Source organism: Ambystoma mexicanum, chromosome 10, assembly GCF_040938575.1.
Source record: "Ambystoma mexicanum isolate Mex_15411 chromosome 10, UKY_AmexF1_1, whole genome shotgun sequence".
Lineage (NCBI taxonomy): Eukaryota > Metazoa > Chordata > Amphibia > Caudata > Ambystomatidae > Ambystoma > Ambystoma mexicanum.
This window is the reverse complement of record NC_090932.1, coordinates 1643019401-1643091489: the sequence shown is the minus strand read 5'-3', so window position 1 is coordinate 1643091489 and position 72089 is coordinate 1643019401. Positions and strand designations below refer to the sequence as shown.

Below are 72089 nucleotides of genomic sequence, written 5' to 3'. Positions count from 1 at the left end.
GAAAGGAAGGACCCAAGTTGGACCTCAGAGGGTCAGTTGGATATGAAAGAGGTCAGCCAGGGCCTGATCAGTGATACCCAGATTATCAAAGAGGCGGTTGAGCAGGATGGCATGGTTGACCGTATCAAAGGCAGAAGAGATATCGAGTCCGATGAGGACAGAGGGGAGATTAGAATCAAGGTTGGAGAGCAGGTCTTCACGGATGTTCAGGAGAGCTGTTTCCATGCTTCTGGCTGCTCTGAAGCCAGACTGATGGTCAAGGATACAACCAACAGAGTCAGTATGAAGATTAAGCTGGGAGATGGGCAGCTTTTCCAGGAGTTTGCCCAGGAAAGGAGTGATAGAGATCGTGCGATAGTTAGCCAGGAAGGAAGGCCGGCAGTAGGTTGCTTTAGAAGAGGATGCACAAGAGAGTGCTTCAGATGGGAGAGGAAGGCTCCCATGGTGAAGGAGAGGTTGCAGAAATCATCCAGGGCAGGAGCGAGGGTGTTGATATGGTCCTTGATGGTTTCGGATGAACAGGGAAGAACCTGTTTTGACAAGACTTTCATAAATCAGACTTATCTGGAAATCTCATCGGGACGAACAGAGGAACGGAAGAGAAAGAGGGAGCAGAGGTGGCTTTACGGGGGCTGGTGGTAGCGGAGAGAGAGGAGGGAAGAGGAGGAGAGGAGGGGAGCTATCCTGAGCTATGCCCCTGAGCTATCCTCCCGAGGCTCCTGTGGTGAGGCTTCATGGATGGAGGCAGACTCTCTGGCCTGGCTGGCTTCACGCCCCCAACTCCTCAGACATCTGCGCATTCGGCAGCTCCACGTCTTGTCTCGCTTCTTTTGAGCTCTGCTCCGATTCCATGGGACGTCTGTACTTTTCTACCAGTTTGCTTCCTCTCCTGTCCCGAGGTGTTAGAGCCGCTGCTTTGCTCGGAGAAGCAGCGCTCCGCTCACTGACTTCGGTCTCCGCACATCATGCCGACTCTGTGTCTCCTCCTCTGCGTGTCTACGCAGGGTGGCGTTTCTCCCTCACGGGGTGTTTCACTCTCTTTCTCACTGAAGTTGTGTAGTTATTAGGTGCCTCTCTGGAATGGAAGGAGCAATTTCATTGATCCTGTTTTCCATGAGGAGGCGGCAACGAATACAGGTCAGAAACCCAGCCATCCACATTAAAGCGTCCCTGTGTCTGATTGCCTTGTTTAACTCCAATATAACCAACAAACACGTCAGACTTAGAAGTAAAGAGAGTGTGATGAGTTAAGAATGTTATAACTTGTACTGTCAAAACCCCATCTCTGTGGTCTGAGAAGAAATCTGTTAAAACAGAAAATGCAGACTGAAGCCTTCCGCCTCAGGAAGCAGCTTGCATGACAATGTCACATCCTTCTGTTGTCTAGCAGGTGACTATAGAATTCTTAAAGCTTGGAGAGTGGTGTCTTAACATTTTTAACTCAGTTCATGTAGCAGTCAAGAATTTAGCCTTTTTGCGCTTGGCCCTGCCGGAAACCAGCTTCCTTTGATAAGGTCTTGCTGTTTGTTTTCCAGATCACCTACTTTATGATGTTCATTGTGATTACAGAGGTTTGCTAATTCAACGTGGCCATGTTCATTTTAATGTGCTCTTCTGATGGCAAATTTTCATACACCATATAACATGCCCCTTATGCACATTTTGCAGTCTGTTACAACTGTTTTGAATCCATTGATTGACTTCTCTCCTTGCCTCTACCTCTCAACTTCTCCTCCTCTGAGACTTCCATATCCACTTGGATGCTTCAAGTCTCTCTTCCACAACCTCTGCAACACTCTCTCTCCATTCTTCCCACTGGTCCAACACATTCTGCCGGACACACCTTTGTTGTTCTCATCTCCTCAGGCTGAGAGTAAGTGGAGGGCTTTGGGCGCATCCTCTGACAAACGGGCTGCTGCCTGCTCCAAAGTCAATACAGACTCTCTGTCTGGTCCAAGAAGAGAGTTCACATCACAGCCAAACTCTTTTAAATCTGCAAGGAGCTGGCCGTTCCTTCTGCAGTCTCCACCTCTCCTGTTCCTTCCGAGGCACTCTCTACGGCCCTGGCTTCTCACTTCACCACCAAAACTCGGGACATCCTGTCATCACTCTCCTCTTCCTCTCCCTCTACCTTTCTCTGCCCCCCTCTGGCCACCTCTCCTTCTCCTCCTTTCTCCTCTTTCTCTCTGACAACAACTGACGGGGTTTCTAGAGTTGTCTGGTCTATGAAAGTGTTTTCCAAACTGGTGCTTCCCTGCTCCTCCAGAACTATCAAAGAGCACATTGACACCCTCGCTCCAGCCTTGGCCGATTTCTGCAATCACTCTTTCCCACTGGATCTTTCCCTTCTCCCCTCAAGCCCTCCCTTGTGCTCCCACTCCTTGAAAAGCCATCTGCCAATCCTTCCTGTCTGGCAAACTATCACCCGATCTCTATTACTCCTTTCCTGGGCAAACTCCTGGAAAAGTTGGCCATCTCCCAGCTTACTCTCCACACTACATCTGTTGATTGTCTCCATGACCATCAATCTGGCTTCAGAGCAGCCAGAGGCACAGAAACTGCTCTCCTGAACACCCGTGAAGATCTGCTCTCTAATCTTGCCTCTAGCCTTCCTTCTGTCATAATCCTTGCACTGGTCATCTGGCTACCCTCTGAACTTGGGCGCAGGCTTCTGCATGTCCAGCTGCCTTCGGACTGTATCTGCAATCCTGAAGTCCCTTTTCTGTGCACTTATGAGCCACCCCCTGGCTGCACTTACTGAGTTACCTGCACTTCTCCCCTCGCCCCCTCGGCACTTCTCCCCTTCCACTTCCCTGCACTTGCGCGATCTGAGTGACACAAGGCCTAGTAAGATTGTTGTTTTTGTCCTCCCTCAATTTCCCCCTCCCTGTCTTGTCGCGCCTAGAAACACTTGTGTACAGGTGCGTTATAAATGCCATATCATATCATATCATATCCTCCTTGACCTTTCCTCTGCTTTTGGCAAGGTCAATCGCAATTGACTCTGTGAGTACCTGGGAATCACGGCTCAGGGCCTGAAGTGGTTGACCTCCTTCCTCCTTGACCGACCCTCCCAGGTCCAACTTGGGCCCTTTCTCTCCACTCCTCTCTCTCCACATGTGATGTTCCTCAGGGCTCTATCCTCTCACCCTGGTTTTTCAATGTCTACTTGCCCTCTTTAGCCCACCTGATCTCAACCTTCTCCTCTAACTTTCAGTGTTATGCGGATGACACTCAGCTTTCTTTCGGGCTCCCCTCTCTCGCTCATTCCTGACTGTCTATCCGCGATTCAGGATTGGTGCGCCTCCAACATTCACTGCCTAAATGCTAGTTAGATGCAGACCCTTCTCCTTGGGACCCATGCTCCCGATTTCCTACTCTCACTCTGACTGCCCTCCTTGGCCCCTCTTCTTTCGCCTTCCTGTGAGGCAAAAAAACCTTGGTGTCATCTTCGACTCCACACTTTCCTTCTCACCTCACATCTCTGACGTCTCTAAGAGTCCCACTAACAGCTGCACCTCTTCAGAGGTATTCATCCCTTTCTCACTTTCCTCCATAAGCTCACTGTCTCTATAGCCCTGGTTCTTTCTAGGCTGGACTACTGCACAGCCTCTTTCTCAATCTGCCTTCCTCCACTCTCCGCCATCTGCAACTAATCCAGAACAGGGCTGCAAGACTTACCCTTGGCCTCAAGCCAAAGGACTGTATCTCTCTAGCCCTGAAATCTCTTCACTGGCTCCCAGCAGCTTCAAGGATCAAGTTCAAGACCCTCTGCATCGTCCACAAAGCTTTCTGGGCCCGGGGTCTGCACTACATCCAACTCTCTCTTCCAAAATACCTTCCTTTTCTAGCCCTTCGCTCAGCCAACTCCAACTCTCTAAGGGCCAGACCCTTCTCCAGGCAGAGAGTGGAGGGTAGATCTCTCTTCTCTTCATGTGCCTCCCTCTGGAATGGTCTCCCTGCCCCTCTCAAACTTGAGCCGGACAACCTGAAGTTCCGTAAGCAGCTCAAGACCTTCCTTTTTTTCCCTTTGCTTTCTCTCTCTCCCTCCTCTACTGTCTTACCTGTCTGCTGCGCTGACTGGTTGCGTGGTACCCTCAGAGTCGCAACTGGGTACCATGCTCCTCCATGTTCAGTCTCCCCTGCACTGCCTCCGGGCCTACTGCACACTTAGGGGCTGTACCTGTTACCCCTACACCCACCTGCCTCCTTGCACTTACCCATGGCTGCGCTGCACTGGCTGCACTTACTCAGAGAAAGGAAGCCCTGATTGCACTTCCCCCTCCCTCTTCCTTCCACTCCCCCTCCCCCTTCCCCCTGCACTTGTAGTGTCACACTTGCATGATCTAAACGACACAAGACCTAGTCAGACCGCTTGTATTGTCCTCCCTCCCTTGTCTTGTCGCGCCTAGAAACACTTGTGTACAGGGGTGTTATACATGACCTATCATATCATATCATATCATATCATAGTGACGTCATTATGGATGAGATCATAATCATAAGGGCAAGCATCATGGCACCCTCTCACCACCTCTCACTACGCCCCTCTCCTCACCTCTCACTACACCCTTTTTCACACCTCTCACTCTACCTACTCCTATCTCCCACTCTTACCTCACCTTCACAAACCCTGTGCCATTCACAGCTTCACTCTCACAACTTGGTACTACTCCCTCACAATCACCTCACCTTCACTCTGCTCTAATTCTGCCAACTACTCCTCACCCCTCGGTCCGTCTTCCGCCTGGTCTCTCGGTATACCTCCTGACCTCACCACAGCAACCCACACCCTGTCTTTCCTTTCTTACACTTTATACTGTGGCTCACCTGCTTCTAACCTGCACCAACCCCTCCCCCTCCATTGGTTTAATGTACTCTCCTGACTCTAATAGCCATTCTGTGCCTGTCTTGTTCCCAAAGGCTGTTTTTAACAGCTTAAAATCTTTAAAAAAAAACCTCTATGCCACCCGCCTTTTCCAGCACATTTCTTTTGGCATGTTCTGATGGTTTCCCTGCTATTTCAATTGTGTGCTGTGGGTCTTGAAGTTCATTTTTGCCATTGGTGTGGTTAGTTCTGTGCTTTTCTGAGGTGCTAGATGCTGTTGTGTTATGGTGAAGGCTCATAGTTTGTATAAGCTACAGTGTTTCTGTTTTCCCCTAACCTGGAGGTCTTCTAGGACAATGACAGGAGACATGCCCACTTTTCCCACAGGCCTAGCACCTGGTTGCTTTGCTCACGCATGGAGAAGGTGTCCCCCCCCACTCCCCACCCTGTGCTGGCCAGAAATGGAAGAATAAGGGGGCGGGCGGCACACATTATATTTCATTTCACAAGTCAGATATGCACATTTCAAGTTTATTCTGCTCTGCATTTGTTTTTCCTACTGAAACATTCTTCAGAATTTGCTGTGTGTTTTTGCATTACATAACTGCCAATAGTAGCGTTGGTTTTGCAAATAGCCTATATATGTTGCCCTATTAGACTTGGCTATTGACTGTTTTATTTAAGAACCTGTTCCCCTGCAGGCAAATGTTAGGTACGTTAGAAGTGATATTAAACAGGAGACTGGGCCACATGACAGGAGACTTTCAACATTATTGGAAGAGAAATGCTTTTGTGTATAACAGACGAAGCTGCACCTATAATCAGTGATGTATAGTGAAGTGCAAATAGTGCCAACACATTAGGTACATTATAAGTGTTAGTAACAGAATTACAACCAGTACATTATATTCATATCTCTCAGCCATACTGTTAAGGTTTGGGTTTGGAGACCTAAAATAATATTCTGTTTCTTATAGATTACTTTAAAAGTACACAAGTATCACAAGCCACCCAATAAACCAACCTGACAATGTACAAATCATTATAGAAACATATGGAGCAAAAAGAGTATAGCTTTTCCCGATCCTGATTTGGAGCCTACAAGTTCCAGCCTACAAAGTAATGTTAACCCTCCAAAAATATCCGACAGACACTGTTAGGCAGAATTGCATGCTGTACCCTCTGAACCACTACACATAATTAGGACTACAGGTGTTAGCCAAACCAACCTTTGGTATAAGTCTGTACCACACAGTTTTTGGTAGCGAGCTGAGCAGCCAGGCTTATCTCAAGAGGGAATGTGAGCAGTACTTTCAAAGACTGCATTTCAAGTAGACACTTATACTCAAGGTTTCTTGGTAAAACACTTGCTTTTGCGACAGTTTGAGCTCCCCTGAAATAGGAGCAAAATGGCAGTTCAGTTACTTAGCAGTGAGCAAAAAGGACAAAAGTAAGTAGAATAGATCACATATACTTTCTAGGCAGTGCAAATAGATTCAGTTCACCAGAAGAGTTCAATTCAAGTCAATAGGCCAGGCCAAAGTCAATGGGCTAGTGTTCTGGATAGGAAAGAGCAGTTCTGGTATCAAACTGTAAAGTCTTTCCGAGATTCCTTGAAGTAGTTTAGGTGAAAAAGAATCATACGTCGGGTCATAACCTGATTAGGCATGTAAGTTGGGAAAGTTTCACTAACTTTCACCGCAAGAGTGGCGTTCTCTCAATCGGGTTGGCACAGTACCCTTTGTATGAAGAAACAAATGCTGCTGAAGTCGTGGTTCCTGGCAGGTCCTGCAGATCTCGCTGTTCCTGAGACTCAGTCGTGGCGACAAGAGGGAGGACGCCGGGGGACTCCTGCACTGTACGGGAACGTTGAAGAAAGCAAACAAGATGGAGTCACTTCAGTTCCAGTAGCTGTAGATTAAAGAACACAAACTAGTGTCCCTCTCGCTGGTTAATCCTAACCAGCCTGGAGAATGGTATCCAGGTGTCTTATGAGTTGATTGGTCCCACCAACTCAAAGGAAGAAGCCGTCCTTCAAGGAGCTTCTCTGTCGAATGGAGTTTGGAAATTCAGACCTGCAGGAGGGCTTCACTGGGCAAACCAACGGTCCAGGAGTTGCAGCAGCTGTCCTCTTCCAGCTCGTCTTCGGTTCTTTCGTACCAAGTGGTCCACTCTGCCTTTCAGTCCTAGAGACTTGCCTTTTAAACAGTTTTCTCCCTTTCATTCCAGCCTAGCTGTCACTCACCCAGCAGGGTGGCTGTCCTTGCCAGACAGTCAGCCAGCCAATCACGCCAGAGTGCATTTGGGTCTCGTAGGAGACTAAGCACAGGGAGTTTCGGGCACCTCCCTCACTTCCTGCCCACCCCAGCCACTCAGACACCAGAGGTAGTCTTCAGTCCTGAAGCCCGCCAAAGTCACACGAACAAAGGGACCACACCTGGTTGGGCACGCAGAGACAAACACTAGAAGGACCGTTCCAAAAAGAAACTGCGAAAAAAGAAGACCGGGACCTGTTTAAACAAAGGGGCTTAAGGCGCCATCTTGAAAAACATGGCTCCTGTGATTTTTAGCTACTGGTGTTCGCGGTCGGGAAAAATCATGGTAGTTTGTTGTAAAACCACTGCCACCAGCCTTTTCAATAGGAAAGGGTAGCATTTGACTGCTACATGAGTCTTTAGACACGGGATACTATGTAACCCCTCCAGCACTCCATTGTAAGATGGTGTGTGCAGGGTCTAGGAATTTGGAAAGACTAGTAAAGTCAATTTCACTTTACATTCTCTGGGAAACAGTAGTTTATCCCCAAGAAGGTATTTAAACCTGTGGGAAGTCTAAAAAGTCAACCCTGTGTCACTGCACTGAGGGTGCTGTGTAACACACATGAAAAGTTGATGCATATGGAGTTATCTAAATCTCCATAATCAAAGAACACAAATGTAAAACACACATCAAAATACACGAAAGAGTGGGGAAAAAAAGGCTCAGACTCTTTCCAGGAAAAAAATCAAGTCCTCAAAATCCAGCAAAGTTGCTGAGGGTCTCTAAGGTGAAGGGAATTAGCACATTTATGAGAATTCTCCCAAAAAGACACAAACTGAAATAATATGGCTTTCAAGATTTGTGTTTCACACAGCCTGCAGATTGATATGCACCCATGTCACTTTTAATCACCTCAAATGTTAATATGGAAGCATTGGGAATTCTCTACAAAGGCAAATCTACAACAGCTACAATTGGCAAAGCCAATAGTTCTGGCTTTGCATATTTATTTATTTATGCATTAATATAGCACACCTAACACACAGGTATCTGGGCACATGAAGAAAGTAAGACTTTTTGTCCAGCGGGATCTTTACAAAGAAATCTTATGCTCTTTATTTACAAAATGACCCCATTAGCTTTGCTAATACTTGTTTTTCAATGTATAGAGTGTGCACAGGTGCCTTTCAGGATGATAGTAAGTATAAAAATAGCTATGCCATGTTCCTCACATTGTTTGTTATGGTTCCCTTTGTGTGAACGTTGTTATCACTGCTTCTGATGGTCAGGTGCCAGTTATAAACCTAATACTGAAGCGCGTATTTTGCCTCAGGGAAACAAAAATGTGTGCCCTCCCTTCCCACCCCCAATGTAACCCTATCCATTCAGAAGCTAGTAGTCCAGTCATGGTTTTAACGTTTCATTCTGGAGCTTGTAGTCCTGGCTTTACAAAGTGGGAATTCCGCTATCATATGTTTTTCAGGTTTAAGAAAAAAGTTGCCTTTTTCAAAGTTTAATCAGGCCAAAAAGAGGAGGGTGTTGTGGAGTAAATAAGGACACAGGCCCTTTAAAGGAAAAGCAAAGGGAAAGCGGGAGGAGGGCAGGGCGGGAGGAGGAGGGGAGCGGGAAAAGTTACGAGCGGCAGTTATTTATTATGTGAATTAATAAAGTTGAGGTTCAGACGCACACCGCAGTCCGCGTCTTATTTAGGGGCCGACACCCAGTAACAACTGGCGACGAAGGGAAGAAACCCACAACAAGTGAGGAAGGTACCCGCGACGCAACCGGAGTCAAGGAGGGACCCGGCAATGTCCGCAGCAGGCTGAAGGAGAGGTCAGCGAGGAGGGTCCGACGGCGCATGCCACAAGCGGCAGAAAGGAGACGGAGGGGAGCCCAGCTGCGAAACACAGTGGGACTCCGTATTGCTGTACCAACGCCGGAGGGGAGATCCGACGGAGCAGAGGAGGAGAATGACCAAGCGCCACCCGCGACAGGCCCGGGCCGGCGGAGACACGCAGCGAGTCGCTGGAGGTGAGGAGGGGCCCCAGCGTGAAGCCGGATTACACCGTTAACAGGGAGAACGGAGGGAGGACAGAAGCACGCCAGCACAGAAGGTACGGCGCAGAAAGGAAAGGGAAACGCTACGGCCCACACGTCACACGCCCAGGGAAGGGAGACCAAAGTATGCGCCGGCGACCAGCATAAGCCACTTGAAAGCGAGGAATGATAGGCACTCCACAGTACTATACCACTTGAACACAAGGAATCGTAAGCGCACAACAGCAACAAGCCACTTCAAAGCGAGGAACAATAGGCACAGAACAGTGCCTAACCACTTGAAAGCGAGGAATCACACGTGCACAACAGCGCCACACCACTTGAAAGCGAGGAAGCATAGGCACACAACAGTGCCAGACCACTTGAAAGCGAGGAATCACACATGCACAACAGCGCCACACCACTTGAAAGCAAGGAAGCGTAGGCACACAACAGTGCCAGACAACTTGAAAGCGAGGACTCATCGGCGCACCCCGGTGCTGCATCACTTGAAAACGAGGTACCACACACACCGCATATGTGTGTCAAACCACTTGAAAACACGTCATGTCGCAGTCTTGGGACGCAGCAGTAGACACCACAGTACCCGCCACACCCGGCGTGACACCTACCAACCCGGTCTCCTTCTTGCTCCGCCCAAACCCATTCTCGCTAGAACCTCAGGAAAACCAAGGACAGATATGGCAAGAGTGGATGGACGAGTTTGAAGAATTCATGAGGGCAGTAGGAAACCAAGATGCCCCCAACAAACTGGGCATATTCACAAATCTGGTGGGGAAAGACATCAAGAGCGTCATCAAAACCATCCCGACAGCAGAAAGAAATACATACCCGAAACTCAATAAAGCCATCAACAGTTGCCTAGTAATCGTCTCGAACAGAGACTATGAGCGATACACCTTCGATCAGTGCACCCAATTACCCCAGGAAACAGTTGGCCAGTTCATATTACGCCTGCAAAGAAAAATCACGTATTGCGATTTCGATAACTTTAATGACAATGAAGCCATCCGCCTGAGAGTCATAGAAGGATGTCTGTCGTCAATATTTTGCAAACACTTACTGAAGAAGCCGTTACCTTTGAAAGAAATTGCTGAACTGGCCAGAGTGTATGAAAGTGTGGACGTCCAAGCCGCCCACATAGAAAATCCAAAGAAGATAGACTCTGTTGCGGCCATCACCACCAGTCAAACAAGCCGCCAATACAACACACACAGACAAGACAATGGAACAACACAAGACGCCCTCCACCAGAAAGACAATGCTACCGGTGCAGGTTTGAATTCCCACACAAGGGCCAATGCCCTGCGAAAGGACAGATGTGCATGAGGTGTGGCCAAGAGAACCACTTTCAGAGCATGTGCTGGGAGAAGACACCCCTACTACCAGCATACCGACCTCCCAACCAACAAGCAACTGCAAGGAGATTCGAGGCACCAAGACCTTTCAACCCAAGACCGTACCCGGAAAGAGAGTACTCCAGACCTGCCACCAACCCCAGACCTGCGAACAATGCCGAATTCATCAGAGCAGCAGAGAACCTACAGGTGGACAGAGCAGAAGAGACATACACCAACCAAGAGCAACTGTATCATATACAAGCATATCCCGAAGAAGAGACCCAAAGGGAGGGCGCTCCCAGAGACCCATATGAAAACCCACCAAATGAAGAACATCCCACGGAACAACCACAATACACAGAATACGACTGATACAGCAGGGAATATGTTTGACTCATCTCGGAAGCCTCAGACGACAGCACAGCACCCAAAGTGACGGTACAACTAGGAGGAACACTCACACCGTGCCTGGTAGACACGGGCGCTACAGTCAATGTCATGAGCCACCTGGTATATGCACACCTAGCAGACGAGTTTCCCCTGCAACTGTCACATGCCCAAATATTTCAATGGGGCGCAACACAGCCGCTGACGTCAAAAGGACAATTCGCATGTGACCTCATCCACAGGAGCAAAAGAATGCAGACGATGATACACGTCATCCACAGTCCAGCAATGGGAAGATGAATGGGAAGATGCCTTCTTAGCCACAAGACCGCTCTCGCCCTAGGTCTTATCGACATCCACTATGATGAGGAAGAAGTGATTCAAAGAATACCGCCTGACTCCCAACTCGTACAGGCCATCCACCACAAAGTCCCAACCATCGACAACCTAAAATCCACCTATCCAACCCTGTTCGAGGGAGTTGGCATGCTAAGGAACACCGTTATCAAGCTGCACATCGACCCGAAGATACAGCCAGTACCACAACACCCCAGGAGAGTAGGGTTCCACCTGCAAGCGAAAGTAACCCAAGAACTGCAGACACTACCGGACAACGATATTATAGAAAGAGCGACAGGGCCCACACCATGGGTGTCCCCACTCGTGGTCGTCCCCAAAGCAGACGGACGCCTCCGCCTCTGCGTGAACATGAGGATCCCTAATACAGCCATCCAACGAGAAAGGCACCCAGACCCCAACATCGAGGACATGCTGATAAGACTCAACCAAGCCACTACATTTTTGAAATCAACACGCACACCCTATGTTTCTTTGGCCACATTTTTTCGGACCAAGGCATCAAGTCCTACCCAGACAAGATCCGCGCCATAACGAGCTTGCCGTGCCCAAAATGTCTCTGAACTCTGCTCATTCCTGGGCATGGCGGGATACTGCGCTCACTACCTCCCACGGTACGCCTCACTCACGTGCCCCCATGCCAACAAGCGTTCTCCACTATAAAACGTGAATTGGCTGCCAATCGTCAACTAGCATATTTCAATCCACAATGGCAGGCCGAGATCACCGTTGATGCCAGTCCAGTGGGGCTAGGTGCAATTCTGGCCAAAACGAATCCACAAGACAGTGCCAAAACTCACATTGTGGCATACGCCAGCCGTGCGCTCACCAACATCGAACAAGCATACTCCCAGGCAGAGCGCGAGAGCCTGACCGCGGTATGGGCATGTGAGAAATTCCACCATTTTGTCATTAGACAGACCTTCACCCTCCTAACGGACCACCAGGCCCTCTTTGGCAATCCGAGAATCAAAATGCCACCGCGCATTGAACAATGGGGCATCCGCCTCCAGGAATATGACTATACCATCATCCACAAACCTGGGGGCGATGCGAACCCTGCCAACTACCTCTCCCGTCACCCGGATGGTGCATCCGACGCCACGATGCAGGGAGAAGCCGACGGATACATTGCATATCTGTCACAGAACGCCCTTCCCCCAGCCATCACGGCTCAACTGTTTTGCGGAAAAGAGCACCCCACCATCAGTGCAGCAGTCCACCTCACCAACACGAACAAGTGGCGACAGGCAGCCAACGAACACTTTGAGCCGAGGGCGGGGGGGGGGAGTTGACAGAAGAGACCTAGCTAGAATGGAAAGAATACACAACGAACTGGCCACGACAAACCAAGGCATGCTACTTAGAGGGAACCGCCTGTTAGCACCCAAAAGCCTAAGGAAGCCACTAGTCATGATCGCACACGAAGGCCATCGTGGCGTGGGCAACACAAAAAAGATATTGCGGAACCAAGTGTGGTTTCCCCATATGGACACCATTGTGGACGACATCCTGAGACACTGCAATCCGTGCCAAGTAAACGCAGCCAGCTCACCACCCTGCCCCCTGCACATCGTCCCGCTTCCTGATGACCTTGGCAGCGCATAGCACTTGACTTCTACGGCGCACTGGAAGAAGGAGGCTACTTGCTAGTTGCCATAGACAAGTACGCCCGATTCCCATTAGTGAAGCATGTACACAGCCTTCCACCACGTGGTAGGCACAATAGACGAGCTATTCAGCGAGTGGGGCATTCCCAACGTAGTGAAAACGGACAACGGATCCCCATTTCAAGGACAAGAATTCAGAAAATTTGCGGCACACCTTGGATTTCACCACCAAAAGATCACCCCACTATGGCCCCAGGCCAACGGGATGGTAGAACGATTCATGGCGTATATCAAGCGTACGCACCAGAAAGCGGCGACAGACCAAACCTCAATGCCACAAGCCATCTCACAGATGCTAAGAAGTTATCGGCACACCCCACATGAGGCAACTGGCCACTCCCCAGTCGACCTCATGATCAAGTACAAACCATGGTCCCGACTCCTCCAGCTCAAGGACTACACGCCAGAAGAGGACAACGAGATACGGCAGCGAGAAGCAGAGAGAAGACAAAAGGCCAAAGAATGGGCAGACAGGAAGAGGAAAGCCAAGGAACCCCTAATCCCAGTAGGAGAAACCGTGCTGGTCAGGCAGACCCAACGCCGGAAAACAGACTCGAGGCATCGGGCCGAGCCTATGGTGGTGACGGAAGTAAAAGGCCCCATGGTCACCGTGATAGGAGACCAAGGCGAAATAACCCGAAACGCATCATACTTCAGGAGAATGTTCCAAGAAGCCGAGAATGAGGACATGCCTCTAGAAGAAGACGATCCCACAGACCCAGAGACTCCCTCAGACCCACCTGAGGCGCCTCTGCTGGCAGACCAGGACGACGACAGGTACGAGCAAGCCGAGCGTCCCCACAGGGTGGCCGGGAGGCCCGGCCGACTCATCGAAGAGATGTGATCGTGGACTCAGTCGATAAGTAAGGGGGGGATGTTGTGGAGTAAATAAGGACACGGGCCCTTTAAATGAAAAGATGAAAAGGAAAGGGAAAGCGGGAGGAGGAGGGGAGCAGGAAAAGTTACGAGCGGTAGTTGTGAATTAATAAAGTTGAGGTTCAGATGCACACCGCAGTCCGTGTCTTATTTAGGGGCCGACACCCCATGACAGAGGGAAGGACTTCAGGAGATAACAGTCACATGTTGAAGAATATATATCAATATAGAAAAGTCTTGAGCCTATTTTCTGAAGTTTAGACTTCGTAAAGCCTACTTTAGGGCTTTTATGATTCCCTAATCTTGTTTTTTTAGGTTAAAGGGCTTACCTTCACAAAGGGTTTAAGGAAAGCAGAGCATCTTTGATTTAAAATAAGATTAATTCTTCAGAAATATTCTTGCAATTAATTAAATAATGTCATGCGCTCTGGGAATACATTGGAAGAATACTGCATTCATTACAGATGGTAACTATTGCACCAACCGTGTCAGAAAACTTAAAAGTATTAACAGCACTGTTCATTATTACAATTGAAAATGAGCGATGCATTCTTGGTTGAATATATTATATAAATGAATTATAAGTCCTGCCCGGACTAGACTAAGTGACGTTCTGTGAGGCGTGAGCACAGGCTGGAAAAATACAGTTATGCGGTCCTCTATATGATGTTAATGCCCGCCACTTATTGCCCCGCCCCTTCCAATCGTTCCTTTCATGACACGTGGTGAAGCGGAACTCTTTCGCGGGCCGCGGTTTCCGGGCGGAGCGCTCAGAATGTGACACCGGGAGCGCTGCTGGGGACGAGGTTATTACAGGAGCTGAACAGAGCTTGACTCCAGGACTCCACCATGCTGTGGACTGCAGGCCGGACCTTGCTGCCCGGATCCAGGGCCTGGTGAGTCCTTGGGGGGCCCAGCGCAAGGGGGCAGGAGGGGGAAGAATCGGGATGTCCAGGCTGGGCACAGGGTTATGCGGGGGTGAGGACAAATACTGAGGTTAAAAGAGCCGGTGGAGCTACGATGGAGGCTGCAGGGCTGCACAGGTCCAGGGTCTGGTGCCTACTGGAGGGGCTAGGCCAAAGGGGGGGGAGTAGTTGGCAGGGTAGAAGAGGGCTGCGCAGCTGCACCACGCTCTGAACTGCAGGCAGGACCCCTTATGCACGGGTGCAGGGGCTGCTGACAGCTGGGGACCCCTTATGCACGGGTGCAGGGGCTGCTGACAGCTGGGGCGCTGGACAGGGTACCGATTTTACGCAGAGGGCCAGTGGATTCTTCAGCATAGGGGGAACACTGATTTGCAGTGCCCACCTTCCTTTTATGTTCCCTTTTAGTAAACAAATAAAAAAAAAAGGATCCATTTTATGCAGTTATATACTGTTTAGAGTATACATCTGGTATAATGCTTGTCATTGGAAAGTTCATGTTGGGCCTACGTTTGGACGTCGGGCCCACGCCCAAACTTAACCTGGTTGAGAACTACGAAGATAAGTGATAGTGGTGGGTTTTCATTTGACTAAGGCAAAGCCTGGCAGGAAGGGGGTTCAGTAGTTAAAGGGCGGGCATTAAAGGGGGAGGGGGGCTAGATAGGGGTTGGTCTGCTGGTAGGTTGGAGTGATGCTGGCCAAGGGCCGTTAGCGGAGAAAGCAGGAGCCGGGTGAAAACAGTGGCATTCAGACGGTGAAGGTAGGTGGTGCAAAGCTGCAGGGAAGCGTTGGATCAAGTAAATGATTTTTAGGAGCAGTTTGAGGCATGGCTACTGATAAAGGGGGTGGGTGGAGGGAAGTGGCGATGTAGTTGTGCTAAAAGAATGACACAGAGACAGTGTAGTGGCATAAGCAAGGGCAACATTGAGCCAGGTCTAGGGCTTTATGGTAAGGATTCTAAGGTTTATTCTAAGGAGAACAGAGGGCGTTGTGGTTATGCACCCCCCCTGACTATGATTTTCACAGATGACTAGATGGTTCGACTGGGGGTCGCTGGAGTTAGGTTTTCCTGCTGTTGGTTCCAGTGAGAGGTGCCCAAGAGCTGTGGGTGCAAGGATTCTTCTGGTCCATTCCAGGAGCAGATTGCAACCCTTGGCTATAAAGAAAAGCCGAAGGCACTGATGCAGACCTCTGCAGGACACTTAACCAGATGAGGTGAGTAGAGTTCCAACGCCGGCTACTGTACACATGCTACAGCGGCATCCTTCCAGTTGTGGTTGAAGAAGAGCTTCCAGAGCAGGCTCCTTTGAAGCTGGGAGGCTGAAATTCACCAGGGAGCGATTTGCACCACAAGCTGGCCACTACCGAGGCGGAAAATTTGGAACGATTCTAGTGAGGTAGCCACTGGAGAGCTTCTCGGTCCACATGGTGGTCCAGTGACACTTAGCTGGTTTGTCCCACCAGTCCAAGGGTTGAAGCACTGCACAGTGTCTTCACAGATCATGTAGTGCAGCAGGGCTTCACTGTGCCAAATGCAGGAAGGAATGCTGGGCATCTTCGAGAGTTGTCCACGGATCTTCAGTCGGCTGATCTTCTACACAGGATACTTGGCTCCAACGCTGATTTGTAGAAATGGCTTCAGGAGTCCTCTTCTTATACGAAATCCTGGCTGTAAGCATTGAAGCAAGTCCAAGCCCACCAATGGTAATGATCTGCACCATTCGAACAGTCAGCAGTGGCTGGAACTGGCAAGACGGGAAGAAAGAAGGCTGCACAACAATATGGCCAAAGAACAAGTGAAAATCTTAGTCCCAGAATTCAAAAGGAAAAAGGTTTCCCAGTACTGATAGACTGAAGAACAGATCAGTTCTCCATAACCAATGAGCAAAAGGCAAGGGAAGTCTTGCTGGAGGCTCTACTTCCTGCCAAAAAGTCAGGGTAGGATCAAAAAGGATCAAAAAAGAATGGGGTTCCATAGGAAACTCGAAATCCCTCAATTGCAGCATCAGGGTATCCTTTGTTAGAGAAGCTTCTGTGACCGCGAGTGGAAGGATACCTGTGGTTGCCTGTGTTTGGAGACCTTCGCCAGAACTCGCCTTCTCCGTCCTGTGAGATGTCCTTAAGAGGCCTTCATCAATTAATCTTGCATTTCTTCCTTGCCGAAGCATTCTACATCTAACCCCGACTGGAAGAATCCATCCTTGCCCCTGCAGCTCCTGGGCACCTCTCACTGGAAATCTATCCTCCAGGCAAGCAGACTCCTAAAGCGGTCAGAGGGAAATCTGAGTTAGAGAGATAAGTAAACGCAAAGCATTTCTCCCCCCCCCCCTGACCTCCATTGGATAACATTGAGAATAAATCCCTTTTTGTTTCCTAAACCTTCCATTCCGTTGCCTTTTGGTCATCTTACCTGGGTAGTAACTGCTTGAAATGCGAGAGAACACTTACCTAACCTGGTAAAATTGTTGGACAGTATTTTGAACCCTTACCAACAAAAGTAAACTATAACTTACCTGCAAGACTCATTCTGGTGAGCAGCATTGTTGCTCCTTTGACTTTTGGGCACAAGGCCCCGTTCGTCTTAGGGATTGGAGTGCTAAATTTGGGGTAATTCACTTGGGACTTGGTTCCATCATTATTGCATTATTGTACTTACCTCTTGTGTTGAATAAGTCATTTCAATGTATTTATGAACCTGTGGTGAATGTATGTTTTTATTATTGAGGATTGTGCGATATCACGGTATGCAGTGATAATAACAAATGTGGAAATAACCGAACAGCAATTTGATCTAAACATTTATAATGACATTATTTAGAATGTATTTAAATATACGTGGGGTAAGGGGTTAATATGGGTGGGGATCGGTTTGTGGTGGGGTTATTAATGAAGTGAAACAGGTGGATTGGGGGGCCCAAATAAAAATCAAAAAATTTATTTTTTCATTATAAATGTTTAGACAAAAGTGTTGTTTGTTATTTATTTGTTAGTTATCACATCTAACCCAATATCACCTGCTGGTTTCATTTTTGAGTGTGTGTTTTGAAGGCTTAGAATAAATAACTCTATTTTTTACCTATCTTTCTAAATTGAATAATCGTGTACCATCTTGTGTGGACTCATTGAGGGCCCCTGTCCCGACTCGCACTCTCCCGAGAATAGCCTTGACTGCTCTCCATTGCTACCTTGATTGAGTTCCCTGTTCACAATGGCTAGAGTGGTGGATCTGGCGGCGGGGGAGCATCATGAGGAGGGGAGCGGTTGATGTGAGGTTGCCTTTGAGTGTGGATGAGGTGAAGGCTGTGATGGTAAGACAGGTCATGGATGAGTGGCAGGAGGGGTGGGTGAGTGGGGTGAAGGGCAGGTGGAGGTTTGGTGTTCGTGGAAAAGTGTCGGTGAAGGTGGATGCGGGGAGTCTGGAATGGAGGAGGGGGGAGGAGGTGATGCTGAATCGGTTGAGGATAGGGCATGTGGGGCTGAATGACTGTTTCGAGTGGGGAAGCATGAGTCGAGGGACTGTGTGGGGTGCCTGAGACACTGGGACATTTTTTGCTTAGGTGTGAGAGACATGTTGAAGAGAGAGAATTGATGAGGGTTCGGTTGACTGCGGTAGGTGTGGCTGAGCTGAGTGGGAGGACTTTGCTGGGAGGTGACGGGGTGAGAGGCAGGAGGAGGAGCAGTGTGATGTTGGATTTTGTGAGGCAGACGGGGCGGTGGGAGGAGTTGTGAGTTTATGTAAGCTAAGTAATGATTGGTGGGTCTGGTGGACATCATCCTTTAGGATGGGGAAGCGCCTGCGTGGGTCCGCCCACGCCTCCGATAATTGAAAGAAAGAAAGAGTGACTTTCTAAAATCTGTCCACCAGGCCTGATTCTAGAACTTCATCTTAATACCAACCACACTCCCAGTTTGCACTATGGCCCCCTGGAACTCTGCGGGCTTCATGGATCCTCTGATTTGATTGGTCTGTTTGACGTGCCTCCAACAGGTTGTTCTTTCAGCTTTTGTGGTTTTCCATAAGAATTGAGTAACATGTGGGTCAGAACCCATGCTAGCCATTAGTTCCTATAAACCTCATAAAGGTGTTTGTGTTGGGGGGAGGGATGCTGTCTTAAGTCACAGTGGGGGTTCCTGTCCCCTTAGGGGAGTCTCTTCCAGAGGGATCCTGCTTAGCCTGTCTCCTAGGGGGTGTTGAGCAAAGTGGGCACTCCTCCCTAGTGCCAAAGGGGGTGCCCTCCCATGGGGCGAGGTGACAAACTCCTTGGACTTTTCTCAATTGTTCTGGTGAGTAGCAGCTTAATGTAGTCTTATCCTTTGGTAGCGTGTTCCTTTCGACCAGGTGTGTGTCCAACTCCAGGTCTCGGGGTCCACAATCCTGATGGGCTTTCAGGAGATCCCTCATTAATATTCATGATAAAAAATGTGCATTTATTTAGAATCATGGTATGCAAATTTATTGCATGAATATAATTTATTTTTTATTGAATTAGCTGATATAAATCAACTTTACAATCTATAAAACTAATCATTTTCTTTTTTTAAAACAAGCAATTTAAACACAATACAAAATTACAAACAAAGGTAAAATGAAAATCTCAACAAATAAACAAAGCTAACACTGTAACAGAATTCATCGGACACTGGTTGACTTAACTTAAAAGTACATCAGTCAATTTTAGTTCATGTAGAAACCTAATACCTCCAAGTCTGATTTGCGTATGAAAACCAGAGTGAATCATCTGCCATTAAAAACTCAGGTGAGACCATTCGATATGCATCTTTTGCTGTTTTGAGATTTTTTTTTTTTTTACAATGGTCAATCAACATGATGCATTCAACAAATAGATGCCTTAATGTTTCCTTCTGGTTAGGTTGCTGACAAAAACGGCAAAGGTTCTCAGTTTGGTTGATTTTTTTTCGTCCGGCTAAAACATCCTTGACAGGCCATGAATATTAATGAGGGACATCCTGAAAATCTGACATGCTTCTTGCCCTCGAGGCCTGGAGTTGGACAACCCTGCTTTAGATAGAATAGTAGAAAGCTTTGAACTTTAGTGTTTTAATCAGTAAGCCTCTAATGTCTTACCAGTGAAGATGTTGGACTTGGATTAGAAAGTCTTCATTCTTTTCTTGACATAGCATGGGCCAGATTCTCAGAGTAGCACCTCAAGACACCATATTCACAAAGGAGACCTGAGTATTTCAGGGCAGGCTTGACAGTGGCACAAAGTTGCCCTGTCCAGCCCCCTTGCATAAATGCTAGTGTGACAGGCGCACTTAAAACCGGGACTGACACGCTTACAAAAAAGAATTCCTAACTAGGCCCGGCTGACCTGCCATGTGCCTCCCCTTGCGTCTGTTTAAAAATGTGCAGGAGGGTGTCCCTTATTTCTGGACATTTTAAAGCACACCCTGATTGTATATGCTTTAAAATGCCTAGAAACTGCCCCTTATTTGCACGAAAGGATGGGGTGGGGGGCAGAAGGGCATCTGATTGAGCGCATCTAAAATGTGCTCCTTCAGATGCCCTTTGTGAATTGGGCTGCCACTGTTTTTGGCACATCTCAATTGCTCCAAAAAGGGTTTGAGAATCTGGACCTATAGCCATCAGATAGACCGCTGGCAGCATCATTTTCTTTGCTGTCACGGTTGTCCAGACAGTCCTATATATCTATGTATTCTGTGGGCAAGTGTGTTTTTATATATTTTGGTTCTTGTTTTTATTTATTTTTTTATTTTATTTTAATTATCCAGGTCAGCCTTGCCACACCAGTGTCTCTATAGTTTACTTGTTTAAAAGTCAGTGCTATATCCACTCTGTCAGTATGTCTCTTCCCTTTTGAAATCTTCCTTGCACCCGTCTATGTACCAAGTTCTGGACCCCAGCATAGAATTCACATTTGCTTATCTTCTCAACGACATCAACATCTTGTGTTTGTGAACTATGTATGCCAGTTCTCCAGTGTGACCAAATTACTTCTGGTCTGCAGGAGTTAAATGACTAGTAGCTAAACCGCCTACTCAGCTCTCACACTTCTACAAACAAAAATAGATCCTAATCATAAAGGTAAAACTGGTACAGCTAAGAGATGTACCTTTTCCCCCTTCCCTGTTAACGTGTGCCGAGGGAAGGCTCTACTCTGAGAAGGGGTGTGAATGTGAGCCAGTAGCAACCCAAACAGCAAAGTACACCAGTTCCAAAATAAAAGCATGCCCAATCAAGGTCTCATACAAATTACTTTTGATTACACACACCAAATGTACTCTCAGCTATCAAAAACACTATTAAAACACACCCCTGTAAAAGGGGAAAAAGAGGCTAATGCAGAATATAATGATGCAGCACTCTGGGTACTTGGCAGAGAGGAAAACTAAGTCAAGACATGCAACACGAAATTGAAAAAGGATCTGTCCTTAGTGGAAAAAAGGTGAAACAAGGATTTGGCCAGTATATAGGTCCCGAAAGGTTGATCAGAGGTACAGTGTCAGTTCAGGGTACCTTATTCCAATCTTAGGCAGTTTGACAGCATTGAGCTGGGCTTTGAACAGTTGTGCTGTAGGTTGTAACTGGTCCTACGGTGCCGAGTCACATTGATGCAGACTGCAAGTCTGCGTCTAGTCAGTTTCGAGCAGGCTATCCATGTGGTTTTGAGGTACAGTCGAGCAGTGCAGGTTGAATGAATCACCAGGAGCAGTTTCACGATGGAGCGTGTTTTGAGAGGATGATTACCACTGGTTCCAGTCAATGAATGATGCAATGATCCAGAGATTAGTCGAGCTGCAATGCAAAATCCTGGTTGTTCGATGCAGTGAGTCTAGCGCACAGTAAGCTGGTTCTTGAGCTGGATAGGCGACTAGGCTCTGCTGGAGCGATGCAGCGTCAGGCTAGTTTGATGTGAGCAGTGTGGTTCGAAGTTCAGTGACTGCCAGAGGCAGTACTGACGGTTCCCGTTGGCTTGACTGTGTTAAACATGGTTCAAAGGTAGCTTGACGTGGATTGACAGCGGAAACATGAATTCTGGCTGTTTTAGCTCTCGGGGTGTGGTCAGTCCCACTGCTGGGGTAGTCCTTTTTAGGTTCTGCTCTCCCAGCATAGGGAGTTTTTCAAGCTGAGTGGCAGGTCCTAGTCCTCAGCCAGCATCGCCCCCAATGTGTCCTGGGTTTGGGTGGGGAGCAGATCTTTCCTCTGCCCCTTCCTCAATGGATGAGGGCTTTGGAATGTACACTCTCCCAAAAGAGGTCCAAATGCTCCTTCTTGGAGTCATGGATGGTCCAAACGTGTATCATGGAAGGGTTGGGAGACCCCCTCATTTATATGCAAAAGTCCACAGCTGATTGGACAAAAGCAAGCCTGCTTTAAGGTATCCAATCCTTCTCTTGTGACAAACAAGTGTCCCATCCCTTCTTGCATCATACCCAAAGTGCTTTATGGTGGACACAGGGTGGAAAGCTAAGTACAGAGAGACACCAGTTGGTGGAACTCTTTCCCACTAGTGCTGAGCTCCCTCTGGCTTCACTAACCCTGCCTCCTTCACAGACCTATAGTACCAAAGGCCCTTTGATAGGCAACACCCGTGTGTGAGGATAGTCCTTTTGTGTAGCATAAGGCCTTTTTTCTGTTTACAAGACTAGCTCCTGCTGATGAGCTCTCCTGCTGGATAGCGGTGTTACCCAACCTTACAAAGGATACAAAGAAGGCCGCACCTACTGGCTCTGGTCGAAATGGGTGCAGCAGAGACAGATGGTCTGTGAGAATAAACCCATTCTGTCCCTGGGGGAAGAGGTGATGCTCACAGTATTAATAACATATATATATATTTTACAACGGGTATAGTTCTAAATGTGCAGTCCACGGCTCCTTAACTAAATCAGTTTCACCATAGAGGACAAAACTGGACCAGTGTAAAAAAATGCAAAGGATAGTCTTTGGGGAAAATGGGTACCTACTGTTCTAAAGAAGTTTCGTGGAGGAATACATTGTATGTATCTGGTTCACTACTGTTCAGTGACATTTAATAGAATTTCATGTTTTTAAAGTGATAAAGACGTGAATAACATACATAAGTACAAATATTATCATGTGATGTAGTGACAATCCCCACAAAAAGTTACTCTGAAATAACACAAATTTGATCATAAATCATGGACCCATTTACATCTGGCAAACATGCCAACTGGCTGTAATGTCCCCTTACATTCAGCAATTGATGTAGGATTCTAGATATCATTCTAACACTGGTATTGCACCATGCAGGAAATAATGAAACTAATCTTGTGTGGTGGCAGACTACATTAATGCCTATTAACAAGCCACGCTGATATGTTTCATTACCTTAGGGCATTGCAGGAACTTCATCAGAGGGCAAGTGATGTAATTTAAATGTGGCTGGAGGGGCTAAACGGAAGAAATAATATAGGTAGGCCTAAAGGTTTAGAATACAGGTAGAGAAATATAGCCTACCTGCCAGGGGTTAATCCTGGCAGGTAGGGCAAGCAAGGAGGGGGAAGTTCAAATGCTGTATCATTCAGGCATAACATTGTGCTCTTGTAGTGCTGCAGTCTGGGTAGCTGAGGCACACTCTCTATACACTGGTGGGTTGGAAGGAGGAGTCTGACACAGCATGGATGTTTATATGTCCCTGTATTTCAAATGAGAGAAAAAGCCTAGCTTGCCCTGTCACTATAGGGAAATTCCCTTCCTAAGTAAATTAAACTAAGGTGCTCGTCTGTTGACAGGAAGTCGGAAATCAGAATTTCCTTGTTCCGAACCTAAAGCTACCTGACCCTGTCACTATTAATACTAACTAAACCAGTCCCAAAGGAATCTTTCTTCCTGTAGCCTCCCCTCTTGCTTTTTCTTGCAAGGTTCTCTGGTTTCACGCAAGTCTGTAATACGATAATGTCCCTTGCATTCCAAAACCACTTCATAGAATGATCTCCTCTCTTAATGTACTGTCTTTTTTTTTTTTTTAGATTCTGCAGCTCCTCCCAACTGTTGGTGGGCCTTATTTTCCTGATCAAGTGACTGTTAATATTTTTCTGTTGAGTATAGTCTCTTAAGCACCTTCCTTTCATTCTGAGTTGTTCCCTTGCCATATTAGATTTACAGGTTCCCCATCCCTGAGGCGGCTTTATCAAGTTCCTTCTTTCTTCTCCAATATGTTTTGTCACAACGCCAAAATGAAATGGACCTTTTACTTATCACAATGTGTTTTGCAAATACAGATCCTAAGATTGGGTGATGTTGACTATAACTGACCTCTAGTGGTCCCAAGTAGAAGCGACGGTCTTGGTTGTGTGGATCCTTATCCTTGAAGCGATACGAAAGTTTCCTAAAAAATAAAAAAAATAGAAAAAAAGCGTAATGGAGAAAATCACTGTAGTGGTAAAGCTATGCATAGATGGTTGAACGGTAACTTATGTGTAAAGAAATAATATCTAATCGACTAGGGGTTCCCTCAGATTACATACCTTGTTAAAGCATTTCAAACTGATGCTATGTGAATGAACCAGTGCCATGTCTCGTCACGATATTTCTATATTGGATCTGAGCCTTTGAGAAATGGGACGCCCGCGTATGACATAATCGCGTTGCTATGACATGCTTACGTTACAGGCCGATTCCATATTCTTTCTTTACACAGAAGTTGCTTTCTAACCGTCTCATAGCTTTACCACTATAGTGACCTTCTCTTAGGGAGGAGCTCAGTATTTGCAGTATGAAATGCTCGGCAACCACACCAAATGATCCGACTTTCCCAATTCATACGAATTGGGAGCAGAATTTTGATATCTCCCAAATATGTGCACATTCCATGGTCTTGGAGAGAGGCAACTACCTGCCAGTTGTGAAGCTATATTAAATATACCTCCCGAAAAGAATAAATGCTTCTTATTCAGCCCTGAGGAAGACCTGGCACATGAAGTTGCAGCTGAACATGTCGAAACTAGCTTGTTTGTTGGTCTGAATGCCAAGGAACAGTTTGCATCTAAATGTGTGGAAGGCTTTCTGCTGTCTAGGCTAGTTGACCATTGCCTTTTCATACCATTGATCATTTAGATTCACGTAGGTGCATTGAATGAGATTTGTTCTAATCTTGCGACAACTGACTATGGATACCGTTGATGATTAATGCATTTATAGTTATCTTATGTGTGCTTTTTTGCTGAATGGATTGTAAATATTGTGCTATGTGTCTCACTTTAAATGATTTGGATATTCTGAAATTCTGTCAATTTAAATAGTTGAATTTTTATTGGATTAGGTTTTAAGTCATGTGGGTTTATATCTTCTATAGTTTTTTTATATTTATAAAAGACCTTACAAATTTGAGCAAAGGAATTGTGACTGTTGTAGTCTAACATCTTGATTCAAACAATGTCTTGAACAAATTTGTTGAACTACGTCTTTTTTGAGCCTGGTGGCTGAACTATGTAGCTCGATCTGAAAAAATAGAATCATTTTTTTTCCATATATAGCATATTTTAGAAATATTGTTTAATTGGCTGTATGATTGTGCTACCTCTACTGAGACTACAAATAGATGGCCATTGCATCTTCTTTTGAAATTGTTGGATAACTACGGTATGATTCATATCATAGGACACCATTTTTCTTGTGCAAAGTGACGGTGCATGACTTGTTCAGTAAGAAAAGGATTGTTTACGTGTGTTTGAGACCAGATGTGTGTGCATTTTACCTCATTGATCTGCCATTTCATGTGGGATTTCCTCTAGGTTCCAAAGGACATGGCACCCACAGCAGCGAGCGAGCCACTGGCAGACGTCGTTGCTCGACCTCCGGATATCTCTTCCCATGCGGTAAATGGAAGTCTTGGTGGCCTTCATTTTTATTTTGTTTGTGTAGGTAGACCACTGAAAATACTTCAATTGAAAGGATGTTGTGGTTTATCTTCTGTATAAAGACCATAGAAATGCATAAAGTTTAATTGAATATAACATAAAGCACAAGCCACTGAATTTCTCGAGAAATTGATAGTAAAGCAACACATCTCCCCCTTATCCATGCGTTGTTGTTCATGGGCTTTGCGTTGAATCTTTGAATTACTAAGGTTTTGATAAGAGGTTTAAGCAATCCGTCCTTCAATGTACTTTTTTTGTAAGTGAGTTTCAGTGGTTTCCATTACAGAAGGTATACCATAGCCGTACCCAACAAGAGTGTTCCATTTATTAATGTACTGTGGCAGTCCATGCCTTGCAGTCACTGTGTCTGGGCATGGTCTCCAGTCATGCCCTGGCGAAGTGAAGCTCCCTGCAATGCACGCCAGGCATGGCCATGCCCAGAGGAAACTAACCAAAGGGCTTGACCTGTGAAAAGGCCAAGAGGGACAGTGTCTGTGACCTGGCCAAACAACCACACTCAAAGTACTCACTGGGCAGAGTGCCCCATGCACGGTGAACAGTCATACCCTAATGTACCCAGAATGCCAACTGGGTTTGGCCTGTCATGGCGAGTTAAACGGTGTCCATGGCATGCCCTTCGGCCATGCCCTGGGCACAGCAAAAAACACAGTACACATTTTACATATATGCAGGCTCCTAAGCTTATGAGGTCTATAGGAAAGAGGTACGCATTGTGTATGGCATGTGATGTGGTTATGGCCAACATGCCCAAGGCACACCAAACACACCCAAAATGTCCAATGGGCATGGTCGCAGAGAGCCTGTAGACACTGGGCCAGGCGCACAGCCTTTGGTCATAGCTCAGGCAGAGAGAATATAGTCCGTGTTGAATGGGCATTGTCAGTGGGCACTGTGGCCATACACTGCTTTTTTTTTTTTTTTCCTTATCCCAGTCAAATTCCACATTTCTGTGTCATCTCCTTGCCCTCCAGTGAATCCTGCTGGTGCTTTTTCCTTAATCGTCTGTGCAGATTCAATGAATCTTAAGCTGAATCTTCATAGTTAATCACAAAATCCAAATATTTTGTTAGCGAGCCAGAGGAAACCCATCTAAGCCCTCCCCTCACCCACAATGGCTTACAGGGCTCGCAAAAACTACCAGCATTGGCGAGTAGTTTTAATGAGGGGCGAGCACCATTTGCAGGATACTCTACCTTGACGGCGCGTATGGGGATGTTAGAAACTTATTTCGCATTTACTGTAAACACACTTAGTTTGAAGAAACTGGCCAATGCAAGCTTCACTGTGCATGCTTGGCAGCATTGCACCAAATATGTAATGTGCTTATGGCATCATGCACCATCTTACAAATAGCACTGGTAAATATTTTGTCACCAGTCAACTCTGGGTGAGTGCATCGCTCTTAGGTCGAGTATGTCAACGAAGGAACTCTCCCTGTGGGTCTAGTGGGATTTTTAATAATTTGCAATACCTGGATTAGAGGAAGCCCCGGTTGGCTGCTTTCACCCCTTTTTTCAACATATTTCAGCCTGGGATGTGCAGAACCTCTCCTAAGGTCTAATGACTGGTACTAACATGCCAACTGGCTCTGCAGCCAGAGAAGTGAAAGGAATGAAACCAGATTTCTTGCACATACTGGCATGGAAAAAAGCAGTTGTGGATCGGGCTGATCTTGCCGTGTTCAAGGAGCCCCAGCCTTCATGGTGTGTAGCCTTTCTGTGAAGCCATTCCTTGGAGAGGTGCTTGCTATTTGGAGATTTTGAATAGGAAGGTGTTTCCAAGGGGAAGCCACAAAGTGTGTCCGAGTCGTTTGGGTCCAACAGGAACCAGTGTAGGGCAACTCTCCAATTATTGCACAGTAAATACACATGTTTTCATCATGTGATTGTGTATCTCAAGAACATACCCTACTGTCCTACCAAAGCGGCATAATTTATTCAAATGCAAGGTAGTGCATACTGGTGGCTCATGTTATTTTACATGGCAGTAGCCATCAATGGACTAACCCGATATCCATCCCCCCTCAATTGAAATCCACTCTATTAGCTACTCGCCATGCACCTGCCGCCCCCCCCCCCCCCCGGGTTCCTGTATTCATGCACCATCCTTTCTAAAGCCATTTGCCACAACATATACATGCATGTCCACCATCTTGTACAGGTTATGCAGCTTTTCTTTCTTCTGTCTGTAGTTTCCCATTATCTACTGTGAAGGAGGTTAGGTGACTAGTCTGGCACGGGTAGGGGGGCGGACGGGTGCTTGGCCAGTGTACATAGATCTATCAAAGGCAATAAGAACATACTTGACTCAAACACAGCGATGCATACACCAGTGACGCCACTCTGGTGGGGTCTTCGTGTGAGAATTGGTGCTTTTTGTCTGTTGTTCAGAAGATCTGTTTGATTTTGTGTCTCCACTGCTAGGGCAGAGCCAAAGAAAAAGAAACGAGTGGACCCCAAGCGAGACAGTGCGAACCGTGACCGCCTGCGGAAGAAGCTGAAGAAATTGGAGCGCGTGGCTCCAGAGCTGATCCCCATAGAGGACTTCATTGACCCCAGTCAACACAAGGTCCAGTTAAAGTAAGTGGCTCTGTGTCTTGATTGTTCGCAACATTCGGCTTTTGCTGCCTTTAGGCAGATTTAAAACGCACAGGGGGTGGCAAAGAAGAGTGGGTGGGGGCGGGAGTTGTCCACAATGTGATTTGTTGTGATATTAGTTATCTGCAGATCACGCTATTTCCTTTACTTTTTCCAGTGTTCTTGATTGAGCATTATTTTTGTTTCTGTAAAGAATGTTTGTATTCTCTCTGCAGCCCCACAAGGACCGAACTGTGGCTTCTCTAGTATCGGAATATAGTATGGCCAGTTATGCCACCCCTCCCATCAGCCCTCCTCTAGCTCACAATGTATGTACTAGCCTAACGGGGGCCAGCATGTGCTGCCCAGGGTTGAATCCTGACATGGTTGTCTTGGCCCTTCATCTTTCCAAGGTCAATAAATTAATACCATTGAGAAATAACACCACCTAATGGAGTACTTGGAAGCGAGAAGAAGCCCCATTCTAAAAAAAGGCTTGTAAAGAATAACGTACCCCCTACTATGCATTATAAGGATTTTGCAGGTTACTGACTAGTTACGTGACCCAATAGAGGAACAGGCCTGAAAGCGGAATTCCTTTATAAGGCCATGCAACTCCAAGATGACTTGCAGTATCCTTATAACCTACTTGTAATATGCGGCTGCACTGTGATACCTTTTTAATAGTTGGTCTCTTAAGAGTAGAATCTGTTTGGATGAATAGGAACCACTAATAGGTTGCTTGCAATGTGTTGCAACTAATATTTTAAGCTGTTAAATACCATGGTTTTAAAAGCCATTTTTCTGGTTTGAAATAAGTGATAACCTACAAATAGAACTCCAACTGTAGACAAAATGAGCACAACCACCACAGGGGTTGCAAAACATACTAGCCCACTTGCTTTGGCATGGAGATTTTATGAAGGGCGAGTACCAATTGCATGGAACTATACCTTGCTCGCATGTATGGGGATGTTTTTAAATGTTTTTTTGGACATTTATTGCAAAAAAACTGTTTGCAGTAAATGGCAATTACTGTGCGTGGTTGGCCTTTAGGTGGTAGCATTGCACCAAATATGAAGTGTGCTTCTGGCGACATGCACCATTTTACAGAAAATACCAGTGATCATTCTGTCACACCCGTCATGAGATAAGTGCCTTTCCGTACGTAGAGTATGTAAATTATTGAACTCGCTCTGCAGGTTTAGAGTGATTTTAAAAAAAAAAAGAAAAAAGACTATGTCAGAGTGGTAGCAGTGGCGGAGCAGCCAGGCTTATCTCAAGAGTATATGAGCAGTAGCAGAGATTACACAAAGGGACCACAATTACTGTGACTCAAGCAAACACTGACTCAAGGTTTCAGGTAAAAAATATAAGTACATTTATTTTTAAACCATTCATTATAAACACAACACTTCTATTAAACTTAAATAAAAACCACACGTTAAATATACCAAAACTAACCAATTCACTTTGTACAGTAAGTCTCAAGGTAAGTACCCTGTGTTTGAATGAACCGGTGTTACGAACAAAACACGTTACCGTGAATACGATTGCGATCACTTTTTGACAGTTCGGTCTACTAAACAAACACGTATCCGTGACAAGAAATGCTACCAGGGCAAAAACCCACTTGGCACCTAAGATATCCCAGAGGGAATTGGAGGCAAAAATCGCAGGCAATATTTTGGTTAGGCAGGCAGAATCAAGAACCACTCAGAGACAAGAGTTCAAAAGTCAAAGGGACAGTGTCGAAAGACACCGGGGTCTGTTGCCGAAGAACACTCACAGTTCACGATTCAACGTAGCCAAAAGTACTTCGATTTTGTCAATGTTTGGAAGCAAAAGTTATAAGGAGGGGAAGACGAGGGCAAGCCTTGGAAATGAAGAAAAGGGATTCACCCAGTTTCCTCAAGTAGAACACAGTACCTTGTTCCAATGGTGCAGCTGGTGCCCTGGCAGTTGTTCCTGTTGGTTTCCCGCAGACCCACGATTCCTGGAGCTTCGTTGTGAAGGAGGACATCTGAAGGGGGTCTGCACCACACAGGGATGAAGCCGGCAGCAGCGACAAGGAATAAAAGGTGCGCTCCTTAAAAACCGGAGAGGCTCTTCAGGTGGCTATCCGGACCACTACAGCAGCGTGCAGCGATTTCGACCAATGAAGAGGATCCTCTGGCTGTGGAAGATGAGCTGGTTATCCCCACCAAGCTCAAGGGAAGAAGACTCCGGACTGGATCTTCTCTGAGTCGTTGAAGGGGAGATAGCTCAGGACTGCAGCAGGACTTCAACGGGATGGGGTAGTTGCAGCAGCCATTGTTCTCTCCGCTTCTCTTCGGTTCCTTGTAGTTCCAGTGGCGACTCTCTGACTTCTAGCTCAAGAGACCTGCCTTTTTATTGCGAAAAACCCCCATTCACACAGCCTGGCTGTCAATCACCCAGCAGGGGGGTTGTCCAGCCCGGACAACTACCCCGGCCAATCATGACAAAGTGCGGCTTGGGTTTCCTAGGATACCATGTGCAGGGGTATCCTAGGAAACTACACCCCTCCCTCACATTCAGCCCACCTAGACACCCAGGCACCTTGAGGAGGGCTTCTGAGCAGAAGCCCGCCAAAAAAACATTGAACAAAGAAGGCAAACCTAGTTTGCCGCGCAGAGTAAGACGCAAGAAGGACTTTAACAAAAAGAAATGGCGAATAAACCCAACCGGAGCCAAAAGAAAGACGATTTGGTCAAGCAGGTTTATGTTCGTGGCTAATATAATGGTCAAGAACAGTACCACGTTTATCTAATATAATCGTGGTAGAAAAGTTAGGGTAGATACCACTGCCACCAGCCAACTCTAAATGTTAAAAGAGCAAAACAATGCTCTAGGAGATACAGATAAAAAGGTTAACCCTTTACAGTACTCCATGGAAGATGGGGTGTACTGGATCTGTGGTAGATTGACTAAGTAAAGTTAATGGTAACTTTACCCTTTTCTGGGGGACGGTAGTCACCTCAGAAATAGTTGAGGGAAGTCTCAAAGACAACCCTGTGCCACGGCACTGAAGGTGCTGTGTGACGCACAAAAAGAAGGGGGCTACTGAAGTGGAGTCCACAATCACAAAAAACAGGTAGAAGCACATAGCAAAACACAGGTAAGAGTGGGGGAAAAGCTCTCACTCTTACCAAGTGGAAAAAATTAACTCCAGAAGTCCAGCAATGCTGCTGGGGGACTCACTAGGTGAGGGGAAATTAGCCATAGATGAGAATTCTCCCTAACAGTAAGTTCTTTCAGTAGTATATTAAGGCGAGTAGTGTTGTCACTATTCTAATAAGGAATTTATTTTGGGGCTTTTATAGACATTTTGGAGACTGTAGTGTATTATATTATGGATGACCATGGAGAGCATTCTGAGAAACTAACATGTCCATATTTGGGTCTGTGAAAATAAAAAATAAATCTAGTTGCTTCTGAGTCACAGTGCTATCCATTCTACCCATAGGTCCACTGTTTTACTGTCTTGAGCCCAAACCTAACGGCTGCAGAGGGTGGCATCCTCTGGCACTGGTCGATTATGACAGCAACACAACAGAATTTCACAATGGAATGTAACCCTAGTCATCTAGGTCAGACTCTTAGGTAGTCATTTGTGTATCAGCATAACGACCATTGTGGTTCACACCATGTAGTGGGATTTTGCAGGTCACCAATTAATTTCAGCATTTTTTCTTCTTCAAAATTGACTTTTATTGGCATTTTAAGGGGGGGGGAGAAATACTGTCAACAATCGACTCTGTTCCCCTCCAGCCCCCAAATACGCTTCTCCCGCCCCTTCCCCTTTTACCCACCCCCATGCAGTAGTTTGTATTCAGGTCACATATTGAGGTAAATGCCTCTCACATTTCTCTTTTCTGTGGGAGTCTCCTGGATACCCCTCCCCCCATGGTAACTTATTCCCCTTGCCACCACCTATTCTCGACAACCCCCCCTGTCCGGGCACCTCCCCTCGTTTACCGACCATACTTCTCGAAGAATGGCACGCACTGGCCTTAAATATTGAACCGGGATTTATCCAACAAATGTGCCGGAAACTCCATGTTGTAAATGGCGTGGACTTTACTCGCCCATTCTTTTTCCACCGCCATGCGTCAGCTCTTCCGCTACTGGGCCAGGCAACATCTTGCCGCTACCAGCATAACATGCACCGTATGCCCGCATCCAATCTCCTCCTACTCCCCCCACCTGATCCCCAAATAGGAGGAAACATGGTGAAAACCCCCTGTGAATCCCATCTACCACTCTAACCCAAGATAGGACATCACTCCAGTAGGCTTGGACCTTGTGGCAACCCCACCACATATGACCATAGTCGCCCTCTCACCTGCTTACACTTTCAGCACTGCAGATCTTGCCCCCTACCCATCTTTGCCAGCACCACCGGTGAGTAGTGCCATCTGTGCAACAACTGCAGGGCCTGGTGTCTATACTGGAGGGAGGCCGAGGGTTGATTGACCTTCCTGCCCATCAGTGCTCATAGCGCATCGTCAATGTCTTTCCCCAGATTTTTCCCCTCACCTAGTTTAGCCGGGAGCGGGTCCCTGGGTTCTGCTAACAGAATGGTCCGATATAACGGCACAATAAGCACCTTCGCGCCCAGCCGCGTCAGCAGAAGCGGCTCAGTCAGTCAACCCCCTCCTAAAGCTTTCACCCCATCGGTCCCCCGTCAACAACCGTTTCAGCTGGTACCTGGACACAGAGGGTTTCCCCACACTCAAACATTCCTCCAACCTGTCCAGGGGTATAAATTAGCCCCCTTCCCACATTTGCCCCCCTCCCCGACTCAACCCTGCCTCGTACCAAAGCTGGAACGCCAGCAGTTCCTCCACCCCATCCCTCAAGGGCGGGTCCAGATACACAAAGGGGACGGCCATGTGGATAGCCATCTGTTTCTCCCCCCTGCCCCTCACTCCCTCCCTTCTTCCCTGCCTCCATAGAGATCATAGAAGCTCAAGGGCTGTATGACACAGCACTCGGGATACAGGATCTCTGCACCCAGATCCACTCTCCCAGGGAAACTGGGGCCAGGACTGCATTGTCCATCGGCACCTATTGCTTGTCAGTGTGCGGGTCCAGGTGGTCCACCGTTATGCAGCGCTGGGCGGCCTTGTAGTAAGTGTAGAGATCTGGAAACCCCACTCCCCTCTCCTCCTTTGGCAGCACCAGTGTCCCGTAGGCGATCCTTTGTTTAGCCCCCACCCAAAGGGATTTTAATAAGGCTGTCTTAACTTCCTCAAAGAAAGGACTTTGGAACCTTCACCGGGAGCATTTGAAATAAAAATAGAAATGTGGGCAATATCACTATTTTAATACAATTTAATCTCGCCATCTATGTAAGTTTTAACCTTGCCCACCTCTCCATAGCCTTCCTCACCTTTGCCCACAGTGGGAGAAAGTTCGTGGGGAAGAGCTCTTCATACTGGCGTGACACCTGGACCCCTAGGTACCGAAAGGAGTCTTCCTGCGTGGGGAAGGGCAATCACTCTATATAGTCCCTCTCTGCCTTTGGCAAATCCCTGACTACGTAGGCCAGTGACTTCCCTAGGTTGACTTTGAAACCTGATAAACTCCCCATACTTAGTATGGCAGGGGGCGAATTGTGTAGGCTTAGTAATGTAGAGCAGGGCATCGTCCTCAAAAAGGCTGACCTTGCACGTTCGCCCCCCCTATGGAGACTCTCCCCTATACCATCATTCCTCAGCTCCGCTGCCCACGGCTCCATCACTAGTCCATGAAGCAACAGGGAGAGCAGACAGCCCTGCCTCGTGCCCCGCCATAGGTTGTTAAGCGGAAACCTGTGCAGTTCCCTCTGGGACCACTGCAAAAGATTTCGGCCTACAGGTGTTTGGCAGTAAACCCGCTTGGTAGCAGTCTGTACCACACAGATTCACTTGGTAGCTGTGGCTGAGCAGTCAGACTTCCCTCAAGAAGAGTTAGGCAGTATGTGGCGTATACAAAATAGGGCAATTTACACATTAGAATAAGCAGACACGGAACAGAGCTTGGGTGTAAAGATATATTGTTATTTATTTATAAAAACACATCTATGAAAAACACACTGGCACTAATACGGCAAACAACTTCAATTACTATAAGTATCTCACTCCTCTAACAATAGTTCGACAAGTCTAGGTTCAACGGCACCACTTATCTGCAGAGAGAGGTGAATGCTTTAACCTAGATGGCACTCTAATATTCGTTAGAACGGGAGAGAAAAGGCAGGGTATGAAACCAACTCGGTACCAACTCTTTTACAAAGCAAATGCAAGGCAAGTAAGGCAGGGTCTACTGTGGATCACAAAGTTCAGAGGCCAGGCCCACTCGGAGAGAGGCAAGGCGATATGTCCCAAAAAAGTATCACAGTGGAAATGCATTTCGAGTCTTTGTAGCAAATTGTCACAGAAAGGTTTGGACCGTTTAGAACAAAGTTACGAAGGTCTGGAGGCGACCCAATGGAGAGGCAATGATTAAGACACCTCACGCTAACCGTCACAAGTGAAGCCAGGCAGACACGGTACCTTGTATGTGGAGGGACAGCTCCGGCGGGGGCAGTTGTTCCTGGTGGTGGATGCAAGTCGGGGCTTTGCCAAGAGATGAGATTATCTCATCGTCGAAGGAAAGTTGAAGATCGTTGCACCACCAGGGAAGAGACCAGCCGCGGAGTGCTCCGTCACAAGGCACCACCTTTTGGTCACGGTACGGGCTAGTGGCTATCCGGTTGCCGGGGTGCTTCAGCACGGGCAATTCGACCACTACGCCCTGGAAGCGAAGAAAAAGCAAAGGGACTGGTTGTTCCCACCAGTCAGGGGAAGAAGACTCTCCAGCCGGGAGATCTCCTCTGTCGTTGGAAAGTGGTGAGACGGTTCAGCAGGGCTCCACCGGAGGCGTCGTCGTTACCCCCATTCATGCAGCCTAGCTGTCAATCAAAACACGCTAAGTGGTGAGCGGGGTGGCTCACCACTTGGGCCAATCACACCAGAGTGCGACTTGAGTTGGCAAGGCAACTCAGTCCAGGGTGAATAAACCCCCTCCCACAACCCCTGCGGTACCCAGACAGAATGGCACCACTTTGAAGGGCTTCTGTGCAGAAGCCCGCCAAAAGTGGAACAAAGGGCTCAACCTTTGGTTCGGAGTTACAGAGGCGAACACAGACGCCATTTTAAAAACCGAGTTCTGGCAGAAAATGCCGATCGGTAGATTTATTTAAGACAAATAAACCGGCAGTACGTTAGAGACTAACGGGGAAAAGTATTAGCCTCCAACAATGGGAAGAATCCCATAGAATTATATTCGGGGTCGAATATAACAAGTAGTTTCCACTGCCACCAGCCAAAACTCGACGAGGGGGGACGGGAGAGCGCCCCCTCGAAAAACAGACCCAGCGGTAATCGAATTACCCCTATTAGTACGTCCACAATAGGATGGTTTGTACTAGTTCTGTTAGTAAATTTAGGTCTAGTAAAGCCAATGGTGACTTTACATGCCCTGGGAGACAATAGTCAGTCCCAGGGTATGGAGTCTATGGTGGGGATCCTCTAGGACGCCCCAGTGTTACGGCACGGAGGGTGCGGTGTAACACACATAGTAAAACACATGAGACCCTATGGAGTAAAAGACCCCATAGCCCATAGAACACATTAACATTCAAAGGAATTAACCACATTCATGTCCAAGAGTGGGAGAGAAAAGAGTCTCACTCTTGGCAGGATGGAAAAAAAAAAATCCAGAAATCCAGCCAAGCTGCTGGGGGACTCGCTAGGTTAGAAAATTCAGCCTAAACAGAGAATTCTCCCTAACCTAGGGCAGCAGACCTGTGATGTATCCACATTCGCCACCACCGTGGATGTCGGCTCAGAGTAGAGCGCTCTGATCCATCCCTCCCACCTCGCTTATCCCGATGATTGAGAGAACTTCCTCCATGATGGCCCAACTCACACTGTCAAAGGCCTTTTCCGCATCCATGGCCACGAACATGGCTTCCTCTGTCGTCACCCCCGGCGTTAGGATGTGCAGTGTCTTTCGAAGATTCTCCACCCCCTGTCTACGCATGACAGTCTGTCTGGTCTGCGTGTACCAGTCGCGAAAGATGCTGCTCCAGGTTTGACGCAGTGTCCATTGGTCCGGAGCGGGTGCTGCTGCTCCGGATTCAGCACTGGGAGCTCTCCTCACTTGCTGGTTCTTCAGTCTGGGTGCGGAGTGGGCTTCCAAGGCCACCCCATTACCCAGCAGATCTTTGTCACGCTCCGGCAATCTCAAGAGCATCCCTCGCCAGCCCGATTGCCTCACCCGTTACTTCTCTCCTCTGTGGCACTCTGAGGCAGGCTTTGCCTTCTGGAGCATGACCGCTGCTCAGGCTCCTCCCCACCGCCCGGGCTGCTTGTCGCTGCTGCTGGCCTGCATTGAACACCCCTATCCCCCCCCAACCCCCCCCCCCCCCCCCGCCAGCAGTGGTCTCACTCCGGCTGGGGTGGTATCTCCTTCTGATCGGTCCACGGTAAGTCCTCCGGTACCTCCACAGCCAACTTTCCCACTCTACCACTCTTTTTCTGGGCTTTTGGCAGCGGTGGGAGTTACCAGCATCGCAGGCCTCAGTCGCCCGTTGACCCACGCTCCGAGGGTTTCACCACTCTACTCTCGCACCAATGCTGCAACCTCCCCCTGCCCCCTTTCAAACACTCAGGGGTCTCTTCCTGTAGGTCCTGAGTTTTGCTCTCAAGGGAAAGGCCTTAGTGTATTGTGTTGCACAATCAACTATTACCAAAATGTACTTGTTGCACAATTTTGATGTTTCTAAGAACCCCACAATGGCCATACCAATTCTTGAGAAAGGAATATCAATGTTTGACAACGGATTTAGGGGAACGGGTGATGGCATATGAGTACTTGTCTTTTGTCGCAAGCCTGAACAAAGGTTTTAATGTCAGCATGTATTCCTGGCCAGCAGAAAGTATTAGTGATTTGGGCTTGTGTTTTTATCTGTCTTAAATGGCCTCCTGTCAGATGTGAGTGAGCCATTTCTAGGTCCACTTGCTTATGACTCTTGGACAACCAATTGGGTTCTCATACACCTTCTGACGTGGTGTTTCCCCGATGCATAAACCCATGCCTCAGAAAGCAAAAAGGCCCTCCTTTCTCACTGCCCTCTTTTTTTCAGATGTAACCTGCAAAAAGGCTTCGCCCAACAATGAGCAAAGGCTAGGTCGGGAAGGGTTCGGTTTCTTCCTCTCTGACTTTTCTAGGCTCAGGTTCTGGAGGGGCGTCAGTGTTTCATCCGTCTCCCCGAAACCGTGAGTACCTCTTTCGGCTCTCTCCTTCCCAGGTTCCTCCTTGATCCTGGGGAACATTGCCCTCTCAAGCGCATCCCTTGAACAATCTTATCCCCTTGATGGATGTGGAAGGGATCTTTCCCTGATTCTGTAACAAAACTTTAACAACCCCTCTAAAGTCTGAGTCTATAACCCCAGCTAGCACAACAATTCCAAACCTCCATATTAGTCCTGATTTGGGAGTCTAATATAGGTTTCACGGGGTGGAATAAGAAACCAATCAGTGGGTATCGGTCTTCTTTCACCTTGGCGAAATAATCTCCCTATGGCTACAAATATCGGACCCAATAGAGCTTTTTGTGGCCACCGAGGGTTCTGATGCTCTAGTCCTTAACTATTCAAATTTGAGGGTTCCCCCAACTTGTATTGGTTGAGCCGCATCCCACTCTGACACCATTTGTGAAGGCATCATGAAGCAAGACAGACAACAGATACAACAGATTCACTTATCTTAACAAAATAATGTATTTGTCTTAATTGTCAGGATGGAGAAAGGCCTAACCTGTCCTATGCTATGGTGGGATCTCCCTACCTAAGGAAACTAAGGACAGTCTGTGAAATTAAGTTCAACTCAAATGTCTGTGTCCAAAACCTATACTTGCCATCACAACTAAAGATGTACAATTTGTAGGGATGTCAGCACTAAAAGAAACTGTGTTTTAAAAAATAAAAGTTCTGAGCTTCTTCCAGCTCTGGCCTGTTTTCAGCTTCCCCTTTCCCAAGTTCAAAATAGTTCCACAAGGTCTCGGGGTTCCCTTCCCCAAGTTCAGCACAGTTCAAAGATATCTCGGGGTTCTCTTTTCCAAGAAGGCAGCTCCTCCAACAGAACTACAAATAGTTCAGTCACTTGACTTTCCATGATCCTTTAGTCTAAACTTGTAATCCTTTAGGCTCTTTAATAGTTCAAATGGATGTCTTTCACTTCAGCACTTATTATACCACATAGCCTTTGTATCTTGGCTTTCTTTGGTTCTTTCCCAAGTAGGGGTGACTCAGTCTAGGTGAAGTTGTCAGACCACACGGTCCATCACAGGTCACTCAACCGATAACGTTGGCATTTTGTGATGCTCTTGGTGTTTCTTGGACAACACAGGTTTTCTCCCTGTACCTGTGTCAGTAATCAACATATGCTGTATTTGTCTCCTTGGCAGTCTTTTGGCTTTGCCACAACTTGCATTCAATTCATTCTGTGGTGTTCATCCTTTTCCACCACCTTGCTTTCACATTGTCCTTTAAAGTTCATTAACTTGCTTTTCACATTTGCTTTTCTTTTAATTCATAAGTACTCATTAGGGCTTCCAGTTTGTTCATAAATGTTTCTTAATGGTTTTCACTGCGTTCATAACTGCACATCATTCGCTTTCCACTCGTGCTGTATTGTCACATCATATCCATACTTTCTCTTTAGTTCGGTACGCAACAACATTTGTTGATTTCAAAAAATCATTGGCAGTTTTTCAATAACCTTCCATTCGGTCTCCAAACCCCATTCTTGGAAGTTTCAGTTATATAGTTAGATCAGTAATATCCTTTCTCACACTCACCGGTGCTCATCTGGGTGACTTTTTTTTCCTCCAGATTCCACTCGCTTCCCGGGTACGTATTGGGAGATCCAGCGAGCAGCGCTCGCCACCTGTGAACCTTGCTGCAGCGGGCTACAGCAATTCTGAGTCTTCTGTGTTACACAGTTCCAGCTGCGAACACACAGCACAGGTGACTACAGGGGCTCCGACCCTCTCGTGGCCCATTCGGGTCGCAGCGTCCTTCCCACCCCTCTGCAATACACGGTGTCCTCTCCACCGGCCCCTTTCCAGCCTGCTCCTCGCAGCAGTGTCCTCACCAGGCAGGTTCCCCCTTCCTCTCTGCCGGTCTTATTTTATGCACCTGTGGCCTCTCACTTGGTTGCAGATGCAAGTCCTTTGCCTGACCACAGTTACACCTATTAATGGGACATGCCTGAAACTCTCGATGGTTTTCCTCCATTGTCGTCTTCCCCGTCACAGTACCAAAATGGTGAAAACTACTAGAAGTGTGCATCACTCCTCGTTGCCTCTTCTTTGTCCCAGTTTTAGGCGTATGATTGTGGGACAGTTGGTGTGTATGGAAGGGATGAAACTTCACAATACCCTACGAAGGCAGCGGTAGGGTAGGGCTCATTCTCATAAGCGAAAGAGGGATACCATGCCTCGCTTGAAGACATTCTGTCCCCACTTCTGCCACCCAGGTGATTCTCCCTCGCATATCTACCACAAAGGGTCAGGAGGCAAGAGCAATGGCTTTTCTCTGGTCCCCGGAGAGGAAGATCCAAGGGGAGTAGATGGGAGGATGGGACCTACGTGATTTGGCTGTGGCAGAATTGTTTGCAACGGAATTGTCTGTAGTTAATTGCGCCACAAATACAATTTTACTGTGGGCCAACACCACAAATCTATGCCCCCCCCACACCCTCAATACATTTCCCCCCCACTAGCCTTTTGTGCCTCCGCTGCCTCTCCTGACCCTGCAGCGTCAGTTCCATCCCTCTAACGCGGGGTGGATCTGGCACCGCAGGGTCCCCTTTTCTTTTGTTGTCCCCCCGCCTCCAAACCCCAGGTAGCAGGGGAAGCCCCAGCTAGTCCCCAAGGCCATCAATGCTGCTCATGGGGATTCGGCCAGATATAGCATTCGATCAATTAAATTTGGGCAATACCGGGAGGATGCCCTTGTGTTCCTCACAGCACTTATTTTCTGTTATGTATAATAAGTAATTGGGAACCATATACCTTGGCTTTGAGTTATCTGTTAATCCCTCAGCCATGGAAAGGGCTAAGCGTTGGTGAGTGAGGAGAAGTAAGAGGTTCGGCTATTGCCAGGTGCACACCCTAGACAGATGGGCACTTCTGGGAGAGCATGAGCAGGGAGGCCACCCTCGCTTGAGTGCTAAGGGACAGTCTGTGATCCTCCTAGTCTAGGCAGCCCGGCAGAGGCCCCAGAATCCAAAGCCTGGCTCAGGACTGCTTGTGCGCCTTCACCCTATAGGTTCCATTGGAGATGGAGCTGTGTTCCCGTTTGGAAGCTTTAGAGACGTGTGGAGGATGCAGGGCTCGGAAAGCTGCTGGCTGTATTCCAGTATTGGGCCCCCCCTCTTCATTGTGAGGGTACAATAGGGTGAGAGTTGCTTATCCTAGCACTGTTTACTGGAGCGAATGCTAATTGTGGTGGTAGGCCGCAAGTCTAGCTTTAACAGACACAAAGAAAACCAATACATAAACCTCTGTCTCACCTAGGTTATTAGGCTATGGACATTTTACACCCCTTTTCCGCATAGAAATTTCAATTTTCCTGCTAACATCTAGGGGTGTCACGGTATTTGTTTTATGATGGTACGATAACCTTCTGCCAAATGACGGTATATCATGGTTATCGTGGCATAGCAGGTGGAGTTAACTGATCTTAACAAATATTTTCTAAAAGGTCATAAATTGACAGATGTATCATCACAAACAAAACCAGGCACCCAGGGCCAGAATTGGGCTTTTCAACATACTTTCCACTGAAATGCCTTGCTTCCACCAAACGCAGGAGAGGAGAGGAGAGGAGAGCAAACTGAATAGCTTTTCTTAAGTGGTCATTTAGGCTTTTTGCTTCCCCACTGGCGAAGATGAACATGTTCTTGGAAAAACGCACACGCACGCACATACACACACACACACACACACACATACACACGCGCACACATACATATATACATATATATACACATATATACATTCTGTCTGGCCCAGGTTTGGTTGGGAAGTTCTGATGGAATGTCCTGATTAGACACACACTCTCTTTACGTTACAGCCTTTAGTTTACTTGCGGGCCAAAAGGTGTTCAGTAATCATTGACATGTTACCCTTTGGTATGGCAGCAGGGAATACCCACAGAGATGAGTGAATTTCGCAGTGTGACTTATTATATGTAAATTCAATGATAGAACCAGGGAAATCCCCCCCGCCCCCCAATCGCCATATGTTTAGAGAACATTATCCATTATAAATATATAAACCCCAAAGCCACCACCCCAAAGTAAACCCTTTTCCTTCTTGGCACTGTATCTATTCTTCCTATTGCTAACATATTGATTTTATGTAAGGCACGTGTGGTTTATGGAATGGATTTAAAAACTGCTCCAACTGAAACTACTTGGCAGAGGCACATCCAACAGTGCAAAACCAAGACTGCGCAGCAATTGCTTACTGCAGCCTTTCCAAATCAGATTGAAAAGCACACTTAACGGTATAAACAATGTGACGGTTATTATTGTTCAATTAAGTGGTTCACGGTATCTTTAACTGTATACCGTTATATACCTACTAACATCCTCTGGGATAACCATACAGCACAATTAATTTTAATGGGAAACTAATGTTGGACCAGTGTTCTAATGTCTCCAGATCCCAATTATGAAACTTGGGGCTTAATTTAAGCTCCATTCCCGATGCACGCATATTTTTACTCTATGGCAAAGTAAAGGCTGATAACAGCAGTGTCTCTATCAAGGAAGTGCCCTACCGTCTCTGCTCTATTCAGTGACGCAGCTATTACCAATAGACAACATGGTTACACTTCTATTCCCTCTCAGTAAGTCTGTATAGCCCTGCTAAAGAAGAACACTGATTGAAGGGGACTTTATTATCATGATTGCATAAATCCTGGTGCTGCTGGGAGAATTACTAGAGTACTTGCGTGATTAACTATGCATTCAAGTGCAGCGCACCCACACAAGTCTCTCTGTATGCTTTCACTCTTCTAGTGGCAAAGGAGTGAAGAAGCCTTGTTCGTTTGTTAAAGTTGTCATCTTGGGCAAAGGGGAATTCAATTTGCCGATGGACAGCGTTTGTATCTGTGGTAGGGGGGGGGGGCGGCTGTCCAAATGTCTGTTCTCCATAGACCATGCCAGAGAGACCTATTTTTCTTGTTTTCTACTAGCAGTTCTTCCAGATTTATATTTCTGTGGCGATGAATAAAGATTGCAGGCTTCTATTCGAGAGTTATGATATCTGGCCAATTTCCTATTCCATGAGTTAACAGACTGATAGCTGGCCTCCTGATCTAGGAAAATCCTCTGATCAGTGTGATGTCAGAATGCATACTCTGTGAGTAAACCTAGCTATTTCACTTGGTAGAGGGATTTGACCACAGGCTGGTTCAACCACGGGGGAGCACAGCAAGCCACAATCGGTCAAGCCTTGGCCCTGTAAAACCACACTGCTGGTCATAAGTGTGCTCTAGCACCTTGAAGCGTGTCTTGTGTTAGATGGAATTATCAATAAATATCTCGGACCAAATAACCAAACTCTGAAAATATGGCATTCCCAATTTAATAAAGCAGGGCGAACTGACTAACAACGGACTGATGCTCAGACACTCGCAAACTGGTTACCAGTCAATTGGTCGAAAACATTTGGTCGACAGGACAATTGGTCGACACCATTTGGTCGAATGCCAAATGGTCGATTTTTTTATTTTATTTATTTATTTATTTATTTTTACCCCTCTTTTGGTTTTTTTTGGGGGGGTCCCTCCCCCCACCCCCTTTTTTTTCTTTCCCCACACGAAAACCCACAAAAAAAATATATAAATAATTAAAAAAAAAAATCGACCAAATTGCAGTCGACCAATTGACGGGACACCTCGCAAACAAACTTGATTATACAGAGGTTATATACCCCAATATGCATCATCTATGATTTCATCCTATGTGGCAAACTACAAAACCTAGGGAACGATTGGTTAGGGGAACATATGTACCTGTGGCATGCATATGGTTTAGTACTTCATTGGCTGCCCCTTAGCTGTAGGGCACGCCCTGAACTACCTCTAAATAAATACCTATAATACTGATTACAGCAGAGAAAATGGCAGCGGATTGGTCTATGCAACATTGTATAGCACGTTGCCCCATAGACCCTCTGATGATTGGCATGCTCATCCAACCTTTGACTTTCAGCTTGTTAGCAGCACATAAGCAAAGCGAAACCCAGGTGCTTGAGTCACGTCCGATTATTCCCCACTTTCCCAATTAGTCCATCCTCTCATCAGTTGAACCATAAGCTAAAGTTTCCTGTCTGTCGTTGACCTTGTAGTCTTCTCTCTGTTCAGGGACATCGCTATCTTCATCCGAAGCTTAACAAATAGACCCTGTTTTGAATAGCCCCTGTTTTCAGTTTCTGAATCACGTTTAAGGAGGCCGAATATGTGTTCATTTCGACCCCTTATTTACTGCTATTTGATTTACTTATACTGGGTGTTCTTGCTCCTCTTAGCCTCTAGAGACTTGCTCACTCCATCTTGTAGGTGCCTCATCCATAATTAATGGGAGTGTACCGAACTTCGGCTTCGAGTAAGTATTTGGCCGAATTCCAGCTGAAAAAAAGCTTGCCGAATACTTTGACATTCTCATTTGAATACAATGCAACATGAACTCAGAAAGGCAAATATAGACTTCAGTTTGCAAAACTGAATAGAATTAGACCAGACAAATTGCTATCAGACAGCTGAAAAATGTCCTATATTATAATCTGCTCTTTAGGGCATGTTTTGTTACAGATTTTTAGACAAAAAAGGTGCTCATCTTTTATACTTAGCCTGCAACAATACAGGAACATATTTTCTTTTGGCGAATGTTTATATGCAATGTGCACTTTTTTCAGTTGGAAAAAACAAACAAAGAAATGTGCATAGATACTTTCAGTTCCTGTCATGTCACTTCCCATTGCGTACGTCATAGTCCCCGCCCCCCCCTTTTTGTTTTTTTAAGGACTTGTGCTGAGTTTAACATTATCTGATATTTTATCAGGAAATGATCAGTTGCATATGTTTGTGTATTGATGAGAAAGAGTGGCTAGGATAAGTGAGCAGCATTTGTTTGGGTGGGGTGAATAGTTGTGAGATGGAGTTCACGCATTTCAGATTTCCTCTTGACTTGTGTACTGCATGAGCCGACATGAACCATTTTATACATTTCTATGTGAGCTGCAAAGAAGTTTCGAAACTCAACCACATCGACTTTGCAACTAGATAGAGAAAGCAATGCATCTGATTCATAAAGTCAGTCCTTTTGCATTTGTGAAGCCTCCTACTTTAACTGGCACTGAATATGCAACAATTTTCTGTACATTTGGTCCCTTCTTTTTCGTTAAACCTGCTTTATTTCTGGCTTTTATACTTTAAATAAAGATGCTACATTAATTACAATGAAGAGAAATAAAAGTATAGAGTGCATTTAAAATGGTGCTTTATTTTTTTTTTTTTAATAAGTGTGTTTTTTGAAGTTTGGAACAGAATAGTTGATAAACTATTCGGTATTCATCCGAATACTATTCGGTACAGCCCTAATTATTATTTTTTTTTCTTTAATCTAAGCAAAATATGGCTTATCCGTCTTATACCGTTGTGCCTTGCAATTCCTGTTTCTGAGGTAGCTGGACTGAATCTAGACACAAGCCGACGTCCATCTTCCTATCATGGCCACCCTTGCCATGTTATATTTTCCTCGATAGCAAACCTCTATATGTCTCATCTAGCTTGCGTTACTGCATATTTATACTTCTTGGTCAGCAAGTTACTTTATCTACTTTGTATATGATTACTTTATCATTTCATACATGTTTCTCTTGTTCAGTTACATCGTCATTCTTAAGTATTTTCGTATCATTTCTGTATGTTCTTGTATGTCTTCTTAATGACATCACTCTGCCCTCAATAGATGTCACGCAGTGCTACATGATGTCCATTGGTGCATGCTTACGTCCTTCCACTCTTTCAGTATGAGGGTACATTGGGTATGGTTGCCTGAGTGCATATCGTCTCTCATACACTCGATGTGGTATAGGGATAACAAATGCTGCTCCAGAATGACGGTGGTGAGGGGGCGGGAGCTAGGGAAAATGCATCCACCTGCTCCTCTACATGAGCGTAGTGTAAAAGCTTTTAAAGGTAACCTTCTTACAATAGTCCATAAAACATTTTTAAAAACGTTACGTCTCAAAAAAATGATTATTGGTTACTGGAAAGTGCTCTTCAAAGAGCGATTTTGCACTTTGGAACTGGAAAGTAATGTTGACAGTTACATTGTGAAGTGGGTTTAATTCTTAACACCAACTGCTCATTGCTGCAAATATTAATGTTTTAGTTGTCGCCATTTTTAATCTGGTGGACAATTTAAACTGGTAGACCCGTTTGACCATTAAGGGCGAGCAGAGGCCATATCTACAAGGTGAGGGGATTCGATGGGATGGGGAGTGCGGGGGGTTGTATGGTGGCTGTGTGTGGTAAGGTGGGAAGAGGTTTGGGTTTGGGCAATGCATCGCAGCTATATGCTGGTAAGGTGTTTGGGTGGAGAATGCATGGCAGGGGTATGCTACTAATGTGGGGAGAGAGACTAGGAGGCTGCAGGTAACTGGGGCATAGTGAGTGGGTAACTAAAAAGGTGAAACGGGACGTGGTTGGTAGAAGGTGGTGTAGGACAGGGGTAGTGAGTGATTGAGGGGGGTGGGTAGGATGGAGGAGCCTTCCAGAAATGAAAAGCAAAGGGAGGGAGGGTATTGAGGGAGAAGAAATATGATATTCGTGGGGGCGGGTTGCAGGGCTTAGTTCTCGGGAGGCGGGGTGAGCAGTTGCAAATATCGACCAACCTGGCATTGTGCAATAAGCAACTGCTCGTAGGGCATAATCTGGGTGGGGAGCTGGGAGCAGTTGTGGTGAAGCAAAAAACATTTGACTGCCTGGTTTTCTACATTTTGGACATACAGCCTTACATAAGGTGTGGTCTGATTTACTCTGTAGAAGGACAATATTTACTAATCTTCTTCATTTTTGTGTCTTCAGTGTCCGATCCCTTCCCACCCTGCCTTTTGAAGAAAGAGAGCGTAGAGCCGTACTCTTGAAGAAATGGTCCCTTTTTAAGCAAGAGGAGCATAAATTGGAGATGGCCACCATTGAGTCATTGCTGGATGCGCAGGCCAAAGCACTGGCAGAGCTGCGGCTAGAGTCTGAGGAGCTGTACCAAGCGGCTGTGCTACGAGACCCAGGGCTGTTCCCCTTCGAAAGCCAAGGGCCAACTCACACACCGCCCATCCCGAACTATGAGGCGCCCGAAGGGAAGTACATTGATATTACCAAGGTGTACACACAATGAGAAGGCAGTGCTGTTCGTCATCCACGTGCAGCATGATGTATTATAGTAAAAAGTAGGGCCTGTTGGACACTGCACTCCTGCTGCTCTGGCTCATCTTGGTAATGGTTGTTGTTGTGAGGTGAGCACATTGTCGACTGGCACTGCTGCAGATTAGGGAATCCGGGCCCATTCTTTTCAAGTTATGTTTGAACAGGAAAATTGGCCGATGCCCATTACATGGATGGACCCAAGGCTTGATGTGGAGAGAATCTCTTGCTAACAGTTCTAAACCAAGCTGTTGCCATATGATGACCTATGTGAAATGGAATACGATGTCTGGGTTCCAGCAGGAAAGGGTCTACGCCAAGTGCCGGCTCTTTCATTGCTGCATACACCAGACTGAATAATTATTCTATAAACCACTTCGAATTTTTCAAAATGATCAGGAAATGGTGAACACTATTCAGAGAAGTGTGAGGGACTCATTTTTAAAATTCAGTCCTAAAAAAAAAAAAAGATGATTATTTGTTTCTATGAAAAATAGAGAATTGAAATAAACATTGTCATAAACTTTTCAGTTTGCCTTACTTCAAGTCGTATACTGAAATTAAATATTTTGTTGGTAGCAATCACCTCTGCCTAGTAACCAAAAGCTTCCTCCTGAGCTGTAGATTGACATCCTGGGTTCGAAAATCTGGATGAGCGTTTTGTTTACATGTTTAGGCCTTGGCTGAATTAGAAAAAGTTTCTTAGCGATGAAGGGATGAAAAGTTCCATTGTTTTGCTGTAATGTCAACAGTCAAATGGGCTTTTAACATTTTGAAATGATGTAATTTTTATGTGAGCTATGATAAACCTAGTTCAGCACTAGTTTCATTTCCTTTTTTTTTATTTTTTATTTTATAAGGTTTATTTACAATGACCCTGGTTCCATGTGGTTTGGTTTCTGTCAACTAGCTTAGAAACACTCAGATAACCTAATAATCCAGATGTCCCCACCCACGATAATTGCTAAAGAATTTGCATAATGTTGGGTTTTAAGTGTCCCTGAAGATATCCAGAATCCCCATAAGTGTTATGTTGAAGTGTGTACAATTCTAAAGCTTGTCTTCTGCCGTCGTTTTTCAAGCGGAGGATTCATGGTGTGATCTATTGTTTTACAATATGGTACAGGTGAATAAAATCTGTGCATACAGCTTGATATGATATGGCATTTATAACGTGCCTATACACAAGTGTTTCAAGTGCTTACTTGATGCCTTTTATGCCATCGGTATCCTTGTGCAGAAGTCTCAATTCACCAGTCCAAACATTCCCCTCCCTCTCCCCCTATAACATTGTGTGCTCCTAGTTACAGTGTCTCTTGTAGATCCTGAAGAATGTGCTTGAGTGTCTCTACAGGTGGCTCTGCTTTCCTCCTCGGGCGGTTGTGCGATGTTCACAGAGAGGTCTATCTTTCCCCCACTTTCTCCCATTTCGGCCTAGATGTATGGGTCGACTATTTCCCAGAATCTGGTCCCTCTGGTCGGGATGTGCGCTGCCTGTCTCTTGAAAGCCGCTCCTTCTGACTGGCATGTTTTTGAGAGAAGTGTGGCCCGCTTGGCGGCTGAAGGGGGCGGTTTTGCCTTCCAATGGATGACCAGGAGTTGTTCTGTGAACAGATTGAAATTAAAGAGTTTGCGGATTAGTGTGTCTGCGTGCCATTCATCTTTGTATCCACCTACGAGCATTACCTCTGGTGTAAAGGCAACATCTGCCCCATCAGTGTCTGTGATTTGCTTATGCACTCTGTGCCAGAAGGGGGTGATGGCAGGGCAGTTCCACATTACATACCCATGGTGCTACAGCATCCTGCTGTGGGGGCTATCCCCATCTTGTGTAGTTTGGCCGGGATGTAGTATAGTCACTGCAGTATTTTGTATTGAATTTTTCTGTTTTTGATATTTAGGGAGACTGATGGTATTGCAGCAAAGTATTCGAGGATGTCTGGTATACCAATTTGGACTCCCAGATCCTCAGTCCATGTCATCACTTGTGTGTGGTTTCTGCTTGGGTTGTTGGGAATTGCCATCAGGTAGAAGGTGCAGAGGTGCGGGAACGTATTTAGATGCTGTTCCATCTCCTTCTCGCATGGGGCTGGGGTAAGGTGATGGGAGTCCAGCGTTGTGTGGGTGTGTATCGTGGCCTGTATAGTGCGGTTTATGAGCCAATCCCTCTGGTCGAGTCCCAGGATCGTGCGTGCCACTTGGAATTGCAGCTGTGTCCCCTCTTCAGTTATGTCCATCAGCCATATATTCGCCCCGTCTTGGTCTTGATTGCGATGTGCTTTCTGTGGTAGCCTCTACGATAATAACGCCCGTAGGCTAGACCATGTCAGTGCATTCTGGTCTGGCACACCATGTGCAGCCCTGAGTTTATGCCATTGGTTGATCGTTGGCCCCAGGATTGGGTGCTGTTTGATGTTCGGCAGGAGTTTGCTTGGGGGTATGGCCATAGTTTCGACTGCGGAGAGTGGCTTCCAGCTGGAGTCATCTGATGCGTCTAACCAGCATTTTATCCAGCAGACCTGGGCCTCTTGATGGTAGGCTTTCAGCGATGGTACCGCAAGTCCGCCATTTGCCTTGCTCGCCTGGAGCACTGGGAGGCGGATTCGCACATTCTTCCCCTTCCATATAGATTTGGCTAAAGCTTTGTCTAGATCCTTCATAATTTTAGGAGTCAGGCTGACTGGTATCATCATGGCTATAAATATATTAGTTTGGGGAATTAGTTAATTTTCAATGTGTTTATCCTCCCTGTCGGGGAGTTCCTTTTCCATTACCAAACCATTTCACCCCCCCCCCCCCAATTCGGTTTGGTTTTCTAGAGCGGCGATACACTAATGTTCTTCTCATTTGCCATCTTGTTGTTGAGGATGAACTGCGCCATTGTGGTGATTGGCAGCATCTCTGTAGAATGAAAGGTCTCATGGTGATAGCATCTGGAAGCCTTATAAATGGCCTGTAGTTTTATGGCCTTTTTAATCTTGTCACAAAGAGAGAAACAGAACACCCTTGTGTATTTTATTGAAGCTTGGCTGCAGCTCCGGTCTGTCGGTTTACCATCAGGCAGCTGGAATAAGGTAGCATACCATACCGGCATGTGGCCGGACAATATTTATTTACGAAATTGGCTGTTCTCTCTCTGATCATGTGCTTCTGAAGGGATGCTGTGGTTTGTGATCCCTGAAGACAGTTTGCCAATCTAGGTTGAGCTTTGTTCTTTGGCTGTGAGCCATGCTGCAACTCCTGCTTTGCACCTGAACATTCAGATTTCATCCACGCTAACCGGCATGTTTTTCTCACCTAATGATTAACTCCTTGTGTGTCTCTGAGAGTTCTACCCCGGCTGTGGGTCTCTGTCAGTTATCTAAAGTACCACTTACCACCATTAGGAGGAGTGGTGAAGCACTACCTGTAAAAAACAAACAAGGGTAGTTCAAACACACACCAGATCAGTCTACTAATGGTAAAAATAAAAGTTTAATCACCTGTAGAGCTGACTCGAGGCGTGTAGATGTTAATAAAAGATAATCAGAATTATCAGTTTAGTAAAACTGGGTTAATTGATAACCCAACCTGTGTACGTGAACCTGTAGCTTGTTCACATATAATCTTTCGATATTGAAGCAGTGGAAGAGTGGCTGGAGTTTCTAGTTTCCTGAGTTTTTTTTACTTCCAAGTCACCCTACACATTACATGTTCCACACAGTGTCTCTGACTCCAGTTGGCTCATAGGTCATTCGAATTGCCTAATTACATTTACTGTCTGCTGCATACTAGAAATTGGTAGATATTCCATTCCGTATTCTATTATCTTTTAGATAAGCGGCACACCAGTGCTTTCTAGCATTAGAGGGAACATAGGCAGTGGTAGATGGAACCTACTCCTATCCTTCTGTCTCCTTTGTATGCACTCTGAACATTAGGGTTTCTGTTAACTTTTCCTGTGGTGACTCCCTTTGAGGGCCCCCCACGGACTCGTGTGACTCATGTTGCTAATGTTAGTTCAATCTGGGATACTGTTCCAATTTTTGTGTTATAACTTTGTGGCATGGACGAACCTGCCTCAATTTTAGGCACCCTATTGTGTTTTCTTTGTGTCCTTTTTGCAGAAACGGAGTACCCAAGGCTTAATAGGTGGCATCAGTCTCCAAGACATACAGAAGACCAGGATCTGGAAGCCATAGAACAGGTGTGGCTGTGAATAACGTCTTCAATGTATTAAATGCCTTGTCTGTCTATGAAGTACATTCATAAGGAATTCCTTTTTAAAAAAAAAAAAACAATTTAGGAGTCTAGCAAGGGGCAATATTATCCTTGAATATTCTGGTATAAATGTTCGGAAAAACCCAATAAATTTTGTAATGCCTCGATAGCGCGAGGAATAGGCCATTTGATCACAGAATATCTGCTTAGGATCCATCTTGATGCCTTCTGGAGACAAAAAATATATCCTAGATGGGTTATTTGTTTTTTATAGATGAGACATTTAGAGGGTTTGGCATAGTCTGAGTCCATGGGTGACACGTATGTCGTACGATGAGAAGAATATCAAAATAGATAACTACATAGATGTTCAAAATGCAGGAGTGTGTCTTATGAAATCTTTCTTAAGGTTTTCATTTATGTATTCCTTATTCTCCTTTTCTGATAGAGCGTATGTTCTTCCATATGGAACCTTAGCTCCAGGGACCGGTTCTATACAACAATCGTACTCCTGGTGGGGAGAAGTTTGTCAACTTCTTTTGGATTGAACACATCAGCAAATTTGCAATATTCAAGTGGCAGGCTTGTTAGGGTTTTGAGGAGGAAGCCTTGATTCTGGAAACAGAGGTAAGGATAGAAAAAGAGGACTGAGAACAAGCGGGTGGATATTGTGACCCTTGAAATTTGTGTTTTTGGTTCTTGCAGTCTATGGAAGGATTATGGTGTTTTAACCAGCAGGTCCCTAAAATGAACTGGAAGTATGGGGTGGCTTTAGTCAAACACTATGGATTCTTGATGGAATTTGGACACACCATTATCATCAGGCCTGTTTGTAACGAAATTGGACCGGAAATGAGGTGGAAGCCATACACTGACAAAATAGGTTTGGTTTTGTGTTTGGATACTAAGGGTAGCCCTTCTTTATCTACGAAATTCCCTATGGCTCCACTGTCAAAGTGCTAGAACCCCCCCATCCTACTTGCGAGAAGTCCAAGTGTAAATGCACTAGAATGAATAGATGAGATGATTGGCTTGGCATGGTTGGGCATAAGATCTGGGTGGTAATCCAAAAAAGGGGCGCTCGCACAAATATGCCCTATTGTGGGCGAACTGTGGCGTTTCCTAAAGGCCGATTTGCCTTACGAGGACCACCATGTATGAAGGGTCTGCGTCGCCACAATGGAAACAAAGATTCATACGTCCCCACCTCTCCCTTCCTTCAGGTGAAAAAGGTCCTCTAATTGCATGGATTCTGGTTCACAGAAGGAGGGTGCTCTCTCCATCTGGTGGAAGCAGTCTGACGGAACTCTGATCTTCATCTTTCACCCTGACTTTCACCGGCTCTTTGATCTCTGTGATTTATGTTCTGTTCATGTTATGTTATTTTCCATTTGTATAGCGCCTTATTTATCATTGGTATGATCTCAAGGCGCTGGTAGGTTGAACGTCCTCGGGAACCGCAGTTCAAGTCAGTTGAGAGTCGTAAAGTGCATGGGCACACCAGGTATGTGTGCAACCGGTGTGGTTGTTGCATGATAGCTGCTTCCTAGCGGTAGGTGTGGTGCTGAGATCAGTTGAATGTGTTCAGTCTGGAGGGTGGACATCCAGACTGAGTTCTAGCTGCGTTAGGCCTGAGGAGACGCCTAAGCTAGCCGGTATGTGCTAGCTAGCTGTGTTTTATTAGGATGATGGGTAGTTGTTTGAGTCCTGTTAGTATGAGAACAGCTTTACCGAATGTGTCATAGTACTGCCGTGTTCTAGTTGAATGGTGGTGTATAGGAGAGAGTAAGTGTAGTAGTGTGATATTGTGGTAATCAGTAAAGTGTATGCGACCAGGCACACTCAATGATGTTAGGAATACCTTCTAAATTCAACTTTTAACACAGTGACGCTATTGGGGCATATTTCTAAGTTCAACTTTAATGCACATCAAGAGGGTACACAGACCAATGGGCTGCAGGGAGGGGGGAGGCAACACGAACCACAACGGGGGTGGCAGAAAACAAGGGCCACAAAAACAAACAAAATGGAGCACATACACACGAGATTTGAGTCACCTGATGGGACCAGTGGCAGAGGAAGCAGGCAAATGGATTGTACTGTGATTTGTACTGTGCACCACTGCCATTTTCATGGTCTCCAGGCACTCTGGCAGAGCTGAAAAGGAATGAGGGCTGGGGAGGTGGGTATTTGTTAGTGGGATCGAGAGGGAGAGCACTGGAGAGCTTTGATGTGCTGTTGGGCAGCTTGTGTTAGGAAACACTGGCCACTGTGTGCTGGGTTTGTTTGCGTGTAGTTGGTAGAGGTTAGGTGGTGTTCAATGTATGAGTGTGTCTCAGATGGTTTGTGTGGTGTCCAGTCAACTGGTCGACAACAAACTGGTCGACTGCAATTTGGTCGACACCATTTGGTCGAATGCCAAATGGTCGAATTTTTTTTTTTTTTATATATATATATGTGTTTTGTGGGTTTTCGTGTGGGGAAAAAAAAAAAAAGAAAAAAAGGGGGTTGGGGGGGGGACCCCCCCAAAAAAAAAAAAAAAATGGGTAAAAAAAAACAAAAAAAAAAATTCGACCATTTGGCATTCGACCAAATGGTGTCGACCAATTGTCCTGTCGACCAAATGTTTTCGACCATTTGACTGGTAACCGGTTTGTGTGTCTCGGATGGTTTGTGTGTATGAACTTTTTAGTTCTCTGCAGTTTGGTTGGGTGTTGCAGAATGGGTATATTTGGTGGTTTTATGTTTCTGCTCTGGTAGAGGTATGTGTGGGTTTAATATGGTGTTTGAGGATGAGGGCATTGTTTGTGCCTTTCTCTTCGTTAAGTTGGTCTGGCAGGGATCATATTATTGTATGGACATTTGTGTAAATTGCTTTGTTCCATTTGGGTATCCAGGTTCGAGGCAATAGTCAGAAAGCCTATGGGTGGGGGGGAGAGGTGTCTAGGATTTGATTAAGGGCATCCTTTAATATTTCCTTTAGGCCTTTACAGAAGATTATTTGTGCATCGCCAAGCTGTCTGGGTGACCAGTCCCTTGAAGTGTGATATGTATATTAGCAAATCCTGTGTTCCTTGTATCAAGTAATTTGTTACCTACAGCTTGTACTTGTCATGATACCTACCTCCAAGGAGCCAGGTCCGACCCAGCAACCCCAGAGGCAGGCATCATTTCCCCCAGGGGAGTGCCAGCGGGCCCAATCTGGGGCCCTTTGGACGCAGTCCTGGCGCCTTAGGCGCCAGGCTCATGTTGGACCTCTGTCCTGGCGCCTTAGGCACCAGGCTCATAAAGCATGACATGTGTTCAAGTATTTTAATGTGCATTTACCTGATGCAGACCATGCTGCCACATCCAGGCCCTCTTGAGGCCTGAATAGGAACTACTTTACCTGTGGGACTACTTTCCACCCGGGTGTGGCCGGGGAAGGATACATACCTGATCGGAGGAAGGATACACACTTGGAACTTCTTCCAAAGCTATTTAAACCACACCCGATCAGCAACTCACGCTTTGCGTTGTTCTGCTCCTCGCAGCTGGACGCTCACCGTGTCAGCTCCTGCATCTGGACTTCAGCCACGCCTGTCAGCATCCTGGGTCACCTGCAAAGGGAGACAAGAGACCTACCAGCTATACTGAACCACGGAGACATCACCGACGATCCTGAAAGGGAAGACATCATTTTTTAAAAGCATTTCGTTACGATCGCTGCAGCGCTGCATTTCACTCACCTTTCCCTGGGTTCCTCCATCTTCAGCAGCGATCATCCGGATACACAGCCACTTCCCAGAGCCTAGAGAAAAAGACAAGAATAAGAGGTGAGAGAAGGAAGGGAATAGGAAAAGCTCAGTTTCCTTCTAAGACTTACCTGTTGGGTCATTCCCATTTCATTTCGGGTCTTGCTGCTTCCAAGCATTTTCCGGATCCCGGCCCCTATGGGGAAAAAAGACAAAGACATTAGATGAGCGAATGCAAAAACATTACCTGGGCGCTCATCTAGGACTTACCAGGTCTTTACTGGAACTCACGTTTCACTTCGGGTCGGCGCCATATCTCCGGCATTCCGAACCCCGGCCCCTATGGGGAAAAGACATCAACCTTGGCGCTTTGTTGCAAGAAGTCTCCAAAGGAATCTTCATTCGTCACCTGAAAAAAGACAATGAACATTATTAATTAAAGCTTGAACTTTTGAACTTGCAACAGAACTTTTACAGCGCCTTACCAGTATAGTCAAGCTTACCTGAACTCCCATCCAACCTCAATCCAGTGAAGTAACTGGGTTCAACGCGCCCCTGCGTCAGAAGCAGGATGGAGAGCTCGTCCTTTCAGACCCTAAGGTGAGACTTCAAGGGGAATCGTGGAAGGGTATCGTGGAGGGTTGGAAGAGAGTGGGAGGCTTGAGCATAACTCTGTCGGTAGGTAATACTCCCTTTTCACGCACAGGGGTATATTCCTACGAGCCGGAGAAGCCAGAGTAGAGGGCCTTTCCTGTCCATCTTCAGAGTCCTGCGCTTCACCATTGAAGAAGCATCAGCACTCGAAGCCAGACCTGCGCCTCCGTGGGAACCAGGTGAGCGTTACAGTACTGTATATTGCAGATCAAACATAATTTGAAAAGCCTCCATGAAATCAGTATAGTCATTTAATAAAGGACTATTGCCATGGCCCATGCTAACACTAGCATGAAAGATACTTTGGCTTCGCCTGAGGCATAAAGCTGGGTGTCTGTTTAATGTATCAGACGTTGGGTCAGAAAGGATGTACATTCCTTGGTGTCTCCTCCATATATGGCAGGAGAATGTATACTAAGATTGACTCCCAGCCCCTGCAGAGTAGCCAGGGTAAAGATCGGTTGTGTGTCAGAACGGGACGACGCTCTGGCTCCCTTGCTGCCCAGGGATTCCTTTGTGGGGCAGGCTAATTTCTCTATGGAAAGTTGTAAGGCTGGCATAAATTCAAATAGGACAGCGGTTTCCTGCCTGGATGTGTCTACCTCTACTTGCAGTTTCTGTACTGCTATGGCTAGGTCTCCCAAGTACATGTCTCAGAAGAGGAATTTAGGTTCTTGCAATCTGTCAGGCAAGCAGGAAGGACCGAATGGAGCTCTCTCAGGAACCGTGGTTGGAGGATAGACCCAGCTGGTCATAGGTACAACACAGCGCAGTCAATCCCCCTGGGCAGGAGTGCTATGGGACACCCCTCCCCCTGGAACTGCGAAGATGATACAGGAAGTGGAGACAGGAGCCTTCTTAAGGTCTGTGGTCTTCTCTGTAGATCGAGAATACAAAATGATAGTAGAAAGGAACAGGAATGCTTATTGCCTAGGTGATTATAAGACTAGAGGGTCCAGAATAACAGTAACCATACCATTACAAGAACACCATTCCTGTGTATAAATAGTCCTTAAATACAGGCAGCAGATGTGTACTGAATGTAAAAGGGTGGCTGCAGGTTAGAGGAAAGGACCCTCATTGGGTCGTGACACTGCCTCATTTCCAGGACAGTGTGGATCGGGACATGGAGTCACCAGCCGCGTCGGTCGAAACCTACCCGCCGTGGGAGGAATTAAAGGAATGGTTTGGTCAGAAATATTATTGTCCCTATGGTTTGGCCATGTGTTTTTAACCATAAATCGATCGATCGTACAAACATTTCCTATGCACCTTACCCGAGTTTTCGTCTCTTGAACACAAGCGAACTCAGGCAGCAGGGCGCGGCCATCTTGTAATAATCTTATCACTTGCCGCATCGCCCTGGGTGACCTGCATTTGCGGCACTAAATCATATCCCCTGAGCCTGACATCACTGGACGCGTACCGCCCATTTAGCAAAGCCAAAGCACGTCTCGTGTCAACATTCTCTGTGCTTCAGCTAATGACGTATCGCCATGGAAACGGCAGGAAGCCTCTTTCCTCGAGAAGTATAAATAGACCTTTTCACAACACACAACAGCAGATTTTCTTTTCCATCCCTCTCACTGTATTTCTTCGAGTATTCTGTGACTCCTTTCTGTGCTCTGGTCAGCTACCTTCGTTGCTTGTAGCCCGTGTGAACAGATACCAGTACCACCGCTATAAATTATTTTCGTCTGTTTACCACACAATGGCAACAATAATGCCCTAACTGTACGAGCCAGAGTATTGTGAGGAGGAATTACTGGAGAGGGAAAGCTGCATAAACGATGGGCCTTTGAACGACAGTTGGGCGGACGTTTCAACAGACGAAGAGCCTGGGCCTAGTCGCATGGGCAGTGTTTCCACCTGGTGTACCTGCAATCTGTGCGCGCTAATGCCAACCGAGGAGGAAAACTGCTGCTGCTGAGAAAATTCAGGATGCTTGCCCTACATATCGCAAGGCGATCCAGAGACGCAATGCGTTACCGAGCTGCCAGACTTCACGGCAGCTTGCCTCACACGGTCCGTGTTGAGGATTTTGGTGGTGCTTCTGCACAAACTTCGCGCACCAGTTCTCCCTCGTAATCCCAGTAATGAGTAAGTATAGTCTGGTTGTGATGTCAGTTAGGCCACTACTATTTCTTGGTTGTCCCCTGTATTCTCGTAACTTCAATATATCATTGTCATATCAGTTTAGTCTTGCAATTCTCTAGTAATGGTTGCATAAAAGTCGTTCAATATTGTGCAGTGTCTAGTTGGCATTTGTCCTGGCAAAAATACCATTGCATACAAGAATTGTCATTGACAACTAGGGTTTAATACACTTATCTTGGTCATTTAAAATTTGTTGAAAGGCAGTTTGCACCAGTGGATGTGCGCTGCCAAGGGGTGCTGTCAGGGGCGCGAACGGCCAAGGTGCCAAACAACATGTACACTTCAAAAGGTATCTAATGCCCAGGGGCCATTGTTCACATGGCCTCCTCAGACCCCATGTCTCCAGGCAGACTCCCCTTGAAGCAGGGCGCTCCCTGGCAGTACACATCATACCTCGACATATACACGTCATTCATTCACAAACGAAACCACTTGATATTTACCATGAGAACATCTTTGAGCACTGCAAGTCAACTCGTAATCGTGCTACTCTGTGACTGCATCAAGTGAACTCGTCAGTTTGCTACCTGTAAACATCTCCCTGTTCTCCTGCCACTAATTACTCTGTTTGCTGAATCCAACTGTTTGTTGGTCAAGGTAAGGGCATGTATCCTAATCATATCTCCTTCATTTGTAAATTTATATCTATTTCGAAGTAACATACTCACTAGTGCTATGTTAGTTTGTCTTATTGCTATGTTATTGATATATCATCAGTGTCAATTAGCATTGTATTGCATCCTTCGCGGATCATGTCTATAGTGTAAGCATGTTTCCTTTTCGTGCATGATAGAACATTCAAGGGACGAGTAACGTGTTCTGATTTTGAACACGATCAATGAATCGTTTGTGAAATGTGTCCTATAATACAGCCGTCCACGCTGCATTGCTTTTGCTGTGGTGCCCAAAAGAAAGTGTGCAATGAACAATGTATGGTACAATTCTTTCTCACGTTTTTATGCAAAATAATTTTCTAATAATGTTGACCTTTATTTTGCAGAATTTACAACAATGCCTCCATGTTTTATTTTCGGTTGCCCTTCGAACACCCATGACAAATCCAAAGGCATTACAATGCATGTATTCCCTAAGACTGTTGATCGACTAAGAGAATGGGTCAGATATTGCGGATATCCACCGGAAGAGCTTGAAAGTAGAGTCAACAAGTCTCGGAGGACAAGAGGGGGTCATTGATGCTGCAGCCTGCACTTCAACCCGGATATGTACGACACATCGTTGTGCACAAGGAGGCATCAACTGAGAACAACTCGGAAATTGCTCCCAAACACTATTCCAACTTTATTCGTGAAAATGCTGCCACAGGTGAGTAACGCTTGCAGATTTACCTTTACGCCTGTATTTTCGGTATAAATGTAACTTAAAATACCCTAGACATTTATGTGATTGAATAGCTGTTTAAATAATGACTATTTTGGTAAACATCAGTCCTTGTTTTTGAGAACCCACATAGAAAATTGATTTATGGGGACAGATAACTATGCTATATTATGCATTTACATAAACATAGTTTTCTCGTATTCAGTCTCCAAGCATGCCACTTTTTAATGTTGGAATTTCTAAATGGAATTATACTTTCTCTTTACAACTCCATGACTATCCACCGAATATGAAGCAACAAGATTCAACATCCATGTCTTGTCTAGAGTCATCAACCGCTTCGAGTGTGTATCAGGTAATCTTACCTAGCTATTCTGTTCCAAAGTGGTTTATGCATGGAATTCTAGATAATGTGATAATATTTATATATCGTGTAATTGTTTTACACAATGTTTCATTCCTACTTTACTTTTCATATGTACCTTTGTCGTCTTTCCAAATTGTGTGGCCAGTTTCCAATATTTTCGTCCCTACTAATGCAAGTACTGTGTTTCAGGGAGATGCTGGAGCGTCCTCTACAATTACATTATCCCTTGTAGTTGTTCCGGAACCAGACCTTACAGTTTATCCGGAGCCAGAGGTATGCGTACTTACAGTACCATCTAACAAAAGAAAGTCGGTCTTATTATATGTGTAATTGTTACTCTCACCTGGCTCCCACAGAGGCGTCGATCTAGACACGACTGCTGCAGTCTCCAGCAATGTGACATGTAGGGCCGAGATGATGGACTGGACTGGCCCACCTAGCTTTGTTTGCTTGGCCCGTAGGAATATTCTTCTGCAAATGGAGAAAGGGAATTAACCACCCGTGGAGTTGAGCGTTAACCCCCCCACACCCGCTGTACTCCCCACTGATCATCTTTGATGTCCCCTCTAATAGTCTCACCTGATGATTTGAAAAGATGAGCTCTCCATCCTGCATTGAGCGCAGGGGCGCGTAGATTGGCTCGAAGGAATTGGTGAGTTCCAGGACAATATTGACTCCGATATTCCCGGCAAGACGCCGTAAGTAAGTAGTTCGTTAGAGTTCAAATGCCTGACTTTCACTCTTGTCGATTCCCTGCAGGTTGCAGCTTGACCCTACTGAAGAGTTCCTCGTGGCAACCGGTAATGTTCTGGTACGGATTTGTATTATCCAACACATTTCGATAAAATAATGTCCATATGTAACCTGTTGCTGTCTCCCTTATTCAGGCGCTGAGAGAAAGTATGAAGTCTCTGGGAATAATGCCTCCGGCGGTAAAATCAGGTAAGTCTTTTGTGGTGAGGAGGGTTCCCCTTGTTAGTCCCTTGCTGTCCTACCCCCCCCCCCCCCCTTAGGGGCCGGGGTCCGGCTAGGATGCAGTGGAAGCTGCGCTGACCCGGTGGTAAAATCAGGTAAGTCTATGGGGGGGTATTCCTCTGTGTATTCCCTTGGCTCACCTTGCTGTTCTTGTCTTCTCCTTAGGTGCCGGAGTGCGGCGGTAACATGCAGGAGGATGCGGTGAAATGTGAAGATGCTGCGAAGGCCGGCGAGTTCAGCGCGGCGCTGCAGCAGGCGAGGCGACGCGCATAAAATAACTTCTTTCTTCCAGCTCGAAGGCGCAATGGATCAGGAATTCAGGTAAGGATTAAAGGTTTTTGCTATTGTTCTAACCCTTTGTCCCTTTTTCTAGGAGCTCCAAACTCGAGGCGGGTGTGGCAGATGACTGGATGCAGACTTGCAGGCACGGTGAGCGTTACGCTGCTGGATGCAGAATAACGTGAAGCGTGTGCTGCTCTTCGGATGTGGTTTAAATAGCCTCCAAAGTAGTCCCAGGTAAGTATTCCTCCCCAGCCCCACCCGAGTAAAAAAATAGTCCCTAAGTAAAATAGTCCCTTCCAAGCCTCGTTTGGCTTGGAGCTCTTGCAGCATGGTCTGCATCAGGTTAGTTTTAATCTATGAGCCTGGCACCAGGACTGACCCTCCATATGAGCCTGGCGCCATAGGTGCCAGGACTGCACCCAAATAGCCCCTAGCAGGGGTTGTTGGGCTTGCTTGGGGTAACTTTATGCCTGCTTCCTGAGTTGCTGGACTTGGTCTGGGTCCCCCGGGGGGGGGGGGTGGGTATTTATCATGACAGCAATGCAAATGACTTATTTTAAAAGGATACTATTTTTTTGTAGGGATGTATACAAGATCCGTATATTGAACGGGAGGCACGTGGATCTGAGTTGGTGGACCAACGTGCTGATAGTGATGTTAGAGTAAAGAAGGTTTCAAAGAAAAGAAATACAAATAAGGTTATACACTTTCTTTTTTTGGCAATTGTTTTGTTCTGAGGCCTTCATTATATGCTTTTTTTAAATGTAAATTGTACAACACTGTATGTTGGATTTACACTGAACATCCCTTTTCCTATTTGTCCTGTAGGTGTCCGATGGAGTATGGACTATGCAGTCACAGATGGCGATACAAATGACAGATGCTGCTTACCAAACTGTTTTCACCATGGAGGTACTATTAACTGAGGCGTGGCGTGTTCACACTTGAGATGCCTATGTCCAAAAAATGAATTTAATATGACCGGCGAATTGAGCAAAGTGTTTTTGGACCATTGCTACAATGCACCTACTCCGCCAGATGAAGGTGAAAGTGAATTTATAGAAGATCGTTTTACATTACTCGACGAGCACTTGACACAATCGACACCTGCCAAAAAAATGGCCCCCAAAAAACAGACCACATTGATGTTTTCTCCTATCCATGGTCAAGGAACAGATGTTGAAATGACAGAGACTGAAGCATCAACACTATTGACCGATGAACCAGACAAAGATATCGACTATTGTATGTCCAGTTTGGCTGATATGTCAACAATGGTTCAGTCCGAAACAGTGTTGCCGGATGACAATCTAATAAAAGAGGCCAAATACATAGTATTCGACAGCAGCTTGATGGAGGTTATAAAGATGCTGAAATGTGTGCATTCAGTGGGAGGGGGAAGTATGCGGGAAGCCATTGGTGAGCGTGACTCGTCTAACACAAGGCAGTAACCTCACATAACATGCCACCTGTGAAAAGTTCCATAAAACATTTTCATGGTCCGCTCAACCGATGCTGGGGAAACTCTACTGTGTGCAGCAGCTTTACTTTTCAGTGGCTCTAGTTTCACGAAGTTATCCAGTTTCTTTCAGTTTGTGGGACTCTATTTCCTTTCTAAAACGCAATACTACAAATACCAACGTGATTATTCCCTGCCATTAGTGAAGCTTGGAACATTGAACAATTGGCTATTCAAAGTACATTCTCCGACAAATGGTTCAGGCTAGCCGGCGATGGACAGTGTGACAGCCCTGGATTTTCTGCTAAGTACTGCATCTACCATTTTCAGGACCTGGAAACTAAGAAAATTGTGAGTTCGGTGGTCGTGCAGGTGTCCCAATGTAAATCCTCAGTGGCAATGGAGAAACTTGGTTTTATGAAATCACTGGAAAATCTACAATCGAGGGGAATGCAAATCGACCGCCTAGCCACGGACAGACACGTTTCACCAGCCAAGACAATGAGAGGGCAGTATCCAACTATTACACATCAATTTGATGTATGGCATGTTGCCAAATCAATCAATCAAAAAATTCTTGGCGGCAGGGGGGAAAAAAAAAGGTTTTGAAAGTATTTCACAATGGTTCCAGTCTTTCAGCAACCATCTTTCGTGGAGCTCCAAAACATGTGATGGGTCTGTGGAAATTCTACTGGATAAATGGCGGTCACTAATGCACCACTGTTCCAACGTTCACCACTGGACAGAAAACCAACATTTCCACCAGTATGAACATGGCACTTTGTCCCCAGAGCAGGCACGGAAGAAGTGGTTGATCCCATCGTCACCTCCACACAAAGCCCTTGAGAAGATTGTGTTTGATAAAACTCTATCAAGAGATCTGAAGGGACTCACAGAATTCTGTCACACAGGAGATTTGGAGGTGTTCCACAATATGTGCCTAAAGTACAGGCCAAAGAGATTGCATTTCGGCATCCAAGGGGTGAAATCTAGGACTTTACTAGCGGTATTGGCGCATAACCAGAATATAGGTCAGGAACAATCTATGACTGCAGGAAACTTGGGGATGCTTCACCACTCTGTCGGTTGTCAAACCAGTATATGACTAAATGGAATTCGATTTTGTGAAAGGTCTTGTTTTAAATGTTGTAGAGATGCATACTCATGGAATTGCGCACAAATCTGTTCAGAGCACAGATATATTGCCACAAAACATTGGCAATGTGCCATGTCCACCCAAAGCAGAGCTCGTTCAATCGTTCAAATCCCGGTACAAATGATCTGTTTTTATTTTTGCCAAACATTTTTTTAAAATAATGTACAAATAAAATATGCAATTTGTCTTTTGAAATCTATCCTCTTACTCCTTGTCTTAAAAAAATAGTACAATTATTACGATTGCTTTCACGTTTCACAGTTTAGTCGAGCTACTGTGGGACCTTCATTTTTCGTGTAAATGACCAATGGATAACGGTGTGTAAGAATCTTTGGGTTTTGGCAGTTGCCTGGCCATAAAGTTCCCCAAACAGCTGAATATCTGCGCGTCACACAAAAGGGATTGGACCTGGGCTACAAAACATTCTAGGCACGCAAGAAGTACTGACTGTGAAAACATGCCATGGGGTAGGAGGCCATGAGATAACCAGAGGTGAGCCTATTACTAGACACATTTCGACTCAGTTTTTGTGTTACATCGACTATAATTTGAGAGTAGGGGGCATTCTGTCATTGGCAAGATTCCCCTATACACCAGAGCAGCGCAACGAACAACGACCAGTGGCAGCCCCCACTTTTTTCATCCGTGCCCGTGCTTCAAAAATCATGTTCTCATGGATGCGTTGACATTGGATGTTGCAAAGTAAGAAAGTATGTTCGTTGTATGTGAAGGTCAACAGCTTTGAATTTTTGCTTCGGAGCTGGGAGACCCACGTGTCCCACGCACAGTATAAGGTTCTATTGTTTTTTGACCTTGAGAGGCAGGGACCATTCCGAAAGGGGGGTGTAACAACGTATGATATGATAAGGTTGCCCATTCCGAAACTGGACCTAGTTACATATAAGTTCAGTTTATGAAATTTCGTTGACGCGAACGGAGGAGTCTGCATTACGGTCTGCATTAGGCCAAGAGAATGGAAATGCTGAATATAATGTAAGTTTCTCTTTAGACGATTTTATACCAGAATTAGTCGAAATACGAATAGCTGACTGTTATTGCTGGGTCACATTGTACTTGTTCTTTCTGTGCGGCATATTGCAATGAACTGATAGTACAACCTTTGTGTGCTGGGCTATCTACCGGGCACATGGGCAGGCCAGCATCGAGACGCATGTAGACCACCACTCGTTTCTCCCTGATTCTACGCTAATAAATCCTTACATTGTTTGTGCACCTCGATTTGTTGCCCCAGTTTACGCATTACGTTTAGAGCTCAACATACTCCATTGCACTATCCTCGGAAGCAAATAGCACTTGATATTCCACGTTGTATTCTCTTGGTTCACATTGTGTCACCTCTGTGCTAATAAAGAAAATGATTAATTGTAATAAAGATCGGCTACTGAGACACATTTCTATTTTTATTTTTTGCAAACAGGTACATCGTGCCATTCTGCGATTGTCATCTATTCCAGACCCCGACCGATGGATTCTTCAACCTCCAGCTGCAGCTACAGGTCAATCACTGGATCTACTTAACCGTCTTTTGGGACGACAGACAAGGTCCAATATGCCCGTACGTGGTACCAGCGATAAGGAGCAACATAACAACCTTTACGGTGGTCTAGTCCCGAGTTCATGCACCAGCTTTGCAATTCACTGTGCGACCGAAGTGCTTCATTTAGACAAAACGCACACCCTGTACCAAAGAGGAACAGCGCGTGACTCACGATAAACATTTGCGGATTTGTGGATCGAGAACAAAGGAAAAAATTCCCATTTTGATCGATTATGTCAGAAGCTGAATGTTATTGAAACATTTAATGTGAAATAAATGTACTTTACCAATTGTACAGTCGTCTTGCTGTTTCCTTTTAAAGTACAGTTTCATATTCCTGATTGTGAGGCTCTGTGCTGTTAGGCGATGTGCGTTGTTTTCCGGGTTCTGCGTCTAGTCGCATAGGTGACGACTGGGTGCGTTTGGCTACACTGCCCAGTAACATCACAGAGAGAGGCAGAGAAAATAAATGATTTGGTGATGTCGGGCTCAGGGGCGGAGGATATGGTTTAGTGCTGCAAACGCAGGTCACCCAGGGCGATGCAAGTGGTAAGATTATCACAAGATGGCCGCGCCCTGCTGCCTGATTTCGCTTATGTTCAAGAGACAAAAACTCGGGTAAGGTGCATAGGAAATGTTTGTACGATCGATCGACTTATGGTTAAAAACACATGGCCGAACCATAGGGACAATATTATTTTTTGACCGAACCATTCCTTTAAGTATTGCGATTGTATTCCTGATATCTATAGGAGATTCAGGGAGCAGATGGCCCGTTTTCCTGACAAACTGCTGTAGGTTGGTAAAATGAAGAGGCATGCTTTAACTTTAAAAAGAACTGTTCCAGAATGGCGCTGTAAGAAGTAGTGGAACTGTTAGCAAAAAAATAAGTGTAACTCCGTTTCCAATGGTTCCTGCTCACTTTGGCTAATGTATGCTGTCCACATAGCTTTGTCATCTATAATTACCAAGTGTGACAAATCTGCAGATGTCTTACCTTCTTCCTTGGGGAGAGCCACCCCCTTTGAGGCTAGGGATCTGAGCCCTAGGGGGGTTTGAGGACACAGACTCCCATTCTGGTGAGGAACTACCTACAACTGAGGCATTGGCGCCACATATGGGAGTACCAGAAGTGGATCTGCTGGTCAGCTGTGGAACTCTAATGTAGTAAGTGCATTTGATCAATTGGCTCAAGGCAATGCTGGCCTCTCAAACTTAACAGGGAAACGCACCCCTTTGGTATCTGGTAGCAAGAATAAAAGGACTTTCCATCTTGAATGGTGGAGGAGAAGCGATCAGCAGAGGCAAGCCTCTGAGGTACCGATGTCATTGTGAGGCAGAGCCGAGCATAGCAGGTTGTGGTGCAGAAAAGGACCCGGAAGGAGGTCCAGAAAGAAATTGGGGAAGAAGCCTGAGGGAATGAGAAACTGTGCCATTGAGGCACAGGGCTGTGCGGAGTCAAGGAGGCAGAGCTGTCCCTGAGGGAAGGCATGACCAACCGGAAGACGTGGTGGGCCTCAAGCCCAGGAAACCATGCCCAACGCGCGGAGCAAGGGAGGAACGATTTCCCCACTTGCACTATGCAAAACCAGAGAGATCACCACATAGCAGTGAGAAAAGAAACATTCCTGCTTGCGTTCAGGAGAAGATGCACAGGGGCTGGGGAGAACGCCAGTGTTGCTGGGTCAAAGCCACCTCGCTGGAGTAGGACCTGCTATGGAGAAGGAATGCAGTTTGGTCACAGTAGAGGGGGGCACTGAGACCAGATGGCAAGAATGGGTCTAGGAATGAAGAGGCTAGATCCTACAAGGTACAAACCGCTCCAGAGAGGGAAACCGGCTTAAACAGTAAGAGTGGTTACAGGAGCTCTAAAAACCTGATCCTTACAACCAGCTAAACGGTTCAAAGCCACACCCAAAAACCAACAGAAATATATATTAAGAGGGAATGCACATACCGCTATGAATCAAGTGGGAACAAGGTAGCCAGGAGGGCTCTATAAAGAAAGTAAGGAATCATCCCAAGGTGAAAACCAAAATCAAGTAAGACTGGAGTCTTGTGGGGAAAGAGACCCATGAGGTTGGTGAAGCAGGGTTAAGGAGATAACCCTGCATCTACGATCACTAAGAGGATTTACTTTTATTTGCAACTTGACAGTTTGTTATAAATCTGAAGAAAACCTTTTATTTATTTGGAACTCTGACAAGATCGACACACACTGATAAAGTTAGGATACCTGTATTCTATTTAGTAACCGAGGCAACTGGAACTAGGAGGGATTCCGGGAATACTAAGAAACAGCAAAGTAAAGAACACTGAGGCAACCTGTATCGCCCGCTTTCCCTTTTGAGTTGTTTTTCTAAGTGGCTTGGCCAGTTTAGAAGTTCTAACTTGGACAGAGGACCCGATTTATTATTTTGGCGAACACCGCTTAGTGTGCTAAGTCGGGAACTTTCTATCCATTAAGGTCACTAAGGTGTTTTCTTTATGTACTCCTGTAGTAAAAGTATGCCTTCTGGTCCGAGTTGTCGTTCTGGCATGCAACACCAGCCTTGTGCTGTAAGAAAGGTCCAGAACAGAGGGAGGTTGTGAGTGTTAGAAGTATAAAGACCAAGGTGCAGGTTCAAGCATGGGCTTGTGAGAAGGAAAGAGAGGAGCAGAGGCGGTAGAACAGGGGGAGAGGTAGTAGAAGATTAGAGGAGGCGGTACAGAAAGGGGTGGGGTGGAAAGGAGAGAGAAAAGTAGAGGCAAAGAGGATACACGAATCGAGGAGGGGTAGAGGAGCTTAAGAGAGGAGAGAAAGAATAACAGAGGAAGCAACAAAAAGAAAACAAGTTAGGTGAATGTGAAGCTACGAGATTGGAGAACCTAGTAAAGAAAAAGCAAAAAAAAGGAGGTGACATGAAGAGGGAGATGGAAGCGATGGAGGGAGAAGAGAGAATTACTAAAACCAGAAATCGGTTGACCAGAAACATGAAAACATTGCGGAGCAGCAAGAAGGAAAAATTAGAGCAAGAACATGTGTGGAGTAGAGGCGACAGAAAAAGACGAAACATAGGGGAAGGAACAGTCTGGAAATGGAGACAAGTAATTGAGAGTTAAGAAGAGAGGAGGGTCAAGGCAGAAAGACATGGGCCTAGGAGGACAAAGGAATGGGGGAAAAGAGAATGTTAAGTCCCAGAGCCCTGGGCCTAGAAAGACTGTCACTTTTATTTCGAGGCCTCCACTACCCACTTGAGGAGGCCACCAATCCCAGCTGAAAGGGGAAGCCTGATCTCCAGTGGTCCAGCAGAACTGAGACTCGGATGCATGAAGCCCAAAGGCTCCAAGAGGTGGAGGTGCCAGGTAACTTACAACTCTTGGAGGACCATCTTCACAAGTTCTGAACTAGTCAAGAAAGACAAAGCACAAAACTAAGAAATACCAAAGACTGCCAAGAAAAGCTAAAGCCCAAGCCAAGAAAGGTGTGTAGGACACTATCAATCTAGAGACTGAGTGACTGATTGCTGCTAAAAAGGAAGGTTGGGTTTGAGGAAGAGTGAATGACTAAGGTCCTAAGAAGGCCTATAGGAGCCTCCGACCTGGATATTCCCTAATTCCAACCATACTTTGTGTGAAAAAAATACGTTTTTAAACTTTTCCTTGGTCTCCACTTGCACGTTTATCCCTCAGCCATGATGGAATCGCACCAAAAGATCAAGAAAAAAAGACTGAATAGATGGTTTGCCTGCATTAGGTATAGCTAGAAAAAAAAAAACGAAAATACTGAATTCTGAATTAGGTGAGCTTGTTAGTCTAGAAAATACCCTACCATAGCATAGACTATATATTATGTCAGCCGCAAACCAACCGCATCATATATATATATATATAGCATCGTCAGTACAGAATCATCTGCATAACCATAGGGTGTCCATTTTGTACTAATAGAATTCGCCATTTTGTAATTTTTGCTTTCCTTGCTTTTCTGTTCAAAATGCTTTGCTGTAAGTGAATTATTTTTCATTTTGCTCATGCACAGAACAAGACCACAAGTTACGTGTTGAAAAACTAGCCCAGACAGCAATGCCCCGGTTTCCTACCTCACAAGTTCTTGGAAGTAAGCAGTAAGGCATTTAATCACTAAGCAGGTGCCAGTGTGTCTCGCTGAAACGGCAGAAACCGTAGAAATAGTTAGTTAATGGCTTAAATTATACTCTCTTTTGCGACCCCCCTTCACTGAGCCCCAGTAGAGCGAGCTGACCTCTAGCTCACAAATAGAAATGTGTCTCTCCTACGAACACAAAACAGAAAAACTGAGGTGTGCCAGGTTATGTAGCGCTTGAGAAACTGAATATTACAAAATCAAATCGATTAAACCTCGAAGAATTGGCTGCAGCAACCTGAGGGAAAAGCGGGCACCTCAAACCCACTTAACAAGACAATTGGAACAATAGGTATTCCCCCATTATGGATGCGCTGCCAGCAAAACAATTATGAAAATAGAGAAGTCCTCTAGCACACTTCCTGTGCGATCATTAATCTGATTAACACAATAATGAAAATTTTGAAAGTTTAATCTTCATCACATCCCATGTGTGTTGTGACGTAACAGAGTACAATGCCAACACGTGTTTCGACCTCTCTCGGTCTTTCTCAAGGCAACCACAGCGTAACAGGATTCATGTAGACGAGAGATTAATGACGATTTTTCAGGCGTGACAATAAACCCAAGACGTTTAACATTACCAAATCAATCAGAGTTTTGCCTTGAGAAAGACCGAGAGAGGTTGAAACACGTGTTGGCATTGTACTCTGCGCATCCATAATGGGGGAATACCTATTGTTCCAATCTCCTACGAACACAGCTTGCTTGCAGAACAAGTGCACTATGTTCCCTAAAACAAAGAATGGTGTCTGCATCTTTGCAAATTGCAACTGTTGCTGAATAAATATCTTAAGGGTGTCATATTCGTCATAATTGTCAATCATCAAACCATTGCAAAGAAAGATACATTATGGGCGGTTTTGAATGTGTCACTACTGATAATATGATGGTCATTTTGTATATATGTAACTGATGAAAAATGCTTGCTCTCTTGCGTCCCACGAGGTCTGGGTGACACACGTTGCGGGATGTGAGACCCAGTCGGCCGACTGAGACTATTTGCTTTGCAATAAACCCTAGATTTTGTGAATTGAACCTCGTGTTTGGTGTATCAGTTTGTGTGTGGTGATTGTGCCTTGTTTCCATGCACAAGGGTCCCCTAGGGTCCACGTCAAAATGGCACCCGAATAGGGACCCTCCCCCACTTGCTCCATCATGTATGTGGTAACTTGAAGATGGCAGAAAAAAAAAATGAATCAAGGACGAGACAGTCGAGCCGGGATTGAGAGGTGTTCGCGGAGCCCCTGTGAAAGTGATGAGACTCCTTTGCAGATCTGTGCACAACCGGTCCCTGATCAACGTGTCCGGCCAGAGAGTGAGAAGGTGAGGGTCCCGAAATGAGGCAGAGTGAGCCAGATACGATGATTCTTGGTTGAGTCAATATATGGACGAATTATGTCTCTTTGAGACGACTTGGTTGATCAGGTGAGTCGTGCCCCGATTCTAATAGCCCTGATATTGGTTGAGTGTTGCTCTTGCAAGATCAAACGCCTAGGGTAAGATACGAAAAAGATTGAAACATGCCCGGGAAATGGTCTTCCTGTTTAGTGGGATTGTTCCACTGCGGTAGAAAATCTTTGAAAACTGGTCAGACTGTGCCACCTGTGGGGTTGCCAGCGTATGAGATGTATGTGAAGTATGGAATAGGGGCAATAATGTTTTGTGAAATTTGGCATAGGCAAACCAGACACGAAGAAGACTTGCAGTGGCCTAAAAATGGGAGGTATGAGATGGCACGTATAGATTATTTGGAATCAGTATTATTGCGCAAGAAAGCACACCCTGCAACATTTGACGTCATTAGAGACTGGAGGAAGGAAGCTATGCTCAGTTTGAGGAGCAGGGAGAAACATGCGCGTAAGCACAGGTCAAAGGAAGATAGAGCACTGGATCAGGAAGAAAAAGAATGGGATGATCAAATAAGAAGGGCTGATAGAAGTCTCCAAATGCGAATAGATAAAATTTATCCCCAACAAGAATTGCATTCATCGGACAAATTAATAAATAAAATTTTAAATAAAAAAAGACAAGAACATCCCAAAAGTAAGACTGACATAATTGTACCAGTGCCCATTGCACAACTTTTGCCCACCACCGTTATTCAGCCTCCATTACAGCCGCAGCTACCACTCCCCCTTCCAGTTGTACCATCCGCTCCCGCCCCTACTTTGCCCATAATTTCACTCCCCCCGCCTTCCACCGAGCATGAATCCACGGTAACCAGAGAAGACAGAACAGAGATCGCCCAAGGGGCACATGGACAAGATAGAAATAATAGTACGCAGCAGAACCAGAATAATCAAGGGAAAAGCAACCAAAACCAGAATCAGTACAATGGAGGTGAGGACAGGAACATTTTTGATACTCGACCAAATACATACTATTCTGGTGACTATACCTCAGATGACGTATTGTTCCCTCGCTAGGATAGCCCACGGCAGGGGTCGGAACCAGTGTCTATTCCCATTAACCAGAAAGGACCCTACATAGAAATGAAAGGTTGGAATATGGAGCACACTTTTCTTGTGGACACAGGTGCACAGAAATGCTTGATAGATCACCACTTGGTTCCAGGGATACAACTGTCAGGGCAAAAGAATGTTTCAGTAGGGTTTGCAGGCACCGCAGTAATTAATCCTGTGTCCCAATCGGTACCAATAACGCTAGGACCATTCACTGAATATTGCCCATTCTTGTTGACACAAAATTGTGGCGAGAACCTGTTAGGTTTGAATTTGTTAAAGAAATTAAGTGAGATTATCCATTGTACTCCTGACGGAGTGTTTTTGACAATAGCACCACAAAATGTACCAGTGTCCGAGTTCCTGTCTAAACAGCTGCCAGCAGAGTTAAGTAAGGTGCCGACTTGTATATGGGCGAAGAATGATAATGATGTTGGATGTCTGAAATTAGAGCTAGTAAAAATAGTTTTGAAAGTGGGAGTAACATTGCCACGGATTCCCCAGTATAAAATTTCAGTTGAGGGTGAGAAAGCATTGAAGTGTATTGTCTCAGATTTGATTAAAAGAAACGTAATTGAAGGGATTAGTGGCAGCACTTGTAACAGCCCTATCCTTCCAGTTTATAAGAAAGGAGATAATGAAATACCGTTCCCTTTCATAATTGATCTACCCGCATTGAATAAAGTAGTTGATCCCCAGTTCCTGTTGGTCCCAGACGTCACTACCATTCTGACCATGATCCCGGCTTCGGCTTCATATTTCAGTGTAGTCGATCTGAAGACTGCATTTTTTTAGCTTTCCAGTACACCCAGATAGCAGATACCTATTTGCTTTCACACTAGGAGGACGTTCATTCACATTCACACGAGTGCCACAAGGTTATAC

At 45.9% G+C, this 72089-nt stretch overlaps 1 protein-coding gene across 1 annotated transcript; it reads left to right on the top strand.

The window, feature by feature from the left end:
- The first annotated feature begins 14510 nt into the window (after positions 1-14510).
- On the top strand, positions 14511-47241 carry MRPL40 (mitochondrial ribosomal protein L40). Its single transcript, XM_069620058.1, has 4 exons — positions 14511-14671; positions 25436-25519; positions 28006-28161; positions 46380-47241. Exons 1-4 carry the CDS (start codon positions 14625-14627, stop codon positions 46687-46689), a joined length of 597 nt encoding a protein of 198 aa, XP_069476159.1. The 5' UTR covers positions 14511-14624; the 3' UTR covers positions 46690-47241.
- Positions 47242-72089: the final 24848 nt, after the last annotated feature.

Coding starts and splice junctions, on each gene's coding strand:
- MRPL40 (XM_069620058.1), top strand. CDS start 14,625: ATGCTGTGGACTGCAGGCCGGACCTTGCTGCCCGGATCCAGGGCCTG. Junction 25,520..28,005: donor CGGATATCTCTTCCCATGCG/GTAAATGGAAGT, acceptor CTCCACTGCTAG/GGCAGAGCCAAAGAAAAAGA. Junction 28,162..46,379: donor CAACACAAGGTCCAGTTAAA/GTAAGTGGCTCT, acceptor TTGTGTCTTCAG/TGTCCGATCCCTTCCCACCC.